The sequence below is a fragment of the Chiroxiphia lanceolata genome, chromosome 5, assembly GCF_009829145.1.
Source record: "Chiroxiphia lanceolata isolate bChiLan1 chromosome 5, bChiLan1.pri, whole genome shotgun sequence".
In the NCBI taxonomy this organism is placed as follows: domain Eukaryota; kingdom Metazoa; phylum Chordata; class Aves; order Passeriformes; family Pipridae; genus Chiroxiphia; species Chiroxiphia lanceolata.
Genome location: NC_045641.1, coordinates 59,989,293 through 60,061,381, shown reverse-complemented (window position 1 = coordinate 60,061,381; position 72,089 = coordinate 59,989,293). Strand labels below are relative to the sequence as shown.

Below are 72,089 nucleotides of genomic sequence, written 5' to 3'. Positions count from 1 at the left end.
GATGGAATAGATAGCTCTGTTCTCCTTGGAGATCAGCCCCTGCACTGGGTTTTTCTCTCTAAAACACAAGCATTAGAGTCATCAGCTAAATCATTGACCTTTTATCCAAAATTCTTTAACTACAGTTCTCACCCAGGATGTGGACAGAAAACTCAAGTTGCTCAGAGAAGGGGTCAAACAGATATTTTGGAGCATTTGGTAACACTGGATCTGTGGATGAACCCAGGGGGCTGTGTGGACAGTGTGTCATGCTGTGCTTGTCTGATTGCAAGGTCTGGAGCCATCTTGTATCAACAGGTATAGAGATATCAGGCCTTTCTCTCATGAGTTAAGCTCTGTGAGTTTTAGTGTTATCGTGGTTTTTGATGTTTCTAGATCTGTCAGGTAAGATCTTCATGTGTTGGGAAGTCTCACTAGTAAAAGACCATTGTGCAGCCAGAGGACTTGCTATGTCCAGGGATGGCAGCAGCTGAGCAGTGAATTTGCAGAAATAAAACTGAGACTCATATAGGTAGGTAACACTGAGGGAATTAAGGCTCACACAGGTAATTCTGTGCATGCCTCCTACTTTTAGCAGCCTCTCTGGCCCCTGAGGGCACTACAAGCCCTCACTGCCCTGCCCAGCTTCCCTCCTGGAATGTCCCCACCCTGGGGACCTGTACTGGCTACTTTATAGGAGTAACCCTGCCTGGCTCTTTCTCTTGGTGCTGGCTTACCTGTTGATGCACCCAGTTGGGCTGAGCCCCTTGCAGAGGTCTTTCTGGGTGGGTGGTTGCCCTCAGCCTCTGCTTGTCCACTCTCCTGGGGCAGCCTGAATACGGCACAATGGGATCAGGTCTATCAGGGAAACACAGGATGTCTAGGGTGCTGGGTGTCTCATAAGGGTGTCTTTATTTTCTGGCTTGCCTGAAAAATGCCTACTTTTGCCTGCAGCTCTTGGCACGAGCCTGTTCCTAAATCTACCCCTAGCCTTTAAGACGCAGCAGTTTCTCCACCCTCCCTGAAGCTGACCACAAAACCGCTCCACTGCAGCTGGGGTTATTGACACTGCAAGGACATATCAGCACTTATATATGATACTGGTAAAAATTGATAGCCCAGAACCTTGAAGTTTTCAAGCAGCAATGGGTTTGCAGACTGTGAGCTGCAGGGTTGAAGGTCTGTCAGCCCAGAAAGCCTTGTTGTAGCTCTGAAGTTATGATGTTGGTCAGACCAAACCTACAGAGACTGAAGAGAAGCCAGAAATACCAGCTTCTCCATGGTGATTCAATCCAAGCCATAATGCCTCCCAACAATGTGAGGAGTGATCTCCTGGATGCAGTGGCTGCTAAAGAGTGTTAGATCAGCAAATGATCATTCTCATTATCAGCTGAAAGTCTCTCTATGGTCCCACATATCCCCAGAGATGTTGTGGTTAGGTTTTGCCCCATTATTTGCCTTCCCTTTGCTAATCCAGCACTATGCAGTGGCTATGTAGGCTGGGAGATGTCCGTGGACATTTAGATGCTCATTCATGATTGGAGTAACAGAGATTTCCTCAGCTGTTGAAATGGATCTGAAAGTGGACTGTCTTCCTTATTTCTGTGGGACTCCAGTAACCTGAAAACCAGGCAAACAATGGCCCTGTGTATCTCTGTCTGCAATTGCTTAATCATCCTTGCAAATAAGGAGAGCAAGGTTTCCCCGTATGATGTGTATCTCAAGATTATGGCTTGCTATAGGATATTGTTAGCTGTTTACATTGCTTAACTTTAATGTTAAACAAGACAAGCTGTTTCAGAGCCAGGATAACTCCTGGCTGCCAATGGAAGGGAAGAAGTCCAGGTGCAGCTGTGTAAGCACTTCTAATTTTTTTGTATGTGTGAACCTCAAATAACCCTGAGGAGTTCATTACTCAATCTTTATCATGAGCACACAAACAACATGTTTTCTATAAATAGAAATTTCATTAACAGTGGTAGTAAAGGAGCCTCTTGCATGTGTGGCCTTGATATTGTGTTTATGTACAATCAGTCTTATACCCGTACACACATATATAGGATTTTTTTTTTTAAAGTGCATATAAAAATAAAATATACACATACATATACATAAATACAACCCTGTAGTCCTTTTAAAATACAGAGAAGCTCTGTGAGGAAGGAAGACCAAAGCACAGGGAAGTCAGCCCCACAGTTGGAGACTTTCCCAGCTGGCTCAACCAGTGCAGCTGGTTCCTGCTATCTGTCTTCCAAGAATTAGATTATGGCCTGCTGGCATTTGTTTGGTCAAATGCATTTGAGTAAAGAGGAAGAGCAGGGGTAACTCAGAAGCCAACTTTTTAAAAAAAAACCAAACCAAACAAAAATACCCAGAAGCGTGGTGCCTGCACTCAGCACAGGCAGCTTTGGCAGCTTCTACTATGGTACTTCAAGTGTTACAAAAAGCTGGGTAATTCAGAGTAACTACTATTTGCCTCCAAAATACATTAAGATATTTACTAGGGACTGACAACCTTTTAAGCACTCCTTTTTTCTTTCTGTAACTAATTGCATTTGGATCTTTGGAGCTTTCCACCCCACAAAAGCCTCAGAAGAGCTCTCTCTTCTCTACCAGAAATAAAGGTGTTCAGAGCCTCCATCATGCCCTCCACAAGGTACTGTTTCAGCTTAAATTGTTGGACAAGTCCTGAGAACAAACAAGTTCAGAGCTGGAGAATGGGAAGAGTACAGAAGAGTCAAGTCAACACAGAGAAACAGTTGAAGGAAAAATATTTCCGGAAATTTCTTTACCTGAAAAACCTTAAGAAAACGGTCTTTTAATGACCAAGATCTTTTGATACAATTGTATTTCCTTGATGTGGCTACTGTCCTATGTTAAAAAAAACAAAATCCAAACCAACAACATTTAAACCCAAAGGGAAATCTTTCTGTTCATTATAGTCCCTTGACTAAATGCCTCAGTAAAACTGCATTTGTGGTCTCAGGCTAAATAAAGGTACCCCTACTTTCTTCTTGAAGCCAAATTTCATTGTTGATTTGAATGACAGGTAGCAAGGCAGATTCACAGAATACATTGAGAAATGATCAGGATAAAAAGGATTCAAATGCAGCCATTCAAAGGTAAGTGGTAAATCCATTAAATGCAGTCAGAATTATTAGACTATAAATCAGCTGCAAAAGCTTCAGTCACACACCAGCTCAAGATAAAGCTCAGAAGCTACCGGGACAAAGTACATCCTTAGAAAGGTAGACAGCCATTACCTGTGAGTTGTGCCCGTTCCCCTTGTGATACATGATATAAATGTTTTGTCATAGTGACATTTCTACTTCAGTTATTTTATTTGAAGCACATAAGTCACCACATTTCACAGGCAGCAGTGTTTTTTGTAAGACTACAATTTAACAGTTGAAAGCCTTTTGACTTTTTGCTCATTTGTACTGCACTCACTCTTTCCAGCTTACATAGAGGTTTCCATGTGAACATCTTCAGGTTATTTATTATTTTGTTTGCTGCCTGGTACACCACACCAGGTCCTTGTACCTTTAGGTCTTACCTAAAGGATCATGACAACTATGTGCAAATACTGGGAGGGGGAAGAATTAGGGTGTGGAGGATGTTGCTGGGAGAAATAAAGGTGGTGTGTCACTTGGCCAGCCATAATGTGTGAAAAGCAGCAGCAGTACAGGTCCAGGAACCTTGGAGAGCTTCCACACATCCAGGGGATGCCTGTAGCCCAAGCAGTTGACACTGGTTCAGCTGACACCCCTCAGGACTTGCTGGAGGGTTCCTGCAGCTGGGCAGCTGCTCGGTGGTGCTGGGATGTGGCTACCTACTCCTTCCCACCCTGGTTCCCTGGGGGGGTCCGCTGAGGGTGTGGGTGGTGACTTCCAGCCTGCACTAGCTTTCCGTCTGTCCTGTTGCTCCTGTCATCCCAGGTGGACAGCTGGGTGTTAAGAGGGCTTGCCACTCCAGGGCTGCAGTCCTGGGAGACTGGACGGCCATCTGTGACCGAGACAGAGCTTCAGCCTGTCTTTAGGACTAACACACGCTGCAGAAACAGAGGCCCAGTGCCTTTTTAATATTTTTTTTCCTTATTTTTTATTCCCCTAATACTGAAGCTATACCAGGAATTAATTTAGCTTTGGCATGTATAATTTCCACTGTGTTTATAATGGGTTTCCTTTGTGCTCAGCAGCTTGATTTTTTTTTTGATTGTTTAATATACCTGATCTTTTGCACTGTGATGGATGGTTAATCTTTACCAGTCATGTTATTAAGCATTTCCTACACAGTATGAATTCAAAAGTCTGCATTTCCCATTCTTCCTTGATAGCCTGGGCACATATTGCATTTCATTTCTCATTACATATGTTAGGGTGAATTATGGGCTATTACTCAAAATAAATTGTTCTTTGATGTATGAATGGCCAGTTGTAATTATACCGAGGTTGAAACAGAACTTAGTACTATTGTACCTAGTCCAAATAACTCTATGTCTTTTTTAAATAGAATCAAATCAGCAATTTTCCATTGTTTCTCAGTTCAATGGAGCCATTATGAAAGAATTTTTTCCTTTGTAGATTTGAGCTAAAAATGCAAGTGGCGTGTGAATGGTTTTGAGAGAGGCAGAGGAAAGGTGATCCTTTCTAGTTTGCTGTCTCCAATTTCCATATCCCTTCAAAGGCAGCAGCCACTGGGTGACTCACTGCACTTTTGCTTCAGTTCACTTCATTTTTATGAATGTGCTGAGTTCCCAATATATGTGCCTATTTATCACAGGAAGACACCACTCCAGCGTCTTAGCTACCCCGTGGAGTAACATAACAGAGCTGTATACAATTTGGGGTAGAGGGAGAAAGGGAGGGCACACACTCTGTTTTCAGGCATTTAAAGATCCCGTGGATGTTCCTGTTGTTTTCATGATAAATAGTGATCCTTTGCCACACTGAAATTCACAGACATGTTCCGCTGGAGCAAATCAGACATCTGTGTTTAATGCAAACATAACACTTTTTAAATGAGAGGACTAAACACATTCCTAGTGTCTGACCTAAATTTTGAGGGGTTTGGTTATTTTAAATGTAGCTAGGACACATCTTGTGCTGGATGGAATTTGTTATCAGTTATGTTTACAGGCTGCTTCAAGGCTTTATGGAGCTGTAAGGCTCTTCAGCATTCATGGTTCTACTGTTGGGCTGCCTATTTTACAAGAGTATGTGTGTGTTTGCTACACTTTGGTTTTAATTATTGTCAGCAAATACACTTCAGGAGTGAAATATGTTTTGTCAGGAGAAATCTGGCAGTGCTTTCTCAGGAGAAAAATAATTAGAAAGGTTAATGCAATTCACTCTGTAAAAGACTTCAAACTCATTTGCTTGGAGATGTGAAGCAGATGCTTTGTTCACAAAGCTATATTAAATTAGCCCTGGGGGTGTCCCATTACTGTTTCTCAAGTACAGCAAAAAACAGCAAATTAAATATATATCAGTTTTAAATATTGACGATAAAGTTGGCTTTCAAGTGTGCACAGTGCCCCATGCAAACCACTGTAGTTTTACTGCATGCTTTGTTTCACACAGACCTTAAAAGAGTGAAAATAGGAATTGCAGTTTTTTCATACTAAAACAATAGATCTCCTTGGATAGGCTGTATAGGAGTGTGATTTTCACAGGATGGCAGAATCAATATTGAAAGCCTTGACCAGCAAGCCAGTTCCTTGCAATCACTGGAGACCAGCTTTGGGAGCAATTTGGTATTGAGGTAAACTGTCAGAGCCAATGGGCTGCCCTGGCGGAGAAGGGCTTGCTCATTTTTTGTGAAGTGGTTTTCAGGACAGGTTGTGTGTGCATACAGAATTGTGAAAGGCCTCATCCTGCTCTTGTTGGGCTTTCTCATACTGCTTGTGCTGGGCCATGAGAAGCTAAAGTGTGCTGGGAGTCTGACCCAGCAGCAGTTTCTTGGTTGGTATTGCCAGGGCAGTGCGACAGCTTCTACCAAGTTAGCTCTGGCACAGTGACAGTAACACTCACCTGACACAAATCACATCCGTGGCTCTCACTCATCATCTGTTTGTGCCTGTCTGGCTAAAATTTTGTCTGTGGTTCCAACATGCAAACTTCCTTGCAGGATGTTATAACCCGGACATTTCACCCAGAAGAGGCTGAGGCTAGTCCTTTGTGGAAAAAACCCTTTTGATTAAGTGTTTCAGAGCTAGATAAATCTGTTATTGGGCTGCATATAAAAACAGTCTTAATATCCCATCAGTTTTAGAAGCATTGCTTATGCTGATCATGTTTCCTCCTGATAATCCACATGGGAAATAGATTTTACAGCACAAAAACCCTAGTTCAGGTAATGGTGTGAGTGTACCTTAAACCTGTTGTGACCCCACTGTCACTGCTAATGTGGGCTGAATTGCTGGAGAGATGCAGAAAAATGATTAAAATGGGAAATTTAAGTTCTGTGAATTCCCTCCCTTTGAGGTTAGCAGTTCCATCAGTTATTTCAGTTACAACAGGTTTGTTATCTCTGCAAATAATTTTTCACTACTGAAAGCATGGTCATCCTTCTGCTGGGATTAAGGCAGAAATTTGCAAGGAACGGAGGTAATTTTGGGGCTAAGATAAGAGAAGCTGTTTCTCCAGAAAGCATTGCAGAGGAATTTATGCAGTTTAATGTGTTTCTTGATCATTGCTTGAGCCAAGATCTCATATATTTTCTCAGGCTGATGGGACAGCAATATAAAACTTCTGCATTTTATTATCTTGTTCTATATGCTCAAATTTATTACTTCCCCTTTGTCTGGCTAAACTCAAAGACATATGATATAGGTAAAGTTACTTGGCATAAATACAGAAATGCAGATGCAGATTTCTTAATGAAATGTCAGGTTTTCATTTTAGCACTTCACTTCCTCCCAGGTCTTCTGTCTAGGTGACCCTGCTTTTTTTTTTTTTTTTTTTTTTTTTTTTCCATTGCTGCATTCCTGGCATCTGAAATGTGATTTATTTGTCTTCTGTCTCTGAAGCCATTACAACACCTGTGCTAATAGTGATACCCTTCCCAGTAACTCTTGATTGGCCACCCTTTTCAACAGTTTGAGCCCAAGCAAACTTGTCGCAGCTCAGGAAAGGGGAAAGTCTGCCTTTCCAGCCTCCATCTTCTTCTCTCCCTTCTCCCCCAAGCTTTCCCCCATGGAAAATGGGAATCTTCCTCTATAAAATCAGTGTGGGATTCCCAGGCATGGTCTACCTTACTGAGGGGCTTTCTGCACAAATTGTGCTCCTTTGACTGGCATCTTACTCTCCTCAGAATCAAAGTTCACATACCCCATATTAATCGAAATATCCCCCAAATTATGTGTAACTGAAAGGAAGGGTGGCCTGTGCTATTCATTTGTTATCTCCTGACTTAACAAGAAGTCCTGTGGAAGGGAGTCTTGCCTAAGGAGTTGCTATCTTTCTGGAGTTCCTGGGAAAGTTTCAGAAGCCAGTTTCTTATCTTCGAGAATGTTTGGTATCTGGCTTGGTACCAGCAGCCTTGGTCTACATTGGAAAATGCAGTTATGTCCAGGCCAGCCCATTCACAAAAATACATTAAAATGGAGGAGACAACAGGCTTGAACTGTTTTGCTGAATGTGAAATTAAACGTAAAGGTATTTTCCAGGCACCTGGCATAACAGAAAATTCGAAAAACCAGTATCAAACCAAACCAAAGCCACACTCACTCCCTCCCTCTCTCAAAAAAAGCCCCTCCCAAAACCAGAAAAAAAAAACAAAAACAAAGGAAAGAGATGTTGATAGGATTCACACCACTGAAATTCTCTGGCTGTGGCACTGCCACAGGCTGTGTGTGGCCATAAGTTACCATTCATCTGAGAAGACTCAAAGAAGTTTCGGACTGACACATCAGTGTCTTCTGGGTCTTCAGGCTCCCACAACACAGTCAGGGTACTTTCACTTGAGCTGGAAGGCACCCTCCAGCAATGAGGCCTATTGGCTTCAGATAACTCACCTGTGGTATATGAACCAGGATATTGTCATCTTCCTGATCCCATATTGCTCCTCATCATCCTATTCTTATTTTCTGAACTCTGCTATCCTACTCTCTTTTTAACCCTGCATTGGTTTCCCAATACAATGTGCCTGCAAAGTGACTCCTACAGAACTATACAAGGCACTAAAATCATGCCTTTAAAAGCCAAGTTGCTGGTATGCACGAGGGAGTTTGTAGCCAAACTGCTTTTACTTCCTCAGCAGTAATATTGCATGTTGAATGGAGTGGCAGGGTCAAAAGTGTCTTTTTCTGGCTTAATTCCTTCCTCTCACCATTTGCACATGCTTGTTTTGTAGGAAACAAGAGCATGTTCCAAGAGCAGCATCTCTGACCCCAACAACTTCTTCTCATTCCCCACAGAGTCTCAAGTTCTGAACACCATCAGATAGGACTTACAGAGGAGTTTCACCTATCAAAGGTATTGTATAATGAAAAGGAATAAGAGTATTTAGTTAAAAGCACACTTGCCCCATTAGGTTTTTCCTATTTTATTTTTTTTAATGATTGTTTTCACAGCTGGAATAGGGGGACTTGCACATGAAGCTGCAGACAATAGTTCTTAACTTTTGATGGGTAAACATTGATTTTATTCTCATAATTCCTCTTGTTTTACTTGGGTGCCTTCTTATCTAAATCAGAGGCCCTGTGAGATCCCAAAACAATACTCTTACTTTGTTATGTAGCAGCCTGTCAGGTTTGATTTCCTAAATATGTCTCAAGTAACATCCACACCCTAAAAGCTTTTAATAGTTTAATTCTGTTATGTCAAGGCTGCTAACCTTGATGTCAAAATACTCTCTGGTCCAGCTTATATTAACTAAATCTGCTTTGTGTTGCTACGTGTTTTCTTGCAAAATTCCTGGAAAAGTGATTAATATGCTGGCGATTAGGAAAGTACAGGAGTCCACCCTTCTGAAGAAACTGGGATTTACAAGACAGGGTGGGGTTACTAGAACTTTGTCAGAGGATTTAATGAAATTCGTAGAACGATTTGCATTGGAAGGAACCTTTTAAAGGCCATTTGGTTCATTCCCCCTGCGATAAGCAGGGACGTCAACTAGATCAGATTGCTCAGAGCCCCATCCAACCTGGCCTTGAATGTTTCCTGGGATGAGGCATGAGAGGGAAGCTGTTGCCTCTGGAAATCTGCTGTTCAGCAGCGCAGGAATTCTGATTAATTGCTCCTGGAAATGTTATGTTACACCTTCGTGAAAACTGTAACAGGACCTAGACTGCCTGGTCCCTCCTACCAAGCTCTGGAAGCACGTAGGTCTGTTGTGTTTTGTTACCTTGGGTCTAAATATTTGTAGCACCATCAGTAAAAGAGAGGTTGGTTGGTCCTGCCATGCTGCATCACGGAGGAACACACCATGTGTGCTCTCTGAGTTCCTGGGGTGGGTGAGGGACACAGGTTTAACTGCGGATCTCACACCTCTGGGATGTGCTGTCTCTGATGTCACTGGGGAATTTGTGCATCTCCAGTGCCTTTTATTTATTTCTGTCCTCCACTTCCTTTTGCTTCTGGTAATACAAAAAGAAAAAAAAAAGAAAAGAAAAAGAAAAAGCTAAAAGTATGAAATATTGTATTCAGTCCAAAATACAATTTTTTTTTTTCTCAAAATGAGATGGTTTATCTTTTCTTGTAAATCTTAACTGAGACCTTATCAAGGTTTCTGAAATGGTGGTTTCTTACCTGATGCTATCGAGATTTATTTTGTAAGAGAAATCACCATGCTTTTGCTTCCAAGGAAAATGGGTTAATATTACCGGGTTTTCTCTCTGCAGTGGCAGAGTGGGAGTACATGCCCAGCAAGTAGAGAAAAAGTTGCAGGGCTGAGTGGAGTCAAGGATACAGAACTGCTTGTGTTCAAACCAGCAGAGAGGAGCAGAGAGGCGCTGCTCTTCCCGGTCTGTCCGGCGTGCTGGGGCAGAGGTGCTGCAGCCTGGGCTTGCTCCACCCTCAGTCCCTGCACACAGCTTTGCTGCAGCCGTGCTGCCATGAGGGGTGAGGTGGCACCAGGTGAAGGTGGCAGCAGTGAGGCTGGATCCTTTGCATCAGTGACCCTGCTGAAAATAATTTCTGGCGTGACAGCTCCCCTGGGCTACTTCCAGCTAACACGGTGGGTCGGTCCCAGCAGCAGAGAAGGGCTGTGCCAGTTGTGGGCTGGGGCTGGCAGGAGTGGGGCAGAGCTCTCCTCTGGCTGTAGGGGGGTTTCCTCAACAGCTGAGTTCACAGGGTTGCACTGATTTCTCCTGCGTAACCTGTGGCTGTGGCAATGCACAGGAGAGACCTGCAGTGCAAATTACCAGTGAAAAAACCAGAGTAATCCCATTGAAACCAAAACTGAGGATAGATGTGCCTTTCCAGCCTAGAGTTCAGCTGGCCAACTGTGGTTCACAGTGCTAAATCACAGCTATAGACAGAGGACCTGTGGAATGAATCTGCATCAGTCAATTCCTTGCCGGGTGCATGGACCAGACCAAAAATGTCAATATGACCCCACCCATGGCTTTTAACTCCTCTGCACTCAGACAGCCATGGAGCAAGGAGAGCACCTTCCTGAGCAGTGTCACTTGGAGACCTGCAGCCCTGCTCCCATCCTGCACCTGGAGTGACTGAAGCCTGCACAGCTGGGGCAGACTCCCACTTGGGTACTTTTTCAGTCTTCCTGCTCTAAGGCTTGTTCAGGAAGACTGAGGGGGCACCAGGAAAGTGTGGTAGCACTACTTAGTGGTATTTTGGGTACCTGAATTGCAGATTTACTCTTGACTGGCAGGTATGGGTGAGGGGAAAACAGCCTGATACCCTTTCTTTTATTGAAGACCTGAAAGTAGGTCCCTGTTTCTCCACAGAAATTATCCCGGTGAGTCCTGTCAGTTGCTAATGAGGTCCCTGTTGACAAGGTCAGCTTTTTACTTGGACCCCTCCACTTTGCTCAAGCCTCATTACAGTCAGTTACCTCCTTCCCTAAATCCTCTTGGCTCTTGTGGGCTGACTGCTCTGACTTGGGACTACCAGTGCATAGTCAGCTTGTGGCTTATTTGCTGTATCCCCTTGGAGGTCTGAGGCTCCAACTTCCCACCGTGCAACTCCTCAGCTAATTCACAGGAGGGGCTTTCTTTGGCCCACATTTCAAAAACAAGGTTTTAAGTTACCAGGTAATATCCAAACATCTTGGGTTTGTGAGTCACAGGTAAGACATGCTGCTACAGGTCTTCCAAGATTAATGAAATAATGACCTATGATATGTATCTTTATGACTTGTTTAGTGGTGATATTCCTGACTCAGTGGGCAGTCTAAGAGAATACTTCCTGAAATTAATTGTTTTGGGGGTAATTAACATCATCCACGATTGTGAAACAATGGGAGCAACAAAGCTTCTGGTTTTTCTCATCTCCCTAGGGAGGAGATACAGGTCTGGAACCTGAGTCAAATAGCTTCAAGCAAGAGAAGACTTGAAAAGAATGACTCATCTTGTCCTCTGAAGGAAAGAGGAAAGGAGAAGCTCTTCCCCGACTCTAACATATGACCCACTTTGCTGGCTCACTGCATGAACGGAGCATGATGGCCTGGTATGACAAGCATGCATGCAAACACTGATACTTTTTCCTGGAGTGCTTCTCTTCTGATTAGCTAACACCAGGTTTCATGGAATCTGGCTCACTCTGTTGTTCCTTGAAAGTCCTGGCCTGTAGATGTGGCACCACAGTCTGGCCAGTGATGAGACTGGCTGCAGATGTGTGATGGGACTCAGGGACCTCACTGAAAGGCACATATAAATGAATTGCATGAAATAGTAGCAAGAAAGAGGATAGCTAAGAGATCCAGTTACTGTCCTTGTGGTCTTGATTTCCTCTGAGGATGGCAGCAGGAGTGTCTCCCCTCTGGCGAGTAAGGTGCCCATCTGGTCATGCACGTGGAAGTCATAGCCAAGGCTGGTGACATGCCAGATGAAAATGTGCAGGGGTCTCTGCAGGCAGGGCCTCTGCCTGCCCTGGCTGTATGTGCCTGCCCTGACCTAATGCCACGTATACCTGACACCCAGGCAAGCTGTCTGGAAAGCTACCCAGGCTCAAAGGAGCCTCAGCAAAGAAGGTGAAAAACAGAAAGAGAGGAGTCAAATAAATGCCAGAATTGACTCAAGGGAAGGCCAAGGGAAAGTATAGTCATGAGGGAGGTAAAGTAACCATTTAAGTTGCTTGAAACTATTACAAAACCACAGTCTTAGCCAGCAGATATGATATCCAGATTGAAACACAAGATTTCCCTGTCCTGTATGTGACTGTGATGGCTGCCTGACTTTACTTTCCTTTACTTTCCAGAGTAACTGTCCTTCAAAGCAAGATTTGGGCTTCTAAGTACTCCACAAACCTGCTGAATGATCATGTGTTGACTAACATCGCTAAGGAAGCATTCCAGGTACTTGCCATTAGCAACTAGTTGAAAACTAGTCATCAAGGGGATCAGACTGGAAAGGGGCTCTTTACAAAGACACTGAAGTACAATTAACTGATGGTTCATAATACCTTGAGGTTATCACTCTTGGGTTTCATCCATTTTTTTTTTCTCTTTCAATTCAATTCAAAGTCAATTGAATCTCACCTTAAATCACAGGACATCTTTTTACTTCTTTTGCTGAGTTTGTGTGAGATGCAGTGCAGATGGCAAACCAGGGAATCTACTCACCTACTGTTGCTCCTTCTGAATTTCAGTGGGAGAAGCATTTTTCAAACCTGGGTGATAAAAGCCCTTATGAGTTCACGTAGTAAATCCTTAACAGGGCTTATTAGGCACTTTCAGACTCTGTCCTTATTTATTGTTGAAATGCAGCTTAATATATCGTATCAAATTAGTTTGACTCATCTCTAAATTACTGACCTGCCCTCTCTAACAGTGTTGTATGCTTACCATCCTGCGGCCCTTTTGAACCTTGTCACTCCTGCTGGAGACAACTGGTTATCTCCAGAGGTTATGGCAGTCTACACGTTCTAGTATATGTTTTACTAAACCCTAACAACTGCAGTAAATATTTTATCAGATTAGCGATTAACTTATTTTCCATCTGATCTGTCTTGTTTCATCTATCGCCTTTATCTTGGCAAGATTCTTCATGTAGCTCAAAAATCTGCTTGGAGCTCTGTCTGACCTGTGGAAAAAGTTGAAAATGGGTCAAATGGGCATTTGACTTGGCCAGTTCTGATCCTCTATTGAGACTAACAAGAACGCAGCCGAGCCACTCAAATTAACACAGAAGAAGAATCTTAGATGGTTTCTTACCTGGATATGCTACAGACCTTTCTGGAATAATTTTTTTTTGGTTGGTCTTTTTAGTTTAGAGCTGGGAGAGGATATAGAGCACAAGTGAAATAAAATCAATGAGGATTGATTTTATTAGCATAAACACGGAGGTGAGCATTCCTTGTGAAAGGAAACATTATCTTAAGAAGAAATCTGAGCAGATCTCAGCTTCTGCAAAATAATTTCTGCAGAGCTATAAAACTACAGAGCTGAAATACCGAATATGGTGCTCTGTCTGAAAATATGGTTGTTTTAATTAAGCTGTCTCCCACTCTGACCAAGCTAGCAATGTAGTTTTCTTGAATGCTTAGAAGATGTTTTCAGTACAAAACCTTTCAGCACAAAACCTTAATAAATCTGGAGCATGGACTGGGAGTAGCTTGCAGTCAGGATCTCCAGACACTTCTTAAAAAAAGACTTGGATCCTGTCTTCCCTGGCAGGCAGATCTACCAGGCCTTGTGTTTCCAGGGGAGAGGGGCATGGTGGCACCACTGGTGGGTTCTCAGCCGTGTGGGTAGTGAAGTGCCACACTGATATGCCAGTGGCAGCTCTGGGTACAGATTTCTGTGCTGAGGTTGCCTGTAAAGGTGGTGTTGCTTTTAGGCAACCTACCCACCAAAAACACACACACACATGTGTGGGAAAGCTTCTCTTGGCTCTCTGGAGAGAGAGGGGGTTCCTCTGACAGTCTGATACATATCCGGGGCAGCCAAAGGAATTTTTTTTCCTTCTCAAAATGTTCAAAACTAGCCTAAGTGAGCAGTAGCTTCTTCAACATTTCACATGTTAAAAGAATCCATTTTACTGTATGCTTTTTTTTTCCTGATTCTGGCAGAAATGTGTTTTGGAAGACCATGCTTTCATGTGTGATTATTGTTATCATTATGAGGAGAGCATTCTGAAATACAAAGGGATTGTTTCTAACAAGGGGTTCCTTGTCTAAACTGGGCTAGAAAAACCAGCTGTTCTAGTTTACCTAAGCTGTTTGCCCTTCTAATTCTCCTTTGCAATGTGAGGGAGAAGCAGGGTCTTGTTGTTTTTCTGCATTTTTATTCTTTTAGGCGCAGGGTGAATTTGCAGAGCTAGTTGGTAGATAAATCACTGCTGTTCTTGTCCATACAGAGTGCATTTCAAACTAGTATTGTGAATATGCCACGTTCTCACTTTTCTTCAATTAATTTTTGGCATGGAGCTTCACTTTGTAGTCCTAAATGCACTGCAAAGACACTTTAATGGCAACATTCAAAAGGTAGCAAAAACTTCTATCTAAACTTGGCACCTAGATGCCTCCTTCCAGGATTGTGAGGGTGAGTTGCCAAAGTAAGTTCTCTTCAGTGTTATCCGTGCATCTGGCCCTCTCTTGGCACGGGATGGGCCTGTGCAGTGTGAAACGAAGTTACAACTTCAGCATAATGTTGAAATGTAATAAATTAAAGCCGCCAGCCAAGTGAAACTTGTAATTGGAGTGTCACTTTCAAGTGAGAGAATGGCTCAGGCAGGTTCAGCGTTCTGCCTGGGTTGCAGAACTGTTGTAATTACCCTGTGTGGTTTTTAATACTTCTGAGAGAAAAAAAAAAAAAAAAAAAGGATGCACTAATTTTTAGACTTACAGTTTCTTGCCAACATGCAGATGGCATCTAAGGGCACCCATCTAAGTGTTTCAAACAGATGAAGTGTGCATAAGCAGTAAGGCAAGGTCAAAAATTGCTATTGCCAACACAGGCTGAGTTACTTGTGAAGTACTGTGAATTCTTGTGGACTGTTAGACTCTCACTGACATTGTAATTTATTTTCAAGATTAATCTCTTTCCCTCTGTTCCAAAGCAAAGCATATGCTGAAAACATGAGAGGATAGACCAAAAAATGTAAATTTACTGCTGGTCCTCCCTAATGGCTTTTTTCCCCATCACTCCTGGGGACATTTTTCTTACAACCCTTGTACATAAATTTGTATAGATATACTCAAATATGCACATGTGTATTGACAGAGACATTGGAATTTGATGTGCTTGAATAGATTTCACACCTTTCTAGAAAGAACCTAGATTATATGAAAGCCCTCTTGGCAAAAAGATGCCCTTGAGCTAGAATATTTGCATGAGGAAGCTGCTAAAATAAATATGTGTGGGAGTTGCTGAACAGATTTAATCTACATTTGTCTGGCAGAAGTAATAAATCAAAAAAGAAAAAGAAGTTGATAAGTATTTGACCTTGAAGGTGAAGTAACACCCAACCAACTCCTGAACCTGCTGTGCATATAACAGTTCAAATGATCACGGATGCTGGTAGTTCTCCTCAGAGCATTGATGCTCTTTAATATCAAGTTTGTTTAGTAGCTATAGAAAGTTATGTATTGTGAAAGAAAAAATAAAGCACTTTATCTGAAGTAAGTACTTTTAATTTGTGTCAATATAGCAGTGTTTCCAAAAACCAAACTGGACTAGTACATTTGTGTCTGCTGGTTGCCACCTTTGAAAGGCACCACAGCACTTTTAAGCTTCACCCTTTTACAAGTGTCTCAAACTATTGAGTGGCAAAAGTCAGATCAGGGAGATATAAGTCCTTGAAATTGCAGTCCATTCAAACTGTAAAAAGTAGTGTTAAAAGACAAATTTATCCATATCCTCATGGGCTTTCTGATCTCTTGGAATATTTCTTTAGGTCTTTGGCCTCATGGCTGAGATGCAATTGTGTAATTTTCCTAATCTTAGTCTGAAGCTGAGTCTGGGCTGCAGAACTGTCTGCATCAAACTTGTTAATGCTGCTGACTTCAGGCATGTTGTGCTGTAGCATGGATGGATTACTTATACATTTGGAAAGCCTATGATTTATACCTTTAATAGTAAGAACAAACTGTATATTATGGAAAAAACCCTAAACCAATACATTTCTGTCCTAATGCTCATTTTATAACTGTAAGTTATAAAAACATTCACTTTCTTATTTTTTTCAGCAAGGATGGGAAGGTGATGCATGGCCTCACATCCACATGTGCCTTATGCTCAGTAGGGCTTTGTGGTGTCCATTGCTGCCACAGGACATCAGTAGACAACAGCTTCCTTCCAAACTGATCTATCTACTGGAACTAGAGAGGGGTATTAAAAAACCCAAACCAAAACAAAAACTCCAACCAAAATACAATGCAGGAGGTTTTCAAGTTCATATATGGTCATATTACTGTGAACTTCTCAAGGAAAAGATCTGATTGATATCACTATTACTGCCTTTAGCTCCACAGAGGTGAGTGTTGCTCTGAAACACTGAGTTACTATGGAAGTTCCCATTGCCCTAAATAACAGTTTTGGAAGTATCCTTGACTTTTTTGTTTGTTTGTTTGTTTGTTTGGTTGGTTGGTGTTTTTGTTTGTTTTTTAACTTGTGGCATGCCTCCCTGTTTATTCATTTCACATATGTGTTGGCTCCTAGCAGACACTGAGAAAATTCCCCTTGGTGCAACAACTGTCCTTTCAATAAGCTTTTTTCAAAGCATTAAAAAGTAACATCAACACCCACAGACTACGACGTCAATACTTTGCTAAGGAAGTGGCATGGATTGTCCCTGGAAAATAACAGGAGGTGGATATTTTAAGGAGCTATGTCCCTATGTGATTGAGATGGCAAAGGTGAAGTTAATTCACCCGCTGCCCTTCTAGATGATGCCAGAGAAGACTGGTTGTTTCGAAGGGCACCTAGTTCATAACAGATTTCGCTGATTCCTGGAGGCTTTCATTGATCTGACAGGTGAGCAACAATAAATGGAATACCTTTGAGTGCAGGAATCCAGTAAACTCTTCAAGAACAGGTAAAACTCGTTGGTCTTTTCCTGCAGTACATTCTGAACCATAACATTTATACAAAGGATGAAGTTTGAGAACAGTGTTCAGGTTGTTATTTCCTCTGTACTTTGTAAGCAGAGGCTTGGATATGCAATATTAAAGGAGAGTTCTGTACATAAGTGGCATTATATGATTTTTTCTTAAAGTGCTTACGCGCTATAGGAATAAAAAAATCCGATTTTTATATGCAACTTGTCACGGCAACTTGGTCTCAAACACCTTGAAATCAAGAATCCAGGGCTAAAGTTTTCCTGTACGATGAGGTCTTTGATGGTTCCTAAGGCACTTACTTCCACCTACTCAGTTGCCTTGTAGCTGAAGTCAGTGCTTGGGCTCTGCATGGCAGCACACTTCTCAGTTTTGTAAGGACAGGACCAACTCCTCTATTAGTAATCACTGCTGATTAGTTTATATGTTTTCACAGAACTACAACTGAGGCTGGCCAAAACAGCACCATTGTTGAGGCATGGGGCTTTTAGTAGATACTCCTTAAATTTTACATCAGCTAAGAAGGAAACGTGGGATTTATCTTGTGAAAAAACTTCTCCAACTTTATTACTGCTGTTAGAATAGCAGATTACTGCAGCATTCTGCCTTGGAGGCATAACAAGTAAGTTATTTCAGCATAAAGTTCTTTCATACGATTTTGGACTCTTCCCTCCTGAGCTATGTCGTCTGTTCCTTCCTTTCACTTTGTTCAGCATTTACTAAGTGACAGATGCAGTACAAACTTTACCTATCTATTAACTGCTATCCACAGGCCCAGGTCTTTTGCCATTTCCTTTACCTAAGGAGAAACTAAGTTTCTAAATATGTTTAAAAATATGGTCTCAGTCTCCATGGGAACTTCTTTAACACACTGTTTGTTTACACCTAGGTTTCAGGTGAACTAGCATTTCTAACACAGGCTGTTGAAAAAAAAAGCAGCAGAATAAAACAGATCTCTAAGTTATCATATTAATTACAAAAGAAGCTCCAAAATTTCAAACTAAGAAGCCCTCTACAGTACATTATTATCCTTATCCTCTTTCTCCCTGATTTTAGTCTATCTTTAAGAAAAGAAAAAAGAAAAGAATGATGACCTATAAATCAAAATGAACCTGTAATCAAACACCTAGCACTTTAACTAATGATAACTTCTAATTTTTTTACCTACTGAACATGCTCATTAACACAAACATGGTAACTTTAATGAGGAAAACAAATATTTGCACTGAGGGCCCAAGATTTGAATTCTTCTGGATTATAGTTGGTGGAAACAGCTAAGGAAAAAGGTCGAGTTTCCTCCTTATCTGAGATGTTTTTCACAGTTGACTGGGTTGCTCATTCATCAGCTAGGCAAGACTCAAAGTCCTTTAAGAGATTGGACTGCTTCTTGATGTGAGGCTCACATATAAGCTCCTGATCAGTGAGCTGATTAAAGGAATTTCCAGAGCTGGCCCAGTCTGACTGATGGTGACTATTACAGCTGTAATGTGAGAGCTCTACTGAAAAGACAGCACAGAAGGATAAAAGCATGGTAAAGGAAGCTGTCAGCATTATGAAATATCAAAGCTCAAGCAAAAGTACAGTAGATTCTGAAAATAGATATGGGGAAGCCCTTTTCTACTGGTGATTTTAAGACCCACTTCAGGAAAGCCTGTAAGTGGTTGGTTTTTTTTCTTAACGTGTATTTTTCCTTTCATGTAAGGGTTGTATGAAATTTTTTGGAGGCAGAATTGTTGGCTTGATTAGAACAATAACAATACAGAAGTACAGAAGCATTCAAAACTTGTGAAAATCTGTCTGCTTTGCTATGAAGCTAAGCTTTGTGCTGGGGAATTAGAAAGGGATCAAATAAACATCTTGTTCTAGTGTCATTGGCCAAACCCAGTTAATGCTAATGGTAGTTGGAACAGATGTTTCTCTGTCTGCTTCTTGTAGCCAGGCAGGGCCACACAGAGTGTGAATTCTCAGCTAGTGGATAAATTTGCCTTCAACTGGAAAATATTTCCCAATCTCCAGTAAAAGTTACCTTGAAGATTTTTTCTTTCTATCCCCATGAGCCTAAACTGGTTTGCTATGCTTTCACTTTATGACAAGAATCTTTTAAAATCCTGTAGCAAACACAGCAACACCATTGAAGTGTCATCTGCTGTCAACAACTGTCCTGGTTGCACTGGGGATGTCACCATTTGCACTGTGCACAGAACAGGAAATACTGAGTTACCAGGTTGTTTTTATTAGCCAAGTCTTCAAAAGTGGTAAGGATGGAGCACCTCTGACCTCTCTGGGTAGCTATTTCTAGCAGGACACCACTGACCTGGTAAGAATTTTTTTCCTAATGCCCAACAGAAATCTCCCACATCTCAGCATGATGCTGTTGCCCTGTTGTCTCTTGCTTTATCACCTGTCATTACTGTAACAAGTTTGGCTCTGCGATCTCTGGGGCTTAGTTTCAAGCATTTGTAGGTTGTTTTACATCCCTGAGAAGCATTTAAAAACTACAGGTCGATGAACATGAAGCATTTTTAAACAGTCTAAGTCGTATTCTGCTTTACTGCTGGGGGAAAGCACCAGGTTATAGCTTCAGTTACAGAAATCCCTTAACAGAACTTGAAAATCCAAGGTGTGGTGATTTAATTTTTTTTTTTTTTGCAGCCCAAGGTTTTACAGCATCGTTTATACCAAACTAAAAGCTCAGCTTTCACAGAACTATCTCTCCTGCACCATCAAAAACCCTTCAAGTAGGAAGCTGTATATGGGGACAGCTGTCTCATATAAGCAGACTTTAAAAAAATGCTCCAAACAGACTCTTATCTCTTCGGTGGATGCAGTTACCAGGCAAATGCAAAGAACTACATGCTGCACAGCACAGGTATGAGAAAGCTGATGTATCTCCTTACTGCAAATTACAAGGGTCAGAGATATAGAGAGAAGGGTTCACAGGTTTGAAAAAGTCATAGCAGAAGAAGGAGACAGCAAATGATGCAGTTATGGGGATGGTCTTCTAAATTCAGCCATGGGTGAAAGCCAGTGACAGGTAAGTGACCTGTTGTCATGAGGAAAAACAAGGATGCAGGGCTTTTAAATACCATTTACTCAGAAAGGTTGGAGCTGGGGTGTTTCCACAAACCATTCTGGTATGGTTTCTGAGAAGTATGTTTGGACAATTAGAGGACTCCAACAACTAGAACAATATTACTGAAGCTGCTTCCCAGCAAAGCCCTTTAGGAAATAATAAATAAGTGTAAGACATTTGCCATCAATCTCCTGTCCATCAGAAATTGTATTGCATGTGAACGAAGTTTCAGTGAGCAAGGCTGCATCTCCTGATGTATCCCTTTCCAGTGAGGTGGCAAGGTGGAGAGCAATCCTGAGAGCTTCTGAAACCCCTTACAACCGACAACAAGCTGTGTCCTATTTTAGGTGTGTCCAATCATTACAGGGTCCATGTTCTTAAAATCACTCTCACCCCACTTTGAGGATTCAGTTCTTTGTACATACAGGCAGTGCAAAACACCGGTGTGTGTCTGTGTGTGTGCACATGGAGCTTTCCTGCACTGCTACAGCCTTAACCCTCCCCACCTATGTAGGGCTTGTAGACCTGTGAGCAACCATTGTACAACACAGCTGCTGTTGTAATGAAGAAGGACCCAAATAGATGTATCTCACTTAGTTTTGGCAAGAAAATACTCAAGCCACACTTGAAACATCCTTTGTTTTGAGATCTTCCCTTCCCTCAACCCTCTGCTGACTTTTCTGTGTCTGGGGACAGGCTTTGGGTTTTATGGAGTTAAGCAGTTTTTTACCCTGATTCACTGCTGAATTTAAGGGAGATGGAACTGACTTTGATGTGGGAGCAGAGATGAGACTGCTGGATTATTTCTGATCTCAACTTTGTTGGAGAGATGTCACCTTCAGAGATTGTCTCCTAAGCCAGAGCAAGAATGGTTTGTACTTTATGGCATGTGTGCAGTTTTCAGCCTGCCTATTGTACCCAAGCCTTCCCAAAAAAACATTAAGGGATTTATCTTGGAAGACGGTGAGGGGGGAATCATAGTTTGCTTCATTTAGGAGAAGAGTTATTGTTATGGCCCTGAAAGAGAAAAAATGTTGGCAAGATCTTCATAGAAACCCTCCTTTTCTTTTCCTCCTTGCCTTCCTCTTCTTACCCTGAAAAAGCTACTGTTAAATGACATGCATGTAAAAATTAAACTGTCCCCCAGTAAAGATGCCTTTGCTTGAAGGACAACAACACAAGTCAGTGTAACCTCTGGGCTATTTGCTGTCTTTTTTGTGGACAGCAGATCATGCTGGGCTTTGCTTGCAGTCAGAGCTAAACATCCTGGGGTGAAGGAAAAGAAGCCTTGCCAGTGATGCTGCTAGAAGTCAGGAGGGTGTCTTCTTGCCCAAACCATGGGGTCATGAGCATTTAACAAGCAATTAATGTTTAACAAGAATTGTGCTAAAACATTTCTCTGGCTTGGGATGTTACACTGATTTTTAATTTTATTTTTGCTTTGTGTCTACCAAGAAAAAAATTCTAGCCAGGGTCCTCCTACCAGACTGCAGGCGTGGAAACAGTGACAGAGCAAAATATACAACTACTGCAGATGGTTGGTATAAACACATGGTACATCAGGGACCATTGTCCAGGGCTACACCTTACTTACCTTTATTTTCCTTCCTGGCTGGTAATCAGCTGACTGCTGTTTGCCAACCGTAATGGAGAGCCCGAGAGCAGACATGCACCTTCCAAGGCTTTTGCCAACCACAGTGGACATGGTGTTTGATTGATGCTGCTAAGTGCATTTTTTTCCATAGGGTGAGTGCTCACAGGGCGGATATAAAGCAGCTGTTTGCCCCGGTGCTGTTCAGAGCCCATCAGGTTGCTGTACTGTGCTCACCACAAATTTATTCAAATGATCCTTGCCAAGGCATCTGTCCCACTGCTCCACATACAGACAGGTAGAGACTCATATGGCTCAGGGATGGGGCAGAGGTGGTTGCCATGAGTCGGGAAGCTCCCTGGCCTTATAGGAAAAGTGGGTGTACACAGTGACAGAGCATCCACCACGTGCCTGCCCTTTTGTCACTGAAATCACACAGTGAAACTTGCCTATGAAAGAGTAAATATTCCTCCAAAGCTGCTCCAGTGCTGTGCTGTGTTGGATCAGGCTGGAGGTGCTGGACTGTTTTATGTCATTCTGAATCAGGATAGTGGGGTTTGAAGGTACTTCTCCATTGCAAAAATACACAAAGTGGGGCTATACCTTTAAGTCTACATATAAATACCTTGGATCAGGCTATGTCAGATTATAATGCTCTTTCTCCCTTTTTTGTTTTTAATGCCTATTTAACAAATATACATCTGTAGCCACTGCAGTAGATGTGAAGAAGACAAGGTTGCCCATAAAACACAGGTCCATGCCTTTCAGTTTCACTAAATAGCTCTTTTTTTATAGGTGAGCATATTATAGACTATGGAATTCATTGTGGCCTACTTATTATCCATAATTACCCCTCCAATAATTTAATTACAACCCTAAGGTAATGGTGAATTTGTCCACCCCTCTTCATAATGGTAGAAAATAACTGATGTCATCAGGAAACATGTCCTTGGTGGATGGGTAATCCGTGCTGTGTATTCAGAAGGCACAGCACTGGTCACGTTGCTGGCTCACAGATGTGGCTGCACAAGAGACACGTGCCAGACTGGTGCTGGCTTCCCTCTGCTCAGTGTGCAGGACCTCAGAAACCTGCAAAACAAATGCCCTCAGCAGTGCCCAGTCCATACACCTTGGCAATTCCCACTCCAGCTTCTCGTTTGCTGGAGGCAGTAGTTGGAAAGAGAGTTGTGTGCAACTCTGTCAAGGTTTGAAGTGAAGGTCTCCTGAGATGAGTCCTCCTTGCTGGAGGTACTGAAAGTGCCTCTGACCTGGCATCCAGATGGTCTTGCTTTCTGCCAAGTGAATTTCAGAGCTCCTGATATTTCTCCTTTCTTTTCCACACCACTTGCTTGGTCTTTCTCACTTTAACAGTTTACCTACTCAGAATTTTTTTTTGCCAAGGTAGCATTTGCTGCCTGATCCCATCCAGTAACACCTCTTACCAGTGAGAAGCCAGCTATTTTCCCTCCTCCCCATGCTCCAGCTTTCCTGACCACTCCTCAGTGAATCACTCTGGCATTTAAACTTCTTTCAAATGCCTCTGCTCCAAGTCTTTCACACCAGAAGACAATTTTTCCTCCATTGCTTTGTGTCATTTAAACTGTGCCAGAACTTTTGCAATAACACTCACAAGAACACTCCTGCTGTCCAGAGCACCAGTTTTTGACTTCCAGGTTTTAAGTAATCTCAAAATGAAACAAAACTAAACAAACAAAAACCGCCCTAAAACAATGCTGCTTGAAAATATTGCTTTGTACATTATCCTTGTCAGCGACATGTATATCATTAGACCTGACTTCCTCATCTTAGCCTCCCTTTATTTTAAAAACTCTAATCTTTGTCCATATGCTTTTAAAATAACAAATATCATCCTATTAATAAAACAGTATTTCAAGGCTATATGTATCATAGTTTAGAGCAGCTTTTTTTCTGAGCATCAGGAAAGAAGAAACTTCTTAAGAATCTCTATTTTCAAAAAGACACGATAAAATTCTTGTAATCCCAGCTTTCATTTCAAATGCAAAGCAGGAGCCGGATGACACACCTAATCCAACGTGCAGACAGAGAGCAGACAGCCCACACGGCCACCCAGTCCCTCCTCAAGGATAAGGGTTGCCTTTGAAAGGCTCCATTGTTCTCACTGCAGCATCCCACGTGTTGTAACTGCAACTGCAACGCAAAGGTAACCACGGGCACAAACGCACAACACAGCAACTATGCTGCCAGGCAACATTTTTATTACAAAGGGGAAGTTTGATGAAGAAAAAGCCTGTTTCCTCTTTATACTATTTCTTCAGTTTAACAGCTTTTTTTTTTTTTCCCCTATAAAATCTGCTTCAATCTCGGTTACAGATCATTCATCTTGCATTCCAAATCCAAGGTTCTTCAGCCTTAAGAAGGTTGTGCGGGCTTTCAGCTCGTACACATGCCCGATGTCCAGAATTTTGAGTTAAAACTCAAGTGTGCTCATGTATCCTGAGGCACAGTGTGCGTTCCAGGCAGAGTTCAACAGTGATACTACAACATTACTAATTTATTTAGTTGTTATTCCAAGCCAAACACAGCTATTCTGGCTGGGGCCCATTGTCTTATGATCTTCAGGGGCTTCAGAAAGTTTCTGAACTTTCTGAAAGATTTTACCCTCCTTGGCAGCAGCTAAAAAAGCCCCTTTCACTCTTTATTATTTTTTCTGTGTTTGCCCAGTGGCTCAGACTTGGCTATTTCAATTTTTGGTGAAAGCACAATAAGACATATTTCTGAGGGTCAAACAATTAAATTTCTCCGGAACTGGGCAAGACCTCAAATCTCTTACTTAAGTAACAGGAGGTCCAAGATGTCTAAGTATAATCAAGGCAGTAGTGGTGTTCTTCTGAACTCCAGACATCAAGAGTAGACTGGAGACTTTTGAGGCCATCACCTTTCAAGGTGTGAGTGGTGGCAGTTTGACTCACAGTCCTCTGGGTGATTAAAGCTTAGAGACTGCAGAAGGCAGGCGTAGGTAAGAGAGGGCCTTGTGCAATTTCAGAGGGAATATGTGGTGAGCATGGAAAAAAGAGCATGGAGATGAGCACTGTATTTGGAACTGGTGTTGTCCCTGTTCCCTTTCATGGTCATGGTGCTGCCTGCTCTGTGACCAAGGGCATGGGCATGTTCAGAAGCCCCTGATGCCTTGGGGGTGTTTGTAGTATTGGCTCTAAAGTGTAGCTGCTGAGGACATGCCTGCTTCCTCTTTATATCTGTGGATATTTAGGCTGAACTGATGACTAAGAAAAATAAGATAAAAATAAGAGAATGGGAGCTTAGGCACAATAATTGAAAAATTGTTGAACAGAGATTAAGTTCCTAAACTTGAATTATTTACAGTCACATCAGATGCAGCTGAAGAAAGGATAAAAGCAAACTCTAATTTCTGATCCTGAGCTTACAATACCTTAATGTGTATATTACAATGTTTTTAGCTCTGAACATGTGAAATAAGATAAAATTAGTTTATTCCTCCTTCATATGCAAACCTATTAAAATATCCAAAGGATGACTGTAGAGAATGGCAAAACCCTGATCTGTGTATACTGCCTGCACTAAAGCCCTTTCTGTCTTTGATATATTTGAGCAAATCTCCCTGCTGGGTTTTCAATGGGCAGATTCTGTGCAACATCTAAAACAATATGCCAGGTGTAACTCACATGGTTGTACAACACCTGATTCTTCAGGGCTTGTCCTGGGTGCACTGCAATGTTGAGCTCAAACACGCATTTCCTTCAGTTGATTTCTGCCGCTGTTTCCAGACCTTTGTATCATATCAGATGATGCCTTAAGGTCATGTTACCTTCCCTATGGGATGGGTCTGGAGTATGAGTCAGGAATGTAAACTGAGATGTTAATCAGTAGCAATTAAAGCAAAAGAATGGAAGAGCAGCTGCTGGAGTTGAAATAACTAAGGAAACATCAGTATCAACACTTTGCATGGTTTGTGCATGATTCACTGTGTCACTGTGCTCATCAGGCTGTCTCATGAACCCTCCCCCAGGAGAGCTGTGAAGTGATTCTATCGGGCTTTTTGTTCCTGAAACCCAAAGGTGGGAAAAGGTTAATGCTTCTGGTAATGCTTCTGGAAGCTAAGGGCTAACCCTGGTAAAAAGCAAACAGGCAGCCTGCCTACCATCAGCTTTACTGGACTGCCTTCTGAGGATGAGCTTCCAGGTGAAGCAGTGGCCAGTGAAAGAGTTGGGGTTCTTCTATCGTGGCTTATGGTGGTGCCACTTCATCTCACCTGCAGTTTTCTGTGGGCCCAGAAGGGAAGATTAAACTTTTCTTACAAGATAGCATGTTCCTACTCAAAAGGAAAACCTCACAAAAAGAGCCAAGTAACCTAAACCCTGTGTTCATGTATAATATAATGCAATATTTTACATAGTTTAATTCTATTTAGGAAGGGAGAGAGAAGAAAAAGCACTGATATTTAGATGCAATGACAGTAGGAAAAAAGGTAGGAGTATGAAATGAGGAAAGGGATGACTAATTGTCTGGCAATGAATTAATGTCTATATTCTCTAGTATCTACTACCAAATTATCCATCCTGTTTAAGGATTTCTACTAAACCAATTCAGTGAAAGATGGTTGTATTGGGTTGTTGTTAAGACACAAGACAAGAAGACCTGGGGTCAGTTCCTTGTTCAGCCAAAGACACTCTGGGTACTGCTCAGTATATTTAAATTCAAGGTTTCTCAGGAAAAGAGAAAGTGGGAATGTTCTATTTCTCAAGTCCAAGACTATGGTGAGAATGATTCTAAGTATTTTTGAGATCTTCAGTGGCCCATGATGAAGTTTACTGGCAAATACCAATTAAAGAGAGGTGAAAACAGAAGATGCTGGGTGGTTTGACAGGTCAGCAACACTGGACAAAGAAAGCTGTAACATATCTTGTAAGCAAAAACAAATTATTTGCGGGAGCGCTCTGATGCCAACGGGAGTATTACACAGCTTGTCTTCAGCGACGCTGTCCTGCTGTAGAAAAGTCCAAGTCTCTGAACACAGATTTAATTTAAAAATGATTTTGCCCTTTTAAAGGAAGGGCTAAGGCTTGAAAATACATTTTCTGCATCCCAGCAAGTAGGTTCACTAATAACAAAAAACCAAAGACAGATTTTTTGCATTAGAGAGAGCACTTTATTATTTCTCTGACTAACATGCTTTGTTTTCTTTGGAGTCCTGCTGAAATGTTTTTGATTGCATACAAGTAGGAGATCAGTTGTAATAAGGCGTGTCTCTGTTTCTTATGTTGTTGCCCGGTTTGAGATACTTTGTAACTTTGGAACTTGCTTTGATTTTAAAGGGACACTATCATAGAATCAGAGAATCATTTAGGTTGAAAAAGACCTTTAAAATTACTGAATCAATAGAAACAACCCAAAAAGTTTGCACTCCTTTCATAAGGACATCTTATTGGGAGATAGTCATTCTAAACAGGGTATTTAAAAGAACCCAGCATTGTTTGTTTTGTTTCTTTTAAATACCTTGTGAGTTTCACAGAACTAAACCAGTGCTTGAGTATTTCTAAAAGCAGCTTTCCTGATCTTTAGACTGCAATTCTTCATTCCCATGCTACTCTGTATTCAGGTTTACTCTTTGTACACTAATTTTGCCTACCACTTCTTTTTGGACAGTAAAAGTAGACTTGTCCAGGTTTCCTGGTGTTTATTCAGTTGTGGCACATGCAGTGTTACTTGGGTTAACAAGTTAGAAGAAAAACTTAGATTTTAATTGCCTGTTTTCTATCATATTTTAAAAAGTTACAAAAACAATTTCCTCAACATGAGGTGCTGTAAGTTCCCTTCCCCTGTGTTGTTTTTGGACCTGTAGTATTTTGAATATGACCTCTTAAAAAAACCCAATAGTATTTTTAAAACCTCCTTCTGGAATGCATTTGATTTGAGCTATTCAAAGCAAATGTGGAGGACTAACAGACCTATGAAAATGATCTGTGATGGGAAAACAGGGTTGTTTGCTTACCTCCCCAGGGCACATTCAGTTCTGCGTGCACGTGTGGGACTTTCTGGGAATCCTCTGAGAACACTGTGCATCTACCAGCAGAATTTAGCTCCCTGATACCCAGAAATATGTTTGGACACAATACAATGTCAAAGAGTATTGTCTCAGTTTCTGGTAGGAGCTAGACCTTTAGCCAGGAGTGTTGAAATGAAGAGGCCTGATGGCCTCTGCATCAAAGGATTGCACATCTCCTTCTGGATAAGAAGAGCTGTAATAGCTCCTATGGTAGCAGTTTGGAATGAGGGCACAGGACAGGCTCTGTTCAAGCAGCAAGGTTTAAAAATATATATGACAAAATCTTCATTGCCATAAAGGTAGCTCACCTCCCCTGATTTCAGAAGAGGAATGCCAGATATGTCAGCTGATAACCCAATCCCCATCCTATTATATATTTACATATTAATTTCCTGTTGGTTTAATGGACAGTTGAACTACTGGGGTTTTTTTTGAGAAAAATCTGACTTACTGAAATTGCAAATGAGGGTTTTTTTAGTGCTTCTTTACCCTCTCTGAGCATCGTATCATGGTAACAGTTTTTAGGTGCTTAGGATTTTTTTTTTCCTCCTGTTGCCTATTCCCACATGTGCAGACATAGTCCTAAAGTTATCACATTGCATGTAAGTGCTGTAGGGGGGATGATTATTTCATGTAAGAGAATATGAAGCAGGATCAGCATTCTTTAAGCAGCACAGAGCCTAACCTCTGGTGTATGTGTCTATTACTTCAAAAACAAAGGCAAGATTCCACTCCCTTTACTATATATAATCAAAAGAATTATTTTGATATTGCAAATTTTTTAAAATAATCACTGAATCACCCACAAATAACTTCTCCCCCAACTAGTAAAGAATGATGGGCTCAAATTAAGCCTAAAGTTTCTCAAACACAGTGCCTTAAACCTAGTGGTTCTAGTCAAAACCCCTTCTGGACAAAATTGCAAGAGCCACGTGAGGGAGGATGAGAGGAGAAATTGATGATAAGATCTATGTAAAATCAGTTTTGTTGCTGATGAAATCTCAAATGAAAGGGGCTTAAGAACCAGTGAACCCATGAATACAAGCAATACAAAAATAATAATTTTAACTTCATTGGTGCTCTTATAATGCAGGCAGCGAAACAGCTTCTTGTGCATACTCATGGAGTCTGGAGATTCTTACGTAGCTTGTGGGAAAAAGAAGAGGGTGAAAGACTACTAAGTCCTGAGCAGTGCACTTGATGCTTATCCACTGTAGAAAACTATTTTTATAAAACAGTCTGAAAAGAATTTGCTGCCAATCAGCATTTCAAACTTCTCTGCATAGATCAAAGGCAGTCATCTGGAGCTCTGACTAGTGGTAAACCTGGATGAAACTTCACCTCAGACATCCTGAAGAATCCATCTTTGGTTATTCTTATATTGATATATACAGTGACAACAAGGTGATTAGGACTAAAAACTCCAAAAAGCTACTCTCCGGTCACTCAAGTCTTTATATAAAATCACAATATCTTTTTTTCTGAGATACTTCCTGGTTCACAATGGCAACACCAACCATGTGAAGATGTATGATCTTGATTGTCTTCAGTGGTATGTTCTGATTCAATCTCTCAGCGAGTTATAGGCTTTTGTGGTCCGGGTGTTGACGAAATCCGCCTTCTTAAAGTCAGCCTTTGGAATGAAAGAAACAGAAGAATCCATTATCTCCAGTGCTGATTCTGCAAGGAAAGGGTGGGTTCAGCTGTCTAAAAGCTAGATATGGAGCCATGGTAGGGGTCTAGGCAGAATCCTCTACAGTCACAGTCACATTTCCATTTAGTCTAAGACAAGTCAGATGAATAATTGGAGTTGCTTAACTCTCTCCACTGACTGTACCAGAAGCCTGTTCTTCTAGCTCAGCTCTACAGACTCTGAGCTCTTAGGTGACTAATGCCAGCTGAGATTAACATTATCAGAACAAACAGTACAGGGCAATGCCAAAATTACTCAGGACTTTATCCATCCCATTGGATCAAGTAATTTCTGTTGATTATTAGCCTGACTTGTCAAAAATATCAAGGCATTAGGTGGTCTGCAGTTTTCAGTGCCATACCTGGTATCTCTAGGGGACCTGATTTGCACAGGAACAACAAGTAATCTGAGTTTTGAAACTCAGATCTGACAAATGTGTCTTATAGGCATACCTAAACTACCAGTGACTTCAGAAAATTCATACCATATTGCTGTACAGTAAAGTCAGGAATGTAGTTGTAAAAAACCAGGGACAACAAAATGTAGTTAAGAATTTATATGGGTACAGTACCCTCATTCCTGAGCACAGATTGCTGGCTTGTGGGGAAGTAAACTACTGAGTGTGATGCAACACTGTTAAAGTATACTATGTTAAGTAACTTTCTTAGAGCAAATTTCAACAGAAAATCTACAAAAAGAAACAGCCAACTAATAAATGCTGAAGGTTACCTTGAGAACATGGAATAGTTTTAGGTTACAGGGAATTTTAGGTGACAATTATGAACAGCAAACAAACAAGGACTGAAAACAGTTTGAAATGCAGGGTGAAGGTAGGTAGGTTGAATTCAACTCAGCTGTCTACTGAAAAAGTGGTCACAGAACTTCAGGGGAAAGAAAAAAAGGAAACTGGTTTGTTGTCTGACTCATGCTGGTCATTTCTTGTTTGATTTTGACTATGGCAGTAAATATTTGCCAACACCTTTCCCAGGCCCTAGCTTTTTGCCTACACGTGGGCTACCAGATCCCACAAATAAGGAGAATAAAACTGCTCTGGTTTCAAAGCAGGAAGCTGCCTCGCCCTGCCTTTGCTTTTGCTGGCACTTTACACCCTCTGTGCCAGGTTGGTTCAGTCAGTGATACTATGCATCACTTCTCACCATCTGACACTTCTGACAGGCAGCAGCAACAGTTTTCATAAACTTTGGCAGTGGATTTAAAACCACAGAGGGAGGGAACATGAATGCAGATGAGCAAAAATTAAGGCCATGTGTTACTTAGGCAGCATAAGTAATAGGAAAATCAAATTCAGAGACCACTTGAAATCCTATTGATTATTAAATGTGTGGAATTGCTAAGGGCCCCAGAGGACAAATGAGAGAGTTCTAGGTCCGAAAGGACAGATTATGTGTTGTTGTTCTAACCCGGATCTTACCTTTTTGTAAGCGTTGTGGAGATCAGTATGTGACCACAGGGAGTAGAGGAGGACTGAAGCAGCCCTACTAGCTTTGCTGAACATGTTACTGCAATTTTGCAAAAAGAATGATAAAATATATTTCAATTTCCATGTCATAATCCCAGTGCACGTACAGACTTCAGCAAATGTAACCTCGTAGCATTTGTCCTGTCTCTTTGCTCCTAAATGCTGCTTTCCTATTCTTTAGGTATAGTAGCATGTTTCATGCCATCCTGATTACTGAAACAAATGAAAGTACTTTGTAGGCTACATTTTAGAGCAGCTCTCAAACTATTAATTTTCAGTTGAGGAAAATACACTCAGCATAACAAGCATCCGAAAGAATCTTTCCAGTAGGTAAAATCTCTGGTTAGTTAAACAGGATTTAAACTACTTGGGGCCTCATTAAGCCTCCTTTATTGAGATTAATTTCCTCTTTCATTTTGTAAAGAGAGAGGAAGGCAAACAGCATCATTATTCATATTCTTAAAGCATTAATTATCTTTTGAGTAAATATTGATTGCATATGATTACATATTAAAGAATGATTAAATTTTGAATCTATTCTCTAAAATGCTACCTTATAAATTATTTTTAAGTACAGGCCTGTAAGTTTTATAAAATGTATCCATGCACTCCACTAAAGATTATCAGGATGGGAAAGACAGAAAACTTTTTGGGTACAGATAAGATCTGATGGCCAGTCACTATATGTACCAGAACATAGATAATGTTGTGCAGTTATCTTCTGAGGAGTTACTTAAAATTCTGGAACACGGTCAATATAGCTGAGGATGAAACAGTTGCAAGAGATGTTTCCGTATCTCCCAACATGTGCAATTCTATTCACATCGCTTGTTTAAGCTGTCCTGTACCTTGAGATGAAGTGTTTTTTCTCCTCAGGGGGTAGAGAGGTTGCAGCTTCTTTCTTGCCCAGGAAAAGAAGGAAGAGGGTAAGACTTCTCGACCACCTTACCTGTCATTCATGCTGATGGCAATAATCTTTGGCAGCCCATCAGCACTCAGGAGAAGCCGTGCATTGTGCGAGCTGCTCTGCGTCAGATTGAACAGGGTGTAGCAGACGGACGCTGTGGTTTCACAGGCAGTGTCAGACCCTGGGACAGACTCGGGAAGTACTGAGACCAAATCAGGCAAAACTTCTCTAGCTACAGGTTGGAAGAGAGACAAGCAATTCCATTACCAACAGGTGCAGGTTTATGTAGGGGTCCTACCTTTTTCCTGCCATTCTCACCTAGCAGGGTGTTGTGTGCTCCCTCAACAGTCATGGTTTTGTACCTGCATTACATCCCCACAATTTGCGGTAGGCTGCATCCACACTAACTCAGACACTATGCAATTTGCCTCATACACAATACATTAATGCCTCGTGTGCTGTAGTGAGGTCACCAGGCATGTGCCAGCAGCAGGCTGCCCCTTCCCAGCGAATCCTTTGTGTCCTAGAGGTAATCAGGGGAATAGTGATGCACAGCAAACTGAGAAAGGGTGACTGCAGCACAACTTTCTGAACCAGTGTGTAAGTTGTTTATTTAAGAATAACATCATATTCTGAAGTCCATCCCTACTAAAGAAACACCTCATCATTTTGACCAGACAGTTCATTCCTTCAGATGGGTGACAAGGTTCGTGCATCAGGCAAAACAATTATGTCAGACATGATAGTCCATTTTTTTCTCCATTAGTAAAACAAGAAAGGCAATTTTCAGAAAGCTTGATCAATTTAGACACGTATCTAGAAAACAGTATGGCTTTCCAAATGTGCTTTGAACAAAGTTTTTTTAGGAATTTGGCCTGAATTCACATATGTTTTCAGTCAATCACAAAGAATACATTTTCATGGAGAAAAGGTTTGCCTGAAATTCCCCCAGTTCTCTCTACTATAGGTGAAGTTAGAAAATGACTGCGACTGTGCAAGATGAAGCTTCTGTCTCCAAAGCTTTGTGCTATTCTATCCCACACTCTTTCATAAATTATTTTTTCTGATGAAATCGCAGCTTCTCGTCAGTTTAATTTCTATTCTGTCTGGGGGATTCACTACTTGTAATTTTTAACACCACATGGATTATCCCTTTGAAATCAGCTCAACAACATGTTATAATATTTTCATTAATAGGGAATGTTCTCTAAGGATTAAACAGTGCCCAGGAGACTGTTCAGCAGAATTCTGGAGGTTAATCTGCCCCATGAACCATCTGTATGCCTGTAATTTCCCCTTTTCCTCTGGTGGGAGCACAAAAGAGGACAACAAATTATGTGAATTCATTTTGTCCTATCACTAGGAAAAAATTTCAAATACACATTAAATTGAAATGAGAATACTCAGAATAGAAACGGCTTCTATTTAGAAACAAGATCCTTTAAAAAGACTGAATTATTTTTTCTGTAGCATTTTCTATCTTCCATTCTGAAAGACATTTTGCAGGAAAACTGTGTGAGCTGCAAGCTTCCAAAGTTTTGTGTCTAAATAGAAGGAAATATGACCTTTGCTAGAAGAATTAGAGATGCACTGTGATTTCTAGCAAAGCATTACATAGCTGTGGCAGCACAGAAGCTGGCACTCACCTTCCTTTACCCTATTTTAAGCAGAAGAAAAACTCCCTCTCCAAATCTGCATAGATTTTACTTCCATTGTGTACTTTTAAAAATAGCACCAATGGAAGTACCTGATGAGGAATACACAATATAGAGAAAACTTGAGGTTAAAGTCCTCCTTAGGCAAAACTCTTTATTTTAAACCCCGCAAAATGGCTGCAAGTATCTGGTGTAAAGATCTACTCAACTCACATGGATCAGGGGTTTTTTTGGGCATTTCTTTTTTTTTTTTTTTAGGAAGGAAACTTGAATGAAAAGAGAGCAGAGAGTGCCCGAGAGACAATGCCGGTCTTTGCTCACCTATATCGTTTTGCAGAGAGGTGTTGCGAGACAAGTTCCTGAGCAGTGACACTGCTGTCTTCTTTACTGCAGGGTGACTTACATGCAGCATAGTTCGGATGCTTGGAAGGCCATTTGCCTTTTGAACAACAGTCCGGGCCACCGCGAACGGCATCTGTTAAAGGGCACGTGGCAATACTGTGTCATTACCGTGATTGTACGGCCTCATAAAAACCCCCACACAGGGGGTTCTCTACAGTTAAGCATGTTTAAAATAGTTTAAATTCAGAGCTACAATGGAAAAGGAAAGTTTTGAGCCCTCTTTCTCCCACGTGCTCTTTGGTCAGTTCCTCAGAGTCATTATCTTCTTCACAAAAGTGATCTGCTGCTGTGTCAGAGCCTTCCGCTCCCCGCGGCAGTACGTTCCACAAAATGACTTTTTTGGTGCTTCTAACATCTGCTCATCCCTCCCATTGTGCAATGAATTAGCAAATTCCACACATGGAGATGTGCACAGAGTGAGAAGAAGCAGGACCTGTGTTTGCCAAGCAAGAAAACACTACAAAGCTGGTTGTGACTTTCCCTTCAATGTTCTTCAATTTCCTTGAAGATGTCAGCGAGGCAGCGTTATTTGAGCTCAGGGCAGTGGGCACGTTGCACTGCAGCCCTGAACCCTATGAGTTCACATTAAGAACTAAATGATCAGAAAAATATAATGCTGACTTACTGGTCCGGTGCCAGCTGTGAGGTTCTGAAGAGCTCCCAGGGATGCTTCCTGGGTGTAGTTTCTGGTGCTCTTCGCTATTAAGGAGAGATATATCCTAATCAGTGTAGAATGCCAGAGCGATTCAACACCTTTGGGATTGCTCTTTTCCTCAGGTAGAGGGGTGTCCTGGTGCTTCTAAACATGTAAACAGATCATGTTTTTAGAAACAGCAACCTTATATGACTTAATGCATCACAAGCTAAACTAGCCATTTTGTAACTCTCTATGACCAGATTGTTTGCAGATTGTCAAGCCGTGAGCTCATATAATAACGTGTAAAATTTCAGTATTTAATGATATTGGCCACTCAATCCAAAAAAAAAAAAGGCGATAGGTATGGGGGAAGCTGTTACTCATCTCTCAGCAACTGATGTTAGGGGCTGAGACCAAGGAGAAACAGAAATGGACAGCTAGATGTACTGTGGATGGAGCAGGAGAAGGCACAACACACTCCAGCAAAACCAAGGGATGGGGAACGGTTATCAATCTTTTTTATGTTGCTTTTGCCATCCCCTAGTACTGTTTTCCCTCCAACTATTCCCAGTTGTTAGAATATTAGTGATCTGTACCACATGGCATTGAAAAGAAGAGGTCCTGAGATAGCCCAAACCCCAGCAAGTCATGGAAGTGGCAAGTCATTCTGTGCTGGTTTCACTGGCGAAAAAACCACCACAACACCCACTCACTAGTAGGGCACTTGCACAATTGCTGTACATGGCACAGATACGACTTAGATCCATCACCAAGTAGCAGTATGCCCCAGCTAATGGAACAGTGCTTTTTATATGTCAGTGTCACCAGCAGCAGCTGGAAGAGATAATTGGTGTCAAGTAGGACTATCAATAACTTTGCATTTTTGGGGCAAGTAAGTGTCATGCTATTGGACACATCAATAACAGACTGTTAGGTAGATTACAGTCTTATTCTCCAGAGGTTACTACAAGTGATTAACCAATTGAGATGTAACTAAATACGCACTTTACCTCTTTTACTTTTCTGCTCCGTGTTCCAAAACAGCCTGGTGTTTTATCATTGCTAGAAATATTTCTTCTTTGTATATATATGCTCTGGGCATAGCTCTCAGGGAGCTCTATCTCTAGCTGGTAGGAAAGATTGTGAAGAATGCACACACAGTTTTCTGTCGCCTAAAATAACAAAAGAACAGAAATTGAAAGATTTGGCATGCATTGAAGGGACATGTATAGACATGGGAAGAGCTTTCATTTTTGGATCTTCAACAACTAACTGCAGAGCTTCTAATGCCTTATGGAAGAGCTGGGCTTCATGCCAGTGATCCACAAGACTGCATTTACGCTGATAAATTAAACATGCCCTGGGATGTTCCTGAGCACTGAGGCCAGCTGGCACACAGGGCTTGCATTCAGAGTGGGGTGCATGCCTGCTGGAAATGGTCCTGGGACATTATAATTCCTGAATTGTGCCTGGGAAGTGTTTGGGCGAGTGCTATTTGACATAGACCAGAAGTGTGCCAAGAAATGTTTAAGAGCTTAAGAGTAAAGATGATCATGTACAAACCCTGCTGTAGCATCAGCAAAAGGAAAGCTTTGTATCTTTCCCAAGGAGGAAGTTTTTTTTCTGTGCTAGAATGCCTTTTTAAATAAGATGTTCCTTTCTGAACACAGCTAAGGTCAGGTATACAATTTCTGAGTGATGAGTCTATGGCAAATGGCTTTATTACCAGCTCCTCCTTTTTTCAAGGTAAAAAAGGAATAAGTGGTTTTAAGACAGAATGCAACAAGGAGCTATTGGCACAAGTGCAATGTGCTGGATTCTCCCTGAAGCTAATGGCACTGAATACAAGGAGATGCTCAAGCAACTAATCCTAGAATAGAGCTGTAAATGTGCAGTAATTACCACTACATGGCACAAGTTACAGCAGGCACACTAGAAGTGCCTCGCAGGCTTCAGATAACTTTGTCATAAGGGAAGGTTGGTCTTCTCACCCAACTTCACCCAGCTAAAAGACAAGCATCTAGTCTAGGCTGTGTTCAGGGTTCACCTGCAGTCAGTGGTGGGAGGAAGAGAATGAGATAAACTGGCGTCTGGAGGTGCCCGTGTCCCTGTAGTTACTGGCTTAGGTGGCAAGTATAACTTCTAAAAAACACTTAGGAAAATTAATTCCATTCTAAATGATGCAAGCTCCTTAATTACACTGCCACCCAAAGGGATTTAGGTTCTTCATTTCCTAAGGGGTATTTAGCATTAAATATACAGGTGAGTAACCAGATTAATTTTTTAAGCTTCTAGTGAGCTAGCTCCCTGAGGCAACTGAAAAGGTAACATCTGACTCTTTTGTGTCTTAGTATCTCTGACAGCTGTGACTTTATCTCACTTTTTAAAAAAAACACAGAATTTTCTACCTTTCTCTCTAGTGATTCCAAAAATGCTTTCCCAGTGCTAAGGTACTATTCTTTTAGATAGCAGGATAAAAATACTTCAAAAAGCTTCTTACTGGACTTTCGCCTTTGGTGGCAATTTTAAAAGCCCTGGAAACAAGTTTGGCAGCTACATCACAACAGTTTCTGAACACTGATTTCTAAACAACAACAACAACAACAAATAATCACTTAGCAATTTCCCCCAGGAAAACACTTTTCATCTCGAAGAGTACCTTGTCATTAGGTTCATGGTCTGCAATAGCTCCTTGGATATAATACACAAGAGAATCAATCAAGCCATTACATTCTCTCATCTTTTTCCTTCCTTCTGGGCCGGCAGAGCTCATGTTTCTGTGCAGGAAGGAATATGTTGGGGAGAAGAGATTTAGTCAAAGATATTTTTTTGTGCTACTCTGACAAACTTTTCCAGCTAAATCTTAAAATCACTGAAGTTAAGGTTGACTGCTTCCTTTCTTCAGGGCTGTAAGACAATCTGAGCCTCTTCTAAACAAAACTTTCACTTCAGCATACTCCCAGATAAAAGAAAACACTCCAGGAAAACAAACCATGTGTTTGGATAGATAAGATCTGACTCCAATTTTCATCTCAAAGTTGAATTAAATCTTTTTAAACAAACCCGAACAAAAAAATCTGGACTTTTTTTCATTATTCCATTTTAAGTTATATTTTTTAGTATTTAGGATGGTGCCTATGTCAAAATAACAGAGGAACAATAGCTGTAAAAATTTCCATGCACAGAAATGTCCTTTAGCAATTTACCTACACCAAACCAGTTCTTGATCCAAGATAACTCATCAACAGGCGCTTGTTCTGAGAGCTTTAGCAACATCTCTACATTAACATGTGAAGAAAACCGATGTCACTTACAGGGCTACATTCACATGGCAGTTCAGGTGCATGTGGAAATGCTCCAGGGGGAAATGCTATTGGGTAGGAAGGGATTTGAATGCAGCCAGACTGGTAGGCTGGAGCAGCAGCCTGGCCCCACTGCTGGGCAAGAGGCTGTGGGGATGAATGGTGAGGCGGCTGCCAGAGCAGCAGTGGGAGACAGGGAAGAGGAGAAAGCTGTACTGTGCTCAGCTGATTCCCAGCTTCCCAGAGAAGCTGCTGGCATCTAAGCAGGTAAAAGCTGAAGCCAGCAGAAGCTGCTCAGTCCGAGAGGGAAATGCCAGATGTCTTCTGCAGATGCCTCGTGCTGTGCTACCACAGTAGCTCAGACACTGCTCTGCAGGTTTTCTGCCTCCTCCACACCCAAAAGAAGGCACTGTTTGCCTGGCTTTCAAGTAACAGCTTCTGTGCTTTGTGGGAACCCAAGTGCACCTTGGAAATGAATTACAAAAGTGATTTAAAAACTCTTGAAAAACCAAACACATGCTTGCTGCTTGAAGCTTGGCTCTAAATAAGATACTGATTTCCAGGGAAGTAACAACACATTCTGTTGTGTAATTACTTTCACAACTCAACAAGGTCTGAATTATGGAATGCTGGAATTATAAACCTAGGCCTCATTATTTTGGACTCCTGCAGCTCCGCTGGCCATTCCAGCTTCTTTGTTTGAAACAGCATTAAATATAACCCAACCTTAGGATCCATCAAAACTGCAGAGGGACATGTTTCTTTAGATAATTTCAGGTTACTTATTTTGCATGCTTACTTTACCCACCAGAAATCATAGTGTTTATACTTTTAGTAATGACAAAGCCAGTAAGGTACAGCTTTAAACTTTCCTGTGGCTTATGACTGCAAAATGAATGTAGCGTTTTATATATTGTCATTTCACTTCTACTGTTTTTTCCCCCCTGGAAAGTACATGCTCAGATTAAATACTAATGCACTGTAATTATAATTTAACTTTAGGTCATAATGTTAACAATGTCTCTCTCTATCTATGAGTTAGTTTATTCTCTCATGAAATTATGTATCACAGAATCAATATTCAGATTTCTCAATATGGCCTACTATAGACATCACTTTGCAATTTAATTTTACCTATATATGTCACATTTGAGGCATGTCACCCATTCATATGTTTATGGTTATGCTGACAGAAATGTACATGTTATAGCCCTTCTAGCACATAGCAAAAATAGTTCCTGAGGCACACAGACTAAAAATACTGTTAAAGATAAGTGTGGAATTTCCCTCACCGAAGACACTTCAGCTGATGCAGTATTTAGTTTTGTCCCAGTACATCATTCTAAAACCCCCTGAACTTTTTACAACTGATCATGCTGAATGCTTGTGTAAGGAGTGGCTATGCCCTGGACTTACTGCCTTAGCATGAATATAGTGAAGGAAACAGCTTTTACACCTCAGGAGGTGGAGAAGAATATGAACTGAGGGCACTGTCCTGTTCCTCAAAGGAAATTAATTACCAGACTCTGTTTCATTAAGAAGCTGATGCTCAGCTGTTCATCCAGCAGTAGATATCAGTGCATCTCTGTGTACATGTCTGTACACACATGGCCACTCCATTCTCCACCTTTCCCTGTTTCCTTATCACCACAACGTGGGCCAGGAAGGGAAGAGTTCCTGCTCTCCCACTCACCCAAATACAGCTGTAACCACCTTACTCTAAATAGGGTCAGAGAAGAGCATTTCAGCCAAAACCTCAGTTGATAGCTTCAGTTTGTTTGCTAATTGAAGCTTGAGAAATTCCAGGAAATAAAAATATGATTAGAAAAAAATTTTTTTTTTAAACAATGGTAACATTTTACTTAGAAAATTTCCAAACTGACTTGGCTTCCCAAGGTTTGAGGTTCCTGACAACTGGAACAGCTCCTTCTGAGCTCAGGAGCTGGACTTTATTATAGTGGAATTGCTGGAGGCCCTGAAATACTCAGTGCTTGGGCAATTGCCATAGTTGGGCTGGAAGGTTGGAAACCTTCAAGTCTGCCGTGCAAGTTTGTTTTATTTGCATTTTATCAAAAGTGCTCTGATATAAACAGATCCGTGAAGCAAGGATCCGTGAAGCAGCTGGAGTAAAAATCAAGAGTCTTCTCACAGAAAAGCTCTTCTGCTACCCAATTTGTGATATTTCAACCCTGCATTGGTATTCAAGGGCTGGGACAGTGCAGCATGAGGAGAATACAGCCTTAGGGAGATTGGTGCTTGCAGGGATGGTCTCTTTAAATGACTCAGAACTTACACTTTGGCATCACCTAACTATCAAAAATCTCTGACTTCTGGCATGCTCAAATGTGGTAATCCTGGTGACATGCTCAAACTACACCACGTGCTAATGTGGATGCATTTTGTCTACCTATGTGTCTCATTTATCTCATCTTACATTTGCTGCTTCTGTTCTCTCTTGCACTCACACATGGTGCAACCATATCTGTAATCAAAATAGCTGTTTGCTCATGTTCTTGTGGTATTTGGGGAGGATCAGCTAATTCCCTACTGGGAAATATAATTTTGATCCAGAGATGTGAGGTAAATACAAAGAAATGTGACATAGTAAAATCAAGCATGACTTTGAAAGAAACAGAATGATGGTAATATATGTTCCATTAGCTTGCAAATGGCACCAAATGAAAGGGATACTCCCTTTAAGCCAACACTGAGTCATACACTGACTGTTGGAAAAGGTTTTTGAACTGCTGTGAATGATCCATAGAACTGATAAGAAGAGGGATTTTGCTCCAGGGACTCATTCAATTACCAGACAACGATTTCCTGGAGTAGTTTGGGAAATTCTATTCTCTACATGCCTTACACAGTTCAAAAATCCATCAAGGAGGGAAAGGTATCTAGGATCTACTCAGTAACCAGAGGCGCCAAGCTGCAAGATGCTTGCTGGAAATAACAAAATTCCTTTCAGGAATTGGGGGAGCAGATAAACTGAAGAGGAGGCAAGAGAAGATAAGAATGGATGGAAATAAACTTCAAGGAGTAGCAATGCTATGCAAGAGGCCTTGGTTCAAAGACTTGTTATCATCAGTCATTTGTTTTACGTTCTCTCTTAGAAGCTTCCATTACAAGTTTGAGCTGCCATCACACTTTTCAACACACGGTGAGAGCTTTGGCTTCCCTTCTCTCTGGAGCAAATGGAAGAAGATGTTTATGCAGCCTCTTGGTCTAAAGTGTAATGATACTACTTCCTCCAAATACAGCTTTACACTGTCCTTGTGGGTCACTGTGCAATTCAAAACAAAAGCTGAAACAAGAGCTGGGATAGACAAAGTGTCAAAAATAATAATGAAAAAGGAAGCATTACTTTTATTTAACTGGTTGGGGAACCAGTAACAGAGAGGACAGCTGACTTTTCTGGAGATAGTTGTCTAGAAAGTTTTGAAGAATTAGAATACAAAGGGGCACCAGATGCTTCAGTTCGAGAGCAATTAAACAGGAGGGCTCTGCGATGAAGTACAGCAGTTGTGACTCCGAGCTCCAACACTTAAATGAAATGTTTTGCAGGAGGAAATGTGATGACTAAACATAAATTCGGGGAAGTTCAGCATTGTAGAACTTTTGGGAACAGGTTTTCAAGATAAAAATGGAACAAGATCATGTCTGTAATACTCCTGTAGATAGGAGGTTTTTTGTTGTTTTTTTTACCTGTTCAGCTTATTGTCAGGCAACCAGTGAAGTCTGTTCATTTGGCTTACTCTGCCTGTTCAGGACACAGTGCTTTTTATCATATTTCACAACTGAACAATACTATTTCTTATTCTAACTGCTAGTGCGGAATTCTGTGGTGTACGCAGCTTCTTTTTAATATGTTAAGTTTTGTAACCTGCAATTTCTGTGAAGCTTTGCTTCTGATATGGTTTTAAGACAAAACACAGACCTAGAGAAAGGGATTAACAAATCCTTCTAACGTCAGACTTCCTTATCAGTGACTGCAAACACTGACACAGGCAGCCAAGATTCAGGACTCCACAATATTTCTGGCAATAACCGTTTAGCAGGACAGGGATTGGTCTGCTCAGTCACTCATTCCAGTGTTTGAAAGTATCTGCAATATCATCTCCTCGTGAACTTTTGTCAAGGAGGATGAAGAGAGCTGTGATTTATGAGTTGGTAACTGTGTGGCACAGTGCATACGCCCACACCAGATGCCAGTGTCAGATTTGGACTGTGGGTGTCCCTTTCAGTCCATAGGTGTATGTAAATTTTTGAAAATAAGTTCTGGCATTCTCCTATAGCTAAGTACTGTACTATGCATAATGTATTGCACTTCAAAGTACTATTTTTAACCTGTAATAGAAGCTGCAGGCTATAGACTTTATCAGCATGCACAACAAACGTGTTAGTATTACAAAAGGGAAGACTAATTACAGATTTATATTCTGGCAAATAAATATACTCTTCAAACATCTTCATTAGCAACATCATTCCCTCAGTGCACAGTTTTATTACTTTGTGTATGCTCTTTTTTTAGTTTTCAGCATTTATTCATGCAGAGATTAATTTTTAATTAATACATAAGGAAGGAATACTTCTAGTGACCTAATCTGGGAGGGGCATCCATTTCCAATAAAGAGATGCAAACTGATTAATCTTAAAAATCTCAGATATTTGGCCTGTACAAATATGATAAGCCTCATTAAAAACTCTTCTGTGCCAGAAACTAATTCTGTGCTGCAATCCTGCAGATCTCCTTTACCTGGGAATTTTTGAGCCCTTCTTGTCCTAATTATAATTTTCAGTGTTGAAGCTCTTAAAAATGAGGACTAGAATATGGACATCATATCTATAAGATGGGGAATTCATCTTTGAGCACCTAGATAAGGGCAGTTTAACAGAGTTTTCATTAAACCTGCAGAGCTCACTGCAGCTCTGGACCAGCCCCAAGCACCGACTTTTCTGTACAGAGTAAGGTAAGCCCAGAATCTAATTTAAAAGAACTCAGCTACTGTTATGCCTTATTTGTCACATAACAACTTGTATCAAGCTGCTGAAACAATCTCAGACAAAGCAATACAGAGCTAAACCTGAGAATGATCCTTTGTCCACATCGGCTGGCTCATAAGGAAGAGACAGTTCCAGAGTCCAAATGTAGGACAGGAGCAGCCAATTGTTTCTGTGTAAATGCATCCTGGGCTAAGCAATATGAAAAAAGACAACCTCTTCATTTCCTAAACACCACCAGCGTTAGCTAGAGAGATTTTATTATGGGTGGTTAACGTTTCTTTTTATCTGCTTTTGAGCCATCATAGTAAATAGAAGTTAATTATTACTTAGAGATCAACTTAATTAGTAGCTAGTGGGCTGACAGGAGTTCCTACAGGAAAAGGTGCCTTATTGTTGAGTATTTTGTATAGCTAACAATTCATCTGTCTTCTGAAACCACATGAGTCACGTACAGAACTGTTTACACAGTAAAAATTAATGTCATATATATACAACTACAATGCTATAGGACACGTTAGCATAGCAGGAATGTGTGAGGCAAAACTGGGCAGCTTCCCAAGCCTCTAAATTTCAAACTTAATTCCTTGTACTATACTAGAAGGTGTGTAAAACTCAGGCCATGCCTTTGCACTTGTACTTTACTCCTCTAAGCAGCTCAAACTGCCCTTTCATGCATATTTGAAATGTGTAAACAAAAGACGTGCATCTCTGATGCTCATGAGTGTACTTAACGTGCAGTGACTTTGAACTCCCAAACACAAGGAGCCCCAGTTCTATAGGCTGTTATTTTTAATGGTGTTTTTATTGAAGATGTGATTTTTATCCTTCAGCCATTTAGGGGTGTGTTCACTGAGGCCTTTGGTGTTTCTCTGTAGTAACTGCTACTGTGTTCATGAGCCTATTAGCTGATTGCAGTAGTAAATACACAGCTTTAAATCTATTCATCCACTCCATGGCTGCAACTTGCTTGAACTTGTGCAAAAGGTTGGACAGGACTTATCATGGTTTAACGAATGGCTTTTCCTTAATTTAAATAACTTTCTAGTCAGTTTAAGTATAGATTATGATATGTCAAAGTAAGCATCTTTGGCAGCAGCTGAAAACTGAAGACTTTTATGTGCTTCTAGGTACCATGTCTCTTTTCCAAGTCATCTGTTTAGATGAGAAGGGATCATGGCCTGAGAGGAACTCTGTGCATTTATCCAAAGGGTCCTTGGAGATGCTAATGAATGTAACTATTAGTCATGGTTTATAGGTAGAGCAGAAAAAAACACAGACTTGGCCATTGCTGAGCATGTCCTGCTCACTACTCAAAGGACTGCTCCCGTGCCTGGTAGCATTTAGCAGGTATTGCAGCAGCTGAGCAGAACATACTCAGCAGAAATGTCAGAAAATAGTGGTCTCATTAATAACCAATAATGCTGTAGATGAGGATAACTTTCTCAGTCTCTTGAAAGAAAATTTCAGTTACACAGGCACTTCAATTGTCCCACCAAAGATCTATCATACCAGAACTAATAATTCAAATATGTTAGTCTTTTGGTAGTCCGAATGGCACCTACAGGGCTATACAACAGTAAAGTGCATCAAAATTAAAAACAAGAAAAAAAAAATAAGTGTGCAGGCCTGTTTTATCATCACTATTGCTTTGGGTAGTTGTAGATTGAGTGCTCACCTCAAGCATCCTGTGGCATTGTAGAAGATATCAGGGTCAGGTAAAACACTTGACTTTGGGTAATCTCGATCTGGCCAGCCTGAGTATGGGATGAGGACAGCTTCAGTCAACGTCTGCAGGGCTTCTCTAATCAACAGGTGCTTCAGCTGGTCATTAGAGGACAAATTCCACAACAAACCTGTAATATCCAAAATAAAATCAGAGAGGCAAAAAGACACCACTGCAGTTTGAAAGACTTAATCTCAAAGTCCTTGAAGTTAAAGGGTGAAGAATGACACTTGATATCCTGAAGAGAAGCAGAATGGGTTGATAAGTGTTCACCAGGCCTGATCTGAGGACAGGGAAATGGGGCAAAAAAGGGGGCACAGTTATCCATGTGACTGAAGTAAAATCTCTGCACAGTCAGTCTGATGCCCAACCATGAAGTGCAGTTTCTCATGGCTCTGCATTGCTCATATGCAGCAATCATCTTCTCCATTACCAAAGTAGCACAAGCTAAACAGAGATAACAACACCAGCATCAGTGATCATCCTCCACAGTTCCAGGGAGGAGCTTGTCCATTCTGGATGCCAGGCAGAACTAGTTGCACTTCCAAGTACCAAGTAAAGATCAATGAGTGGGAGAATAAACTCGCATGCAAAAGGGATTGCGATGGGAAGTACAGAGATTGAGTTCACAGGTTGCTGGAAATCTGCTGGAAGACAGGAGATGCCCATTACCAAGTTTCTCTAACACTTGATAGCAAAATTTCTCATAAGAGGGAAAGCTGTTAAACACTGGTTGGCCGTTACTGTCCAGACATTAGTCACTAAGCAAATCATTAAGTAATGCTACAAACCTTGTCTATTCACCATCTCCAAAACAAATCTTAAATATGATCTTGCATAACTTACTAGGTTTGCTTATGTTCTATTCCAACAGATGACAATTCTTTTTAAAGTACTCTTCCCCTGGAAAACAACACGTATTTCTGCTTTTCACTACAAAGACATTCATTGTTTCCTCAGCCTGCTGCTCTAAGTTTCACAGACCTCCTTCTCCACACACACAGGCAGAGTATTAGTGAATGTTCCTTTCATCAATTCACAACAAAAAATGCTTCTTTTATATCTCCTTACACTTTGAATTTAATTTCAAGTATTGTGAGAAATAATAAAACCAAAACAAGCCAGCCAAAAGCAGCCCATTCCTTCTTTTGGGATCAGCTCTTCAACCTCTGAATTAAAGGATAAAAGGAAGAATGTATTTTCCTGAAGGAAAACAAGGTTTATGGGAAATCAGATAAGCAGTCCAAAGAGCATTGGTAAAAGAAGCAGGTTAAGATAGAATGGCAAAAATGCAAGGAACGGCACAAGGACAGAATACAATTTCAAAAAGAACAAATTCATTTTTAATTACAGATGGATACCTAGAATAGAATTGTCAGAACAGAATTTGAGATGTTGCTTACACTGTTTATTTTCTGACAAAAATCCTACCTTTACCCATAGGCACTGTATCACTGGGCTGAGAAGGATTCTCTCAGTGGCATTCTGGGTGTGGATGAATTTGTTCACATTAGAAAATGTCTTTAGGAGTGGACTCTTTCCTTGCACCTATGCTTAATGTAGTCATAGGAGCATAGTTTTTCCTTAGATGGTTATTTGGAAAAATGGGTGGGGTCTGCTTTTAAATTTATATTTCTTTTAATGACAGTTCTGCTTGTGCTGTAATCTTCCCTGCAGGAAAAATTTCCTTTCATTTCTTGTATTTATGCTTCATGATAACAAGATCAAGAGGTTAGCTACTCCCTGGAGGCTCATCTGGCTTACCTTCAAAAGCTAATATTTTTTTTTTTCCCATGCCACAGCCATTTTACTTTCTGTTCCTCAGTATGCTCTCCAAATACTATAAAATTCAATTCCTGTCTTGGCTCTTGTGTTGTCACCAAGTGACATCCTCTCCTACTACTTATGAGTAACCTCATTCCTTTCCTAAGAGACTTTTAAGTAGCTTGTCAAAAAGTCAAGAAGTCAAAAAAAGGACAAAGCCTATGTTTCCTTTACTTTACTTGTATCAATGATTTCATGAAGTCAATTCAGTCAGTGTGATCTTGAGGAGGACTCGTTCACCCTATGAAGAGGCCATATAAGTACAGAAATTGCAGAGAAACCAGGCAGCTATTTTCTGCACAGGGGCCTTAATTAAGCTGGTCCACAGCAGCTCTCAAACCACTTTCATAGGCATAAAGCCACTTTGGGGGGGGTTGTGGTTTGGTGCTTTTTGTGTGTTCTCCTGGGATACACAGAGCGTGAGGCAGCACACAGCACTTGCTGTAATCAGCATTTTTCTCCATACACTTTGATTGCTTTCAATCTTTTCAAAGGACAATTCAAGTCACACTGCATGACTGTGCTCAGTCTGCATGACTGTGCTCAGTCTGTATTCCTCAGGTCTTGAAGAAAATACAGGCCATCAAAGTATTCTTTGAGAACATATGATGTAATATGGCTTAATGTTAGACAAGTGCTTGTCTGTATTAACACTGCCAGTACTAATAAGCCAGCAATCTTAAAAATAAACTTTTAAGGCTGATATTTACTTATGCCATGTAATTTTCCGAGAGGCAATGAAATACAGTATGAGAAAACTTCTGTGTCTCTGAGTTTTAACTTCCTTCTCTCCAACAACTTCCTTATCTTCATATACTTTTGTCAGGTGGAGTGCTTTGGTACCATGCTTGCTACACAGCAACAGAAACAAAAAGCTTCCCTCTGCTGAGCTTAGATATCTTTAATAAAGAGTATTGCATGCTTTCAATCCTTGGCCAGGAGTCTTTCACCACAGCTCAATGAGGGATTATCAGGCACCAAGCTGATTTTACTCATCTTTTATGGGGAAAGACATTCAGCTAAAAATCATATCACACATTTGGAAGTCCCTAATTTACAGTCAAAGTAGGCAAGTAATATGTATGATGTGGAAAGACAAATGGACTTATGCTGACTGGGTGGAAGGCCAAATTTTCCACATTAATCTTTTCCCAGAAGTGTTACAACCCTGCAGAGAGATTGCATGCATAGCTGTGATATTCCACTAGTCCTGCAAGAAGCCAAAGGCAATGCAAGAGGAGAAACAAAGCTTGTAGGTGATCCATCAGTCAGACAGGGAAACTGTTGTTCAGCAGAATTTAACTATTTTGTTAGAAAGGCAGTCAAAGGTTTGCATTATCCTTGGAAGAGCCTTGGGTTGCAGCCCTTCTCAGGCTATGCAGTAAATCTGACAGGACAGTAATTCCAGTACTGTCTGACAGGACAGTAATTCCTAGATATCACTGTACATGCCAAGATCATCTGGAAGCAATGACCCAAGTTAGCATACTTATAACACTGACTCTCTATCTCCTGTCTGCAGCTCACTCCTTGCCTGTCTGGGAGAAAAGCTGGCCAGAAGCAAAGCTAATATTCTCATAGAAATTCATTCATCCAGACTGCCCTTTGCCCTGTAGGCTCCTTGCAGCTTATTAAGGAGATGAAGAATTGTTCAAGTGATGGCAAAAAGTATGCCCTAGTGCCATTTTCACAAAGGGACTCAGCGTACTTCCTCCTAACTGCACATTTGGTCTTGAACAAAGCAAGAAATACTTCTCTTGGCGTATTTTTAAAGCCATCCTTTGCAAGAGAGAGGCACGAAAGCATATCACAATATTTTGCTTTACACAAGCTAGTTCATCTTGCTTGATATTGCTTAAATATTTTGTTGGTGTCTTCTTTGTTTTGTAAGTAAATATTCATGTTCAACGACAGGGGTAATTGCAGAATGAAGATGAGCCTTCATCCAATTCCACATTGAAGGGGAAGAAAGTACCATTCACAGTATCCATGTGAGCTATCCTGCACAGTCAACAGTTTTGTCAGAAACGATGAAATTGCTAGCAAGGAAAGAGCATTGGCTTTCTGGCCACTGTACCACCATCTTCACTGCTTGCCTCACTGATTTGTAACAGCACAGAGAGATAACACACTATACAATAAGTTACTAAGTGACCCAGTTGTGCAACTGATGAGTGTGAAAACCTTTAAGACATTTTAATGTTGCAGAGCTGTAGAACTGAGCCAAAAGAACCAACAATACAAAGCTTTGTTCTCCAGCTTAGGGAGCAGAGTATTTAAAATACTTAAAAGAATGCAGAATTACAGAAGGTCTCGACATGTCCTTGCTTCAAGGCAGGGCTGCTTGACACCTTCTGTATCTTTTCAAGCACAGTTCTCTTAATAGCTTTTGTTCTTGGTATCTTTAAAGTTCACTTGAAATAAACCTCCATTCATTTATTCATAATGTTTTCCATTTATAAAATATAAGCCTGCTCTTCCTTTGCATGCCAACAAGAATGAATGTGGGTCACAAGCAGACGAATTCCAACAGACACATTATGGCTACACAGGACTGCAGGGATGAGGTGGTTGGCACTTCTTAAAGGGCTGCTGCAAAGCCAACAAGGCAGCAACCATAGGTTTCTTTTTGAGTAATGCTGGACTTTTCCTCCCACCATCCCTTCTGCTACACTGAAGTACAACAAGAGGTGTAAAATGGGGTTTCTGATCCAAAGGGCTTTTCCTTCAAATTTGCAATGAGCCCTACTAATTAACAGTTCTTCCTCAAGGTCACTGGAAATAAAAGCATGAGAGCATGAGCCCTGCAAAAACAGAATCCAGAATGTCAGTCACTCCACTGATGATGCTGTGTGATCTTTGCAGTCAAATGGCTGCCTGGGAGGAATTCTCTCCCCTGTACACAAAAAAGAAACATGCTGTTGCTGTGGCAGAGCTTTCTGCTTGTCACAGATCCAAGAAGACAGACTCGTGTGCAAACAAACCACTGTGAGTGGGAGAGCTCAGAGCAGAAATTTGGGGCAGTAGAGTTTGTGGTGAATACAACAACCACTTTCTATCCATGGTACCTGACAGTTCTGGGTGACTGTCTTCAACAAGGAACACCCAGTAGGTGCTGTCAGCATAGAGTCAAATAACAAAGGCTGAATTGCTGTGTAAATAGCAGCAGCATTAATTACAGTCCCAGGCTCCTTAAGGGACCCTCACTTTCTTTTCTGGAATATCTGGGACTTTAAGCTTCCCGCAAACAGACTCACATAATTTCTAAAGGAGCTTTAAGAGGGGAAGTTGCAGTTCCTCATCTCTTCTCATTGACTGAGAGACTGGCCTTGAGTAAGGACCTTGGAATTTTACCCTAAGTAATAGGGTAGACAATAGGTAGAATAGGTGACAATGTTCTTGTATTTAGTCACTAAACACGGGCCTAAGTAAACAATCATGTACCTCTCCCGGAAAGCTTGTGCATTACTTAAAGCACTTCATGCTTGACTGCACTGAAAACACTACCCTACCTGTGATTTGCTTCTTAGTCTCTACATCCCTGGTATGTCGGAGTAGGCGGAGCAAGAGTGGGATCCCCTTCTGCTCTGACACTTCCAGTTTGTTGTCATTGTCCTCAAACACCAAGTTTCTCAGAGCGCCACATGCTGCCCGCTGAATGTCCTCATTCTGAACCTCAAGAAGCTGTAAAAGTTTGGGGATACCACCAAGTGAGAAAACCTGTGAAGGAAACAAAACACAGCAGAGAATAGTTAGATCCTGCAAAAAACAAACTCCACTCTCCCCCTACCCCAGCAAATATTTAAATAGTAGTAGGGACTTCTTTCATTTGCTCCTATTTGAAAGACTCGAAGCACAAATCATTAATCATTTGCACATGCCTGCTAACTTCTGGTCTTTTATATGACTAATAGTTAAAATTAACTAAGGCAGGCATCGTATTTTGATAATGTAAGAGAATGAAACTAAATCTTTTCCAGTTTTGCTGCAGATTTGTACTCTCTGGCAAGACATCTAATCTGTATTTTAGCTTCTATGTTGGTGAAATGGGTATTTGAGATTTCATTCTGAACATTTATAAACTGTTTTGAGATTTCTATATGTAAAACGTTCCTGAGATGCCAAATTTGGTGTTTTTCCTCTCAGCAGCCAGCCTGATGAAAAGACAGTATTTTTTCTCTATTAACTTCTGTGCACTTATCAAATAAGTGACAGTGTATCAAATAAGAACACATTATACTTAGTACTTCTTATCTGTGGCATACTGAGAAAAAATACTAAACTAGTAAAATCTAAACATTGTAAGTCAGCTATCTACTGAACCACCCTCATTTAACAAAGACTACTTTTCAGTGTCTAATTCTTTAGAAAATGAGGTTTTGATCATAAATGAAGACTTTAGAAGATCTTATTTTACCACAGCTGTATGGAAAAGTAAGTTTCCAAGTTCTACATGTTGTGGCAAATGAGGAATCCCAGTGATGTGCCATAAGCAAGCCTTGGCTCATTTAAGAACGAGTTTACTGTGAAAAGTACTTTACATTCATGTACAATTGAGAAAGGCTTCCTCCAGCACCTCAAAATGCCATATGGTTTTGTGGACAAACTCATCCTTGTGTATAATCAACAGCATGTGAAAGACTAAGAAATCTGATACAACTGTTTTGAGCAGTCCAGAGTTTAATGATAAAAAGAATTGAACGCAACTGGCAGGTGTTGGCAACACAAAGAAATGGAACATAACAAAGTCTTTTGCCCTTCATGTAGCAAACTACTCAGCCTGCCAGCCTTTCCTCTGATTCAGCTGTACAAAAGGCACAGTTTCTTGCTACTGCACTGCTGACCTGATTCCCTCTGCAATCATTCTGTAATCATCTCAATGCTAACAGAATGAAACACAGAAATATATATCTTGAGGGAAATGGAGCATAGAGGCACATCAACCTATTTTACTACAGTAGATCAGCCCTTTTGACACTGACACTGTAGTTGGTTGGGGTTTTTTAAACATTTATGCAGACTTTCTGTTGGTAATTTTAATGCATTTATAGCTCTTGTAAAAGAAGTGGTGCTATTTTGACTTAATTTGCAAAGGATAATTAACAAAAGCTATTGACTGGTCCTTCTAAATTTTCATTGGTAGACAGAATTCACCAAAATACTGTAAGAACACCAGTTCACAAGAAAAAGAAAAGCCACTAAACCCACAAACTATCAACTATCAGGGAATAAAGCATTGCAAGACAAAGGCTGAAAGGCTAAAAAGGGGACACAAAACAATGCCAATGTGAACAAGTCTGACAGGCACCAAACAGAAAAGCTCAGCTAGGATATGTGGGATAGACAGGAAAATAGGAGAAGCTTTAGGCTGACTGCTCCAATTAGAACACTTTTACTCATGCACTTGTTTTCCTGGGAAGCTGCCTAAGAGAGGTCTGTATAATAAACCACCTTCAAACACTAAATTCTGAAGCTCTGTCCTCAGTCTGAAGTTAAGGATGCTACTTGTACTGGTGTTTTCTTCCAAAACAGTTTTTGACACACCATAAAGCAAGTTAAAAGGACTGAGTGATGTTTGGCTGTCACCGAATTGGACTGAATGTACATGAATATGGAGTTAAGGCTGAGGTTACATATGAATGATACTGAGCATATTACAAACCAAAGCAGGTGTAACACTGTTTTTCAATAGTTGAAATAAACTATCACCTTGCACATTCATGTACAGAACTGAGAGACATATTTGTGTCCAATAGTGAAAGAAAAGGAAGAAGAGAATATTTTTAATATGTGCTTTCCAAAAACTTGTAAGCGACCTAACAAGTGTCTTGTAAAGGACTTAAAAAATTTGGTTAATCTAAACAATGCAGTCCCAAAGAGCTCTTAACATTTTGGCTAATCCATGCACTGTATTAACATATTTGTGCAGTCCTAGCAAATCCTAAAGATTGGGTAAGTTTGTACTCTACTCCCAGAGTTTTCTTTTCTGGGATGTTTTTGTACTAATGGTGTAAGCGTGCCAGTCAAAAATGAGAGACAAGAGCAATTATAATGACAAAAAGTTCAGAGTCTATTTATAAAGGCTGAAAGAAGTATGTTTTTTTGGCCTGAAAAAGAGCAAATTAAGTGTTTTTTTCACTTCGCAGCCTCAACATTTATCAAAAACCACCCAGACAGGACAGAAACCAATCAAATCAGTTTGAAAAAGGGAGATTTAAGCTATGCTTTTAAAGTTATATCAGGAATAACTGGCAAAGGTAGTAAAGCTCTCTGACTGCCTACAGCAGCTTGTGGAATCCTAATCAATGGGTTGATCTGGAGGTTGGTCCTAAACATCTGTAATTACTGATAGTTTGAGTGAATTTTTACCCTACATTTCTATGTCTCCTATCACAAAATGCTAAAGCCCAAATTTTTGCAAGCATAGACCCAGTCCCGCTCCATGGATTTAAAAGGATCTGCAGCATAAAGCATCAGTATATTTTAGGGAAAATATCTAACATTAGTATCCTATAAGGTTTCTTGGGTGCCTTTTTTCTCTTCATGCTGACATAGTGCCATACAGTACAGAAAGCCATTTTCTCTATCTGACTGTAACTGGCATAAAAATAATTACTTACTTTTCTTCTGGCATCTGCTTTCTGGAAGCACTCGTGCTGTATGAAAGTCACTGCAGCAAGAATCCTAGGTGTGGACTGTGTATTTTCACTCTTCAGTATGTTCACTGCACGCTCCAGTGTCATCTCCACTTCTGGACTCCTTAAAAGTATAGGCAGAGGAAATAAGGTGAAGCAAGAGTGCAGAAAAATTATCTTCGTCATAATACAAGGATTTTTGTATTTTTCAAGTAACTTTAGATTGTCTTAAAACTTTTTTTTTTTCCTTTCCAGTAGCAGAAAGTATTAAAAAAGCTGGGGAAGAGAAAATCATAAATGAAAGTGTGGCAACAATGAGAAGCTCTGGAGAAAGTAAGTCGTGCTTCAAATTATAAAAACCAAATGGAAACATTAGTGGATGTTTTTATCAGTGTTTCCATTAGTTTCCATCCTTTCATCACTGGATGAAGGACAGGATGTGGAAGGAAAGATGAAGGAAGTGGATGAAGATCCAAAGAAGGCTATAACCAAAGTAGAGTGAAGATCATGAAGACACCTTGATGTTTTCCTCAGTAATGTGATGATTGCTTTTTTACATTTGTTTTCATGCCTTCTATCCATTTCTTAGTTCCCAGAATACATATATGCAGGACTGCATTTTTCAAACTATAGAAGTTGTTCTAGTTTGAAATAGATGGGCAAAGCCTTTTTTTCAGAATAAAAATAGCACTCATTAAACTGAGTATGTACATCGACTGTGGGAGGATTAAAAAATAAGCATGGCTATTTTCCTCTCAACTTCCAGCATGTTTGCTTAAATGATGATTGTGTTAGACAACCATATAAAAAAATGGAAAGGGAGGTCACCAGACACATTTTTTCCCAACTAAATGGAACATAAAACAATTCATGGCACATTCAGGTGCATTACCCGTGGGGCAGGTGGTTATGCTCCCCAGACTTTTATTTACTTTTTGTTTCAAGTATGTGCCACCTAGAGAAAAAAAGAAGGGGGGGAGGGGAGGAGGAGGGGAAGTGGACAAGAATATGAGCGTTTTTTTTTTTAAACCAGATAGTTTTGTAATACCAGATCCTCTGCTGCCCAGACAGGGATGAGAGGGCAGTCTGTGAACCCCAGTGAAGCAAGCAGTCATTGGCAATAACTCCCTACTTCAGAGCTACCAGAATGAGAATGATTTACTTGATAATCATCCCAGTAAATGAAACGAAAGTTAGAAATATTAACACAATTACCATTCATGTTAAAATAGGAACCTGGGAAATACATTGGCTTAAATTGAAATTTTATTTTTTTTTTTGATTAACTGAGTAGAAAAATTAAATAATAAACAATGTTCAGGAAAGTGAAACACCAAATGTTTTGATATTGAGAAGAGAAACATTCCTAAAGAGTGTGTTTGTGGACTGCACCCAGTTCTTCAGCTCTGAGACTGGCTCCATACTGGATCTGAAGGAGTGAAAGGGCCTGGAATTCCAGACTTGCCCAGAATAGGCTGCAGGGGAGCAATGCAGACAAACCAGGCAGAAATCAGGTAGGTTTCTCACAGGGAATCTTGCTATAAATGCACTGAAATCCAACTGTTTCCCCCAAAATATTTATGATGTACTCATGAGCTCTGAGACAAAAACAGATTTTGCTGGAATTTTTCTTGCAGCTACACTGTAAATCGACATCTGCTGCTTGGTTTTGCCAAGGCAGAACCAATTAGTATGGCTGTAAGGACAGCAAAGAAATGGAGAATTTTGATTTATTGCACCTGTTGCAAATGAAATTATACACCCATACCCTGAGGTTTCTACCTGCCTTTATATTTCTCTTTGGTATAAATATGTTATTTCTTGTCTTCTCCTCTGAGTTAGTGTTTTGAGCAAATACTCTGTATTTATAGGTGCTGAGGATGGTTGTGCAAGAGAAAGATGAAATGAAGAGGGCAGCGTGTTGAGGATGTCAATGGAGAGGTTAAATCAAAGAGAAATTAGACAGAACTTTGGTTAGTATCTCTAGTGCCTGGCAATGCTTACAGCTTCCAGATTTTCAGAGTTTACTTCAGGCCAGATTTAAAACAAAATAGTTACTAAGTTACTCTAAATTGTAAGTAAGGTGAACTGATCAGAAACCTACTTAAACAATGAGTGACGAAAAAAAGCTAGATCATATTTCTCCTTCTTACTCTCTATAGTGGAACAGAAAAGCAGGCTTTTCAACCTTGGGTTTTAGTCACTTTTCTTAAATCAATAAAGATTTTGTGACCTTGTTATACCTGTGCACATATGAGCATGTCTACCTGACTGCTAGTCACCACAACAATTTTGGAGCCCTTTGCCCAAATTCAGTCACCTGTGAGCAGCAGACATCTCCAATGTATTAAATTGTGAGTCACTTCACTGACTAAGAGCTGAGGAGGACTATAAACATGTGCCTTTCAAGGTCAGAACTGCTGCATGAGCTGATCCCTCATGGGATACCAGAGAATCTATGTGGAAACTCAACCTCAGGATGCCAAGGGTGTCCCAGAGTAGTTAAGGTCCATCAGCAGTGCCTGCCAGGCTGAGATGAACACAGGGACAGCCAGACTGCATTTCAAAGTGCTGGGGGTGTAGATCTGCATTGAGACTGACAGCAGCTCACTGTTCACTGGTTATCCCTTCATGGCTGATACTCCTTCATGCAGCAGGCAAAAATATTTCTCTCCTGTTGCGCACTGCCATACTAGGCTCGTTCTTCATTGGATGAAAATAACATTCCCTAATGTTTTCTCTGGCAGCAATAAAGGGTGCAATACAATCTTTGACCCTCAATGGTATTCATAAAGTTACAGCACCCTAACTCTTGTCAAAATAGAATTTGATGCAATGATTCTATCCTGCCCTCAGAACATTTACAGGCAAACTTAATAGCAATTGGCTGATTGGCACGTGTCGTGACACTGCAGTCAGTCAGTCAGGAAATGGTTGTTAAAAAGAACAATGATTTGACAAGTTGTGACTTCACCTTAATTGCCAGAATATACCATTTTTGAGATATATACATATATAATAATTTTGTGACAGTTCCCAGCACATTTAGAAGCCAGATTCTGTAAGCAGCTGTTTCTCAGACAGCTTTAGGCTGAATCTCTTTCTTTCCTAAGCTCTTCATCATGAGGATGCTTTTAACTGATTCGCTTCACCAGAAGATACACAGGTAACATCTCTATACTTTGATTTTTTCTACTTTTCTTGCATAGCATGAGCTAATTGTTTTACAGAAAGTTTGAAAATTCTTTTATATAAATTTTGAATGCTGTACACAGCTAGTCCACTACTTCTCTTTAACCTTGCACAACTATTTTACATTCTCTTAATTCACCTTAGAAAGCCCAAAATTGTGATTTGCATTAAAAAAAGTATAAATTTCAGGAAAAATTAATTTACTCCAAAGCCAAGCTTATCTTTTTTTTCCCCTTTACGTTACTAAGGGAGTAACAGGTAATATGTCAGATAATGCAGATTTAAAATCAGAGAGAATGGGAAATGACAAGAAATCCGAAAGTGTCTACAAACTTCTTTACCTGAGAAACCTTATCAGAAGAAACTATTGTACTACTGGTGGGATGATGGACTTAAGTGAAATACCTCTGACTTGACAGTGGTGTATGATGCACAGTAAAATGTTGTCTAGTGTGGTTTAAACAGTAAACTGTGTGGTGGCTAGATGAGGTTGAACCAGAATGTACTACAAACAAAATAGGGCTTCTGCATCCAGTCCTTCCAGTGGTGAGACTCACAAGAGGACTTACTAAATGTGTAATATAGGTGTTGACAACAGTAATAATGTAGGTGGATATCATACACATTATTACATAAACACGTAACAAATGCTGACTTCAGTCAGCTAAAATGGCTATAGTTTCTTCCTTATAATTTAAGAATGGTGTAAAAATGATGAAAGTGGTGCAAGACTTCTGCAGAATTTTAACTTACATGCTGCTTTCCACCAGCCTCTTTACTTATATAAGCTATTACATTTTACAGAGACTTTTTAATACTTTGGGTAAAGAGCCCCTCACTCCCCCAAAAACCTTGTTATGAAACTAAAGTAGATTCTAGGATATTTGAAAATCTAAGCAAGATATGTAGAAGTAAATGAAATGGAAGTACTGAGATAAACAAGATCTGTAAACAGCTGCAAAGGGAACTTTAGAAGCTTTCAGAGCACTTCCAGTTGTTTTCCTCTGTAACTTCCAGCAAAAGCTGAACCTAAAAAGTGGCACTTAAAAAACTGTGCTGTCAAAAGATTGCCAATAGGCCACAAATCTCCCAGCTGAGTTCAACATGGTCTCAATCAAGTCACTTGCACAATGACTGAAAAGAGATTTTACATCTGCAGGTATGAAAAATACTTTGGTTGATGTTTGTACAGGCAGACAACCAGACTCCAGTGTCTGCACCTGCAAAAGAAAAACCAAAATTGCTCCTAAATGTAATTAAAGACAAAAATTGCTGGTTGTTGCTCAGAAATGCATTCAAGAACGTGCCAAAAGTTAAGTAAATTATTATCAATGGGATACATGCCTGTCTGTAAATTGTCTTACTGAGAAATGAAGTCCTCCCAGGTACCTATTTTCAACAATACTACTCTCAAATCTTTAGCTATTGTGAGCTCTCAGATGTTTTTTCTGGACTTGCTGTAAAGACTGAATAGTTACAAGTCACATCATTAATCTCAGATCTCTTAACTCCTGCATTTCCCAGCAGTGAAAATTTCAATCCAGGCCAGAAGTGGGCACAATACTATATAAGTTTGTAAATCTTATCATAACACATAACATGTAGTTGTCAACAGAAAATACCTCATCAATGATACCAGATGATGCCTCATCTCACACAGTAACAAATTCAGAAAAAGAAGAAAGGTAGTCTTCAGAAAAATGAGCTTAACCACTATGCAGTTATGGGAAAAGAGTCATTTCTTAATAACACTGTTGCAAATTACACTATGATTAACTTAAATAAGAAATTTTAGGATCTCATTTGGATTATGAAACAACAATAGAAACCAGAATAGACAGTGCAAGTAACCATCATCTGTATACCAAGTGGCTTGTTCTGTCTATTGAACCTTAACAGCTCTAGAAACATTCAGAATTATTCTAAAATGAAAAAATATTCACCTCTGAGTGGAATTTCAGAACTGATAAACTTTCTTTTTTGAAAATGAAACTGATTTTAGACATTCTGAAATCTTCTCTGGAAAGGAATTTCAGTGGGGGCAGGGGGAGTGATGTTGGCAGAAAAGAAATTCCAGAACTTCAAACAATTTTCCTGAAGTCTGGGGGCAGACTTTTGACTTTCTGGCACGGATCTAACAGGGCTTTGAATCAAGATAGTGCCCTCAGAGCATGTAGGATCTCATGGTTGTGAGAAGCTCTGGGGTATTGTTCTAGGGATGAATGGTGCTACAGAGCTCAGAGAAATTTCTGCTTGTGTTTTAATTGAGGTTAATACTGAAAAGTATCCTTGAAACCATGAAGGATTTCTAACCAGAAAGTGTAAATCTGCCAAAAGCTGCTTCACGGGTAGATTTCTGACCTATTCTTGTGAGAACCACGATATACTCTGGTCTTCTATGAGCACAAAATGTGCCAATACTATACTGTGTACTGTGACTTAGGTTGTAAATTACTCAGTGACTACTTACAGTGTTATAAAATTGATTAACTCTTGGCAAAAGAGAGTCCCAAACCTAGGCAGGAGGTGTGGATCCTGCAATATGTACATACTTACACATTTTTTCTCCCTTTCCTCTGTTGCACTAGAAGAGGATTTTTAAAAACAAATCTTTCTGTATCCCCTGCACTGATATTTTGTACACTGTGTTGGCTGCTGAACCATGAGCTGTCAGTTTACTTTCTCTTTTTAAACAAACATGTTCCTTTCAGCTGTGACACCCCAGAAACAAAGCAGGTCCTGCATCATGCTTACCCTAGCTGAGATCCATTGATGGTGACTTGTTCACTCTGCAGGAAACCATTTCTCCCTGCCGCAGCCACAGCAGCTGTCAATGGCATCCTCTTCCCATCTGTTTCTGCAGTGACACTGGCTATTGAAGCTGGCTGGGAAACTTCCCTCCTGGTCTGTGCATTTCTGAAAGTGGTTTGGTAGAAGCTGGACCTTACAGACTGCCTGTTCTGAGACCCCAGACGGGCAGCAGTTGGTGATCTCACTTGTCCCATGGCGCTGCCCGAGGTCAGGTAGTTTTCTTTCTCCAAAAGGTTGGTCATACTGCGACTGTTGCCTGTTTGGTGGTACAGAGGTACAGTGGGGTTGGGGTAGACACCATCCAGGGCAACATCATTGACAGCCCCCATGCGGGAGTGTCTCTTAAAAGAGCGTCCCCTGTTCACCGAATCACGAAGAGTGTAACCAACAATCTCAGACCGAGCGTATCTCGGTGGGACAGTCCCACTTGATCTCCCGATATCTCCATGCCTCATAGAGAATCCAGGTGAAATTCCTCCATCATAGTGAAAACTATTGGACACATATGCCAGTCTTTCTGGATTTCGTTGGGGTGAAACCTCCAGTCTCTTCAGAGGTTGCCTTTGAGCTCCCTCTTCCATTGTCCTGTAAGCAATCCTGGTCCCCCAGCCATTTGTATAAGAGGACGGTGAGGCAACCTGCTCAAGGGTGCACAGAGGAACAGGAGTCACAGTAAGATCACAGCACTTAGGATTGATAGCAAAGAAGCCAAAACAAAAAGGTAAAGATAAAAATTTTACACTCCGCTTTCAGAATCAGAAAACAAAATGTGAACATCACCGAAGTTGTGTGTTAAATGGGATTCTGCAACACTTCTTTTACCTGCCTCATGAAGGCAGGAAGAAGTACAGTCTAAGGCACCTAATCTTCAGTTATGAACTCAAAATAGTTGCATAAGCCAATTATTCCTGGCAGTGAACAGTTTGATTATTAATGGACATTTTTCAGTTTGAAACTCCTTGGGTATTAACACCAACATCTGCTACTAAAACTAAATTCAAGGCTGTCCAACATACAAAAGAAAATGAATCAGTCAGATATTAAAAATATACTAAAGTGTCTGCATATTGATATCAACCTTATTAATATAAGGTTTTTTAGCACTCCTGTTCACTTTGTGGTAGGGTCTAGTAAAAAGAGATAGTCCTTACCCTGTTTGTTTAGCCTCTTAAAAATGGAGGAGATTATATAACATTTCAAGCAAACCAAAATGACCATTTCACCATTTCAATGATTTCCCTAATTCTACAGTTGCAATTTTAGATGATTTTTCTCTTCCTGTGCCTAATGGGCACAGACTGTAATGGAACATCATCTTGCTTTATAATTTTCTCTTTTCTAAAGTCAACAAATCCACTTCCTCCAGCCTTTCTTTGTAGGATGTATCTTCAAGATTTTTACTGTTTAGATGCCATTTGAGTATCTCCAAATTTTCTACCTTTTTCTTGTGCTCCATATTGGACACCATACTCGATTCAAACCTTCCACAAGTAGATCAACTTGGAACACTATCTGGCTTTGAAATAGAGGAATCATGTTTTTTTAAAAATCAAAGCCCCATATATTCCATTTTCATGTTGTAATAAAGTTTTGCAATATTAAAGGCATTTTTTTAAGGTAAACTGAGGAGTTTATACAAACTACTAATTGAAGGAACAGTGCTCAGCAGATAGCTGCCAGACTGAAATCCCCTAATTTCACTGTTGAGGAGATCCTGAGGATGATAATTGACTCACAAAAGGAGTAAAGGTTACAGGAACTGGTAGGTTGAGGCAAGAATCATTGGCTATATCTGTTTATTCTACAGAAGTTTTGCAAGGATATCTTTAACTTTTGTTTGGGGATAAGGAGATTAATGCTTTTGTGAAATACTAGACCTTGTGGCTTTTTCCAGCTTTCACACAGGACAAATAGTCTCTCTCTTCCCCCCCACCCCCTGTTCCCCCCTCAGGAAAACTGTATTATTTTCTTCTGATTCCTATGTCACCTCCAGTTTTCCTCTTGTTGCTCTCTTTAAAAAGGAATGAATTCACATAAAATATTATGGACTGGAGAGTAAGTGAGAAGAGCAGAGAGGAGGACACAGAAAGAAATATGTTTAAGTAAATAGTTCTAACTCTCCCCATACAGAGCCAGAGCTGCTTCATTGGCTGTTCAGAAGCTGGGCTGTTTCTTTCGACTACAATAAGCTATTCTTAGTAATCTAAAACTAAGAAAGAATTGCCCTCTCCATATACAGTTATTTATTAAATAAATATTTCTGTTCTCAAGCCGAATTGCTTTCAGTTGACTAATGTTGATCATGCAGCAGTGATGCTATTGAGCTGTGTTGATTTCCCAGTCACATGGTTGCTCCCTCAAATAGGTTCACACCAGTTATAACCTTTGTCACAAACCCTGCAGAAAACCAATTATTTGTTCATTCAGGCCATGAACCCAAGAAAAGCTGGTCAAAACAATAGGAGAACTTATGATTAGATGGTTTAGAAACACCATTGTACTGCAAGGACTGTACTGCTGAAATTCTTGTAATGCTAAAAGGGGTTACAACAATAGTATTTTAAATTATAAGGAACACTCTACCTGTCTTTGTGAAACTAAAGCAACCTGTTTTCCTTTGGGTTTGCATGCTTAATTCTGTTCAACAGGGCAGCATGGCCTCTAGCTGCTCTGAGTTATGGATGTGCTGATTGAACTGCTACCTGGTGGGATGGATAAACTTGTCACAGCCTTTGCCTTAGTGGAGTGTTAATAGGATTTTTCATTTTCTAACCTGATGCCCATTCCCACAAAACCAACAGGGTTGCAAACAGCCTGTCTGTACAACTGAGTTTAATCTGGCCACTAGGCTCCGAAGTCACTGGAAGTGGGGTAAAACATTAGGAGATTTCAGTTGTAAAAACCTCATTTTCTAGAAATCAGGTTTCAAAAAGAAAACAAATAAGCAACCAAACCTTGTAACACCATCTAAATGCTACTATTTGTGGTAACAAAATGAATAAACTGTGCACATGATATATTTCTTTCCATTCATCATCTTCCTCACCTGGCTTGACTGGTAATATGAGAAACTATAGGGAGTTCTTGGTGCAAAATCATTTTCAGTAATCCCCATGTTATAGACACGCTCTGGAACACTGGATGCACGGTGCAAGCTGCCTGTAACCAAAGACTGATATTAGTAAGATTTTAACAAAACATGGTATTGTTACAGAGGAGGAGATACAGTACTAGGGAAACGCAGCAGTGTGCACTGCCATTGATATATATATAAGCTGGACATTGAACAGGGAAACAACGGGAAGGTGTTTGCATTTGGTGCATCACATTCAAAACATGGCTAAGCAAAGCTTCCTGGGGACACAGGCCTTTTTTTCAGTTCCCTATATATTTTATATAATCTTCTCAGTGCTTCATCCAAAGAGGACAAAGAGTCCACTAACAAATTCTATGGCTCATGGAGGCACATGGCATATGATGCTGTAAAGTTGGGTTGTTCATTGATGCTTCAAATCTGCAACTGAAAGGTTCACTAAGCTTCCGAATAATGTAGAAGATCCACAGTGTATCTGCTCTGATTCTTTTCTTCCATGACCCAGCTTTGAAAATAAAGCAGCACATGGGGATTATTTCTTTCATTAAAACCGCAAACAAACCAACCAAAAACTTCAGGCTGTTTCTTTTTTTCACTAATACAGTGCATTTTCAAAGAACAAGTGCTCCTATTAATGAAAACTTTTAAAGCAACAGATACTGCTGATATAATTATCCATGAGATTTCCATGCTACCGTGAGAATCTGCATGTAGGAATATAATTAACACAGATTTAAGGAGGTGAAACCGAAGTTGAAAGCAAGATATACCTCAAATCAGTCATAAATGGGGCCAGTGTGTGCTGCAGAAGCTTGGGCTGAACAGATAGCAGTGGTCAATAAAGAAGTTAACATCAATTTTCAAAATAGCAGGTATTACCTGAGATACTGCAGAAAAGAAATCTAAGGAATGAATCATTAACTGGACCAAACAGCTGAAGTCTCTGCTTCTTTTAAATAGCAGGAGACCTGTGCCTATGGGAATTCAGGTGCCAAAAACCTACCAGCAAGTGGCTTTTGGGGTGTTTGAAAGCACCTGGTGTATGTGTGCCAGAGCTGAGGTCTCCAATGCATGCAGTTAGATTCTGGGTTTCTTTAGGTGCACAACCCCAGGAAGCTCAGCACATCTGTACATTTTGTCCTTAGTGTCTGCAGTTAGCAAAGGACTCAACAAGGATGAAAATAAACTCAGGTAACCACAATAACTTATGAATAATTCTCCCTAGCACGTAGCTACCTGGGCAAGTCCAAATTTGTGTATCCTATAATATAGTATAATACAATACAATATAATGGCAGACTGCAATAATTTGAGGCCTAATTCAATCATATTTTGCAGTTATTTTGCTTATTTAATCATACTTTCCAATTTTTTCATTTTGGCCACACGAGGCAGATTTAAACACGTATTGGGTGATTTGTTAAGACACATTCACAGTAACTTTGCGTCATGAGAGTGGAATGATGCAGCTTGGTCAAACTCATGATTTGGATTGTAATAATTCCTTTGTGACATTACAAGGTTACCAGAGCCCAAGGGTTACCCGAGTACATGAGAAATCAGTAAGAGGAAACTGTTCTCTTATACTGCAAAAAATTTTGGCTATGTACACCAACATCCAAAATCTACATATTCCTATAAATCTCTCATTTGTGTCATATGAGACACAATGTACTATTTCAAGTGTCCAATAAGAGTCTATCTTAGCCTATCCCCTGTGCCTGCTTTTTTAAAGATTCACTTTCTCCATTGCTGCATAGTAAAGTACTTCCATGAAATAAATAATACAAATTTCTGTTTCTTTACAGTTAGTATTTTTTGTCCTGTTTACTACACTTAGTGAGAAAGTACTCCCAGTTATTTATCTAGTTAGGGCACAATGACCCTTTGAACAAGTAATTTTTGCATATTTTAGGCAACTCTAAACTTGCCTTTACTAATAATACAAAGAAGAGGAGAAGATAAAAATAACAAGGCCATCCATGAATTAGCAAGGATAAACTACACATCTAACAGTTCCCTCTTTGCAAAAGCAAAATGCAGTCAAATAGAAATTGTAACATGCAGTTATCTTCAACTAGTCCTCTTTTTTAACCTTCAGTCTCTCTGTGAAAATATCCATCAGTAAAAATTTTTCTCTTTCACAGACAAACACAGTATATGTCAATTTATGGAATTTCACTTCGCATTTGCAGTTATCTCTTGCTTGCTCTTACCACACTGGTAAATTATTTTGCCAGACTCTTACCTGTAGATTTATTAGGCAGACATAAAATGCATGTCTTTTTACTGTGAGCTCTTTACTTGTGCCACAAGTCAGTGTGTTAAAGGAAAAAGTGGTAACAGAAATGCTGTGTCTTTCCATGAGGTGCAGAATAAGTGACCTGATCAAAACTTGCTTCTGCCAGGAAGGACTCCTTTAGATTATTTTCACCACACTACAAAAATCTACATGTATTTCCCACCTTGCAGGGTTGCTCAGTATTACATATATTCAGAAATCATTATGCTGTCCTTACATACTCTGGGTACTGTTTTTATTGTTTTTTCTCCTAAAAAAGCCATGAAAGATTTTTTTTAAAAAAATTATATTATGGTCTCACATACTGTAAGAATCAGTATTTTCTAGTTGTGATACTCAGTGTTTTAAAGTCTCAACTCTCTCCAGAAAATATGCACACCATGCTCATCCACAGGGGACAATCACTATTTGAGAGGCCATAGGATACCACACTTGGTTTCCAGCAGCCAGTCAAGAAAAAAAATGGGTTTCCTACAGGCCCTGCATCATGTCTGTCAACCCATAAGGATATTTTAGAAAACTCAGGCATCTCAGACAACACCAGACACCCATGTGTGGGCAACTGAGTGGAACCATTTATCACAGTCTCCCCTCTCCCCTGTCAATATGAACTGAAATAGCCCAGGAACACTTTGGATGTGGTCAGTGGAGGAAGAAACTTAAACCCCTTTGCTCTTCACCAAGGCTAAAATAAAAGCTGCACAAAAATCACCTGATATCACAACAGTTATGACAAAATTTTAAGACTGGAAAAAATAATTACACTATCAGGAGGGAGACAGTACAGATGACTGAGCAAAAATCCCATCTGTCTTCACAGAGGCTCTTTGTCCCCCTGGATGTGACAAGCCCAACAACTCCAAAGGCCTTGGAAATTTCTCCCCAGCAATCACTGCCCGTGGCTGCTGACAGATCAACCTGCTGTTTGCTCTGCTTTCAAAAACAATTATGACAAGAGGCATCTCTAAGATATATGATATAAGAACAAGACAATTATCCTCCATTAAGAAGCTCAGTGTATCAAATTCCCCTGAAATCATGTACAGTGGTAACTCTCAGCTGTGAGTCTTTTTCAGCGCTTTTGTGTTCAAATGGTTACCATCAAAGTCAAATTTTGGCTTCAAACCTCCCACTGCAGTCATCAGTGTAGCTGTACCCTGGACACACAAGTCTATCAAGGACTGTGATACTTTCATGTACCCAAGGGCCCACCTGCTGTGTGTTCACTGTCCACTCTTGCCCAGGGCAGGTGGGTGATCATATCCCCAGCAGAGACTCCTCAGTGCTTCTGGACTGTCACCTTTTAATCCTTTTTTTATACTTCAGCACTCATGATAGACTAAGATGGTGACATTTAACAATGGCACATCAAAAAATTCATTGAATCACTTCATCCAGAGATCACAGAGCCCTCTTTTTTGATTGTGCTTCTTCATCACTCTGCCAGCACATGACTGGTCCCAGAGGAGTTTTTCTAATATTTTGTGCTGGTCAGTACATTTACACAAATGCTCAAATTTAAGAAAAAGATTTATTCTGGCTCAGGAACCAGAGGCGAGGAATTTAATAAAACCAACAAAAATTGAAAGTCATCAATGAGGAATTTTCTTCTACGTCCTTAACCCACAAAGATATAAACAGAAAATTGCTACAAAGCAGTCATCACAGTCAGCATTCTGCAAAATAGAAGCCTAAGGACAAAAAAGTGCCCCAGCCCGCCAAAAGCAGGTCTAACAAGAAAATACTACTCAGAATTTTAGAAATAAAGAATTGTGAGGAATAAATAAGGGTCTGATTTTAACAGTCTTGTATCTGATGTTTTTTTATTGAGAAATCTCATAAGTTTGAATTCTGGTTTGGGGTTTTGGTTTTGTTTTTTTTTTTATAAACACACTGTGTTTATAAAACTGTGTTAAGGGAAAGAATCACACCACGGCCAGCAGTTCATCAGGATGTTTGATTTTGTATGATATATTACTCAATTCTGCCCTCATTTTTTAGAGCGAGGAACTAATTAGGATGGTTTAAAAAGCCTATCAAAATCCAAATGGAACAAGATCAGAGGCAAGTGGACTCATAAACAGAAAAAAGTCTAATAGATTCCTAAAATGTACATAAAATAGTCAAGTGCTGCATCATAGGCAAGCTGAAAAACACCAGTAACCAAAGTATATGATTCTGAATGCTATTTTTCTTTGATAAGGCAGAACTACCTAGCAGTCCATTTCCATCCTTAAATAGCATCCAGAAATTTGATATGACTGCTTTAGTTATTCAAAACTTCTAAGGGTAGCATAATCTTTAATTTATAAAGGTTTGGGAATGGATGAATTAGAAAAGTTGCAGCTGTTGTTAAACGGCTTGAAAAGCTGTTAACAATGTTTGACAATGTCTTGAAAAGAGTTGAGGTCATAGGTAACTTCAATCATTTGGCAGCAGGTGGAATCCTCAAATCCAAGGATGACTGAATTTCTATTATAAAAAAGAAATACACACTCCAAAGGGGGGAAAAGGGCATGAAACAGCAAACAATATGAGGGTAGGAGGCAAAAAGATGTTTTTCCATTTAAAGGTAAAGCTGAAGGCTATTAAGACACCTGTAAGTTGAAATTCTAAGGAGAAATTATGCTGCCTGGCAAACTACTTCTTGCGGCTTCAAAGTTTCCAGTACAGTCAGTAGAAAATGGGTGTGCAGTGATGACACTGGGCAAGACCTTTTCTACCACTGATTTTTCATACCCAGTGGTTATGTGCTTGTCTAATTTTAGGCATGTATGTGAATACTGTGGTGAGGTATGCATTAAGTACCTTGCTGAACAGAGTCTGAAATACTCCTGCAGATAGGACAGTTATATCACAGGGGCCTGCTCCTGCTCCCTCTAACCCTTTGTAAGTCTTCCCTGAAACTGCAAACAATATGGGGCCCTTGGTGAATGTATCCAGAGAAAGGTTATAATTCAGAGAAAGTGATGCTTTTGCATGTAAAAGAGGTCATATTTTTTTTTAAAAAATTTTAAAAGTACCCTACATATAAGAATTGAAATGTTTCTCAAAGCATAGCCAATGTTTGAGCAAGTCTATACAGAAAGCACATTGGGACACGTATCTACATATATGTATATTTTTCAGGAAAGTAAACATATTAAATTCAAGATAGGCATTTGATTCACATATATATTTAAAATATACATAGAGGTACATATATATATACGTATATATTCATGGAATGCATTCCGGTTTAATTTACTTTTTCTCAGTTTTGCAGTAGGACTAAAAAGCGTACAGTGAGTTGGGCACAGGAATACATCTGAAATACGAAAAGTTCATTTTATGCATGAACAAAACACGTTACAGACACGGCATTTGCCACTCCTGATCCTGAAGTTTGAAAGTTTTGGTGTCTCAGAAATGCAAGGGGTTCAAATACTTGACCTTTAGAAAAACAAAGCAAACTAGGATAACTATCCCCAAATACATCAGGTCTGTTAATGTATTCCAGAGAAGTCAAGATGACTTGGGAGGATGGGAACTCTGTCTTCATAGTTTTATGCATGGTTTAGAGACATGAGCTCAGGTTCATGACACCATATAATTTATAAACTAGTGCTTAAAAAGCTTTTTGCAGGCTCTCTGTTGAGAGGAAAAGAAATTAAGTTACTCTAAGAGCGTTTAGAAAACATATTTAAATGACAGCAGCCAAGCTAGGGACTTGGACGTGTATCTGCACATTGCACAGCTGTGTGTATCTGTTTATGTGAGTTGTATACCTGATTTTTATGAGCAGACTATGTCCCCGTCTGCAATGTGTGCTTTTTTTTGCCATGAAGTGTTTTTTAGATAGAGGCCAGACAAAGAACAAGAAAACATTCCTCTGCCTGACAGGAATAGATGAGTGAAACATAAAGACCTTCGTCTCACAGCTTTTAGCAAATGAAAGGTGACAGCTTCTTTGAGGATAACTGAGCAACAGGGTATGTAGCCCGTAAGTCAGTCATATCTTCATATTTTAAAAACAAGATTAAGGTTTCATAGTATAAAAAGTTGTCATTAATAGTTAAGACTAAGCCCCTCGGGCAGCTTGCCTTTAACCCTCAGCACCTGAGAGTCACCCTGTAGGTGCCTGATGCTGTGATCGGGCCCTGGATGGGGCACAAGGTGTGACTGCAGACTTTACTGATTAGGTCTGGCCTTCTGCCTACAGGATCTTAGAAGCACGGAGTGATTGACGTCAATTTGTATCATGTATGTCAAAGAACCGGGTAAATAATGTCTGATAGCACTACTGCTCTGTGTTTCCCATTCATGCCTTTCTCAGAGCTAGTTTTCCAAACTTCCTTTTAGTTTTGTTTGTTTGTTTGAATTTCACGGTTAAACAAGGCAAAGCATTTCCTACATTTCTTCCCATTTTATTTAGCAAACAGGACCGGTGGGTAAAGATAAAAGCATTAAAATAAGCACATTAAGCGGTCGCTGGATTAGAAGAATTTCCCCTCAACTCCTCCCCCTCCTGGGCAGCGGAGAGCCGAGAGCGGCCCCACCACGCACCGAGTTACGGCGAGAGTTTGGGAGGGAGAAACTTCTGACTCACTGGGGTGGGAAAAGAGAACGGGAAGAGGAGACAGATTCGCTTTTTTTTTGATACCCGGTCACGGCCTGTGACCGGCACCGGCTGTCCCGAGCAGTCCGCACCTCCCGGGGCCGCGAAGCAGCTGCGGCTGCCCGCGGACATCCCGGGTCCCACCCCGGACTCCCGGGACCCCTTCCCGTGTTCCCGCCGCCGCTCCCACCGGAGAGCCCCGAGGGGCCGGGGCGGCCACTCACCATTGTACAGCGAGCCCCGGCTCTTCCTGGCCAGCGTCTGCTGGACCTGCCGGTGGATCCGCAGCGCCTTCTCCTCCCCGGCGCGGTCGCCCGAGAGCTTGAGCCGGTCCTCGGAGGGCAGCGCCAGGCTGGAGCTGTCCAGCTCCCCCAGGATCTGCTGGCCCAGCACGGTGCGGATGTAGCCCTGCTCGGCGGCGGGGCCGCGGCCGGCCATGGGCACCGCCGGGCTCCGATGGGCTCCGATCCCGCTCCTCTCCGATAACCTGTTGCGCGGCCGCCGCTCCCGCAGCGCCGGGGCCCCGCCGCACCCAGCACCGCCCCGGGGCCGCCCCGCCCGCCGCACAGGTGCCAGGCACGGCCCGCGCCCCGCTCCGCCCCTTCCCTCCCTTTCCCCGTCCCCTCTCCGCTATTCCCCTCCCCTGCCCTGCCCGCCGGGGTGAAAGGGTCCGGCGTGGCCGCCCAGCCCAGCCCAGCCCAGCCCAGCGGGGCGCGGCCGCCGCCTCCAGCAACAGCTGCCTGTCCTTGTCCTCGCCCTGGGGGGGTCCCGGAGCGGCCGGGTGTGTGTGTGAGTGTGTGTGTGTGAGTGAGTCTGCGTGTGTGTGTGCGTGTGTCTGTGTGTGTGAATCTCTGTGTGTGTGTGAATCTGTGTGTGTGTGAGTCTGTGTGTGTGTGTGAGTCTGTGTGTGTGTGTGAGTCTGTGTGTGTGTGTGAGTCTGTGTATGTGAATCTGTGTGTGTGTGTGAATCTGTGTGTGTGTGTGAATCTGTGTGTGTGTGTGAGTCTGTGTGTGTGTCTGTGTGTGTGTGTGTGTCTGTGTGAGTGTGTGTGTGTGTGTGTGTGTCTGTCTGTGTGAGTGTGTGTGTCTGTGTGTGTGTGTGAGTCTGTGTGTCTCTGTGTGTGTGTGAGTCTGTGTGTCTGTGTGTCTGTGTGTGTGGAGTCTGTGTGTGAGAGTCTGCGTGTGTGTGTGTGAGTTTGTGTGTGTGTATGTGGCTCTGACGCCACGTCCCGCTCTCGCCGGGGGATCGGCCACCTTCCCCCCTCCCCACGCCCCCCACCGAGAACAAACACATGCAGGCGTTTTAAACGTATTAAATGTGCGCTGTCTTCATGTACCGTCCCTCATAGATGCCCTGTGTTATGTCATATATTTAAGATGCTTCTATGTTTTTACACACTTAGGCATTTTGTGCATGTGTACGTAAGTTTCAACCTGGAAATCGAAGATGCTTTAAGTGCAGCGGCCCGTGCTGCGCAGATCAAACTTTCAGGTGGGACTGTGATGCGAGAGTGGGTATTAGGGATGCTGGTTTGGGAAGTTTTCCTGCTCTGTGGGTTTTTTTTTCAGGCTGCCTTGAGGGATTGCAGAGAGATGAGTCGAAACTGCCTTCTCTCCGTCGTAAAGAGGTGATGAGGGAATTGCTCAATTAAAGGTTGGAAAACCCCCGACTGGCGCTGCCCCTGCCGTCACGAGCGGGTTCTTACCCCCTGAAGTACAACGGGAGGAGTGCGAGCCGGGGGAAGGCTGAAGTTCTCTATCACAGGACACAGCTTGGAGTCACTGCTTAAATAAACACTCTACTCGCGATGGGCTGAAAGGAGGAGGAGGAACAAGAGAACATACAATGTCTTGGGCAAAGGAAAGTGTAGGCTTTAGAAAAAGAAGCAGGCAATCCAGGGTTGCACGATTCCAAAAAAAAAAAAAAATCTCCACCAAACTAAGTGTAGGTATTTTGATGGAAACCCCGATATTTCTTAAAAGCAAATGAAAATTAATGTGGCTTTTAACTTCACGTGTTGCTATTTCAGAGACATGCTAGGACTCAAAATGAGCTGTTGAATCTTGTTTTTTACCAAACTTCAGACAGCAGTGAGGGTACAGGACGGCTGGGAGAAACCGGGGTGATCCTTGTCTTGGGTTACACTGTGACAAGAAACTGGGCACCTTCTCAGAAAACACGGGATGGGAATGAGGAACCAGCTCAATACTTAGGAGTTCAGAATCCCTTTGCTTCTGATTTTTAATTGTTGCCTCTCTTCCAATTTTTTGTCTACGAGGGAGAAGCAGCTCTGGCCGTTCTCATCACTTGGACTGACTAATGTAATTCCCTTTTGTTCTAATGTGGTGTTCCACAGGAGAGGTCATGTTAGTGATACATGAGAGTAGTTTCACTGGTTAAGAGAAATTGAGTGACACGCTCCTTCTCCCTTATAAATGGGGAAAGGTTATACATTGGAGCAGAAAGGTTGGAGATGAGCTATGGGGGTACCAGCTGGAAAAGAGGAGCAGCAATTTGTGTAGAGGAAATTGGAGGTATGTGGCAGAAGTGCAGATAGCAGTGGTTCCTCAGGCATGTGGCTTTTCTGTTGCGTATTAGGACAGGACTAACTTTCATCCTGACCTGGGTTATAAAGCTGTGTTCATTTCATCAGTCATTCATACAGTCTTGATGAATACTGGCAGAACTATGATGGGCAGGAAATAATTGTAACTGAAAAGTGCAAGGATAAAAAAAATGAAAGCATGGACAGGATAAGGCAGGAAAAACAATGGGGAAGACACATCACAGCTAGAAAGGAATGTTAACTATGTCAGAAACTCTGTTAGACCCTTTTGCTGACATACAGATGGTCACAAAAGCATTTCCAGTAAACAATAGATACTACATTCTCAGGCAGTATGAGTGAGGAGATTAGAAAATAGTTTAAAAAATGTGAAA

General features: G+C 40.9%; 1 protein-coding gene across 1 annotated transcript; it reads right to left on the bottom strand.

Moving 5' to 3' along the window:
- Positions 1–29,383: 29,383 nt before the first annotated feature.
- Positions 29,384–69,697, bottom strand: PKP2 (plakophilin 2). The gene is made up of 13 exons (XM_032689364.1): positions 69,373–69,697; positions 62,202–62,314; positions 59,099–59,793; positions 53,138–53,276; positions 50,030–50,237; positions 44,646–44,823; positions 37,324–37,441; positions 35,675–35,836; positions 34,653–34,826; positions 33,947–34,100; positions 32,013–32,202; positions 31,016–31,103; positions 29,384–29,523 (listed from the first exon to the last, which is right to left on the bottom strand). The coding sequence occupies exons 1-13, from the start codon at positions 69,584–69,586 to the stop codon at positions 29,455–29,457; spliced, it is 2,502 nt and encodes an 833-aa protein (XP_032545255.1). The 5' UTR covers positions 69,587–69,697; the 3' UTR covers positions 29,384–29,454.
- Positions 69,698–72,089: the final 2,392 nt, after the last annotated feature.

Excerpts from the sequence above, each read along its gene's own strand:
- PKP2 (XM_032689364.1), bottom strand. The coding sequence starts at position 69,586 with ATGGCCGGCCGCGGCCCCGCCGCCGAGCAGGGCTACATCCGCACCGTG. Across the intron at positions 59,794-62,201 it reads CATATTACCAGTCAAGCCAG|GTTGCCTCACCGTCCTCTTA; the intron begins GTGAGGAAGATG and ends ACCCTTGAGCAG. Across the intron at positions 32,203-33,946 it reads CTCTCTGCAAAACGATATAG|CTAGAGAAGTTTTGCCTGAT; the intron begins GTGAGCAAAGAC and ends TCCAACCTGTAG.